The sequence below is a fragment of the Triticum aestivum genome, chromosome 5B (assembly GCF_018294505.1).
Source record: "Triticum aestivum cultivar Chinese Spring chromosome 5B, IWGSC CS RefSeq v2.1, whole genome shotgun sequence".
NCBI lineage: Eukaryota > Viridiplantae > Streptophyta > Magnoliopsida > Poales > Poaceae > Triticum > Triticum aestivum.
In genome coordinates this window covers 623,926,392-623,998,480 of record NC_057807.1, presented here as the reverse complement: position 1 = coordinate 623,998,480, position 72,089 = coordinate 623,926,392, and the positions used below count along the sequence as shown (strand labels likewise).

Here is a 72,089-nt window from a genome sequence, read left to right as displayed (position 1 = left end):
TATCCGCAAGAGATCAATAAAGCGGTTATCTTTCTGTACCAAATTGCTGTGTGTTGCCAGAAGGCATGATCTCTAGGCTGGCAATGCAAGGTAAACCGGTTGCTCTGAGTCAGGGTGCCACATTTCGGGCAGCACTAGGCATCAGGTAAGTCACAGTCTATTGGATGCAAAGGCTAGATGGGTGGTTTGTTGGATGGAAGCCCCCGCATGGTGTCGCTGGAGGAGCATCTTTCGCGGGCAATTTCCCAGATTGGAAGTAGACAAGCTGATTACACGGGTTGAAACTAGATAAGCTGGTTGTGCAGGATTTGCTAATAAACACACCAGATGTTTATGGAACTACTTCATCTTTTCCAGTTTTTTAGCACACTGTAGAATCTTGAAGTATGTCTAGAGGGGGGGTGATTAGACTACTTGACCAAATAAAAACTTAACCTTTTCCCAATTTTAGTCTTTGGTAGGTTTTAGCAAACTTAGCACAAGTCAAGCAATCTTAACATAATTCAAGCAAGCATGCAAAGAGTATATGAGCAGCGGAAAATAAAGCATGCAACTTGCAAGAATGTAAAGGGAAGGGTTTGGAGATTTCAAACGCAATTTGGAGACACGGTGATTTTTGAGCCGTGGTTCCAGTAGGTGGTGCTATCGTACATCCACGTTGATGGAGACTTCAACTCACAAAGGGTAACGGCCGCGCGAGTCCATGGAGGGCTCCACCCAAGAAGGGTCACGAAGAAGCAACCTTATCTATCCCACCATGGCCGTTGCCCACAAATGACTTGACTCACTAGCGGTAGATCTTCATGAAGTAGGCGATCTCCTTGCCCTTACAAACTCCTTGGTTCAACTCCACAATCTTGTGGGAGGCTCCCAAGTGACACCTAGCCAATCTAGGAGACACCACTCTCCAAGAAGTAACAAATGGTGTGTTGATGATGAACTCCTTGCTCTTGTGCTCCAAATGATAGTCTCCCCAACACTCAACTCTCTCTCACAGGATTTGGATTTGGCGGGAAGAAGATTTGAGTGGAAAGCAACTTGGGAAGGCTAGAGATCAAGATTCATATGGTAGGAATGGAGTATCTTGGCCTCAACACAAGTGTAGGTAGTTCTCTCTCAGAAATGGTAAGTTGGAAGTGTAGGTTTGTTCTGATGGCTCTCTCCACGAATGAAGAGGAGGTGGAGGGGTATATATAGCCTCCACACAAAATCTAATGTTACACATAATTTACCAATCTCGGTGGGACCGAATCAGAAAACTCGGTCGGACCGATTTAGTAAACCTAGTGACCGTTAGGGTTTTTGGTGGGACCGACATGCAACTCGGTAGGACCGATATGGTTAGGGTTAGGGCATAACGTAATCTCGGTGAGACCGATTACACAAACTCGATGAGACCGATTTTGGTAATAAGCTAACCAGAGAGTTGGTCATGTAAACTCGGTGGGGCCAGTTCGCTCATTTCGGTGAGACCGAAATGTTACGAAAAGGAAATAGAGAGTTTACATTGCAATCTCGGTGGGACTGATCGCTCATCTCGGTGAGACCGAAACGTTACAAAGGGAAACAGAGAGATTACAATCCCATCTCGGTGAGACTGAGATCCCTATCGGTGAGACCGATTTGCCTAGGGTTTGTGGCAGTGGCTATGACATCTGAACTCGGTGGCGCCAGATAGAAAGAATTGGTGGGGTCGAGTTGGACTTTAGGTTTAGGTCATATGTGGATGTGGGAAAGTAGTTGAGGGTTTTGGAGCATACCACTAAGCACTATGAAGCAAGAAACTCATTAAGCAACACCTCATCCCTCCTTGATAGTATTGGCTTTTTCCTATAGACTCAATGTGATCTTGGATCACTAAAATATAAAATGTAGAGTCTTGAGCTTGAAGCTTGAGCCAATCCTTCTATCCTTAGGATTTTGAGGGATCCACTTTTCTCATCCATGCCATGCCATTCATTGAGCTTTCTTGAAATATTTGTCTTGGAATAGTATTAGCTCAATGAGCTATATGTTGTTAGGAATTACCAAAACCACCTAGGGATAGTTGCACTTTCAATCTCCCCCTTTTTGGTAATTGATGACAACAGATCAAAGCTTCGACAAAAGATAATAAGATTGAAAAACATCGTCGCTTTGAGAAGTATGTGAAATGTGAGAGCTCCCCCTAAATTGTGCATAGTTTAAGATTTGCTTTGGACTGCAAATGCACATAGAGTTGGGTTCATGAGTTACTCTCCCATGTCACATACATCTTGGTGGAGCGCTAAAAAATGATAATATTCAAAATACATGCACCTATCACCAAGCAAAGTGAATGATCATATAGAGATAAAAAGGATAATGTCATCCAACAAGCATTAATGTAGCAAATGATCAAACACATGATCATCATTGTATCACACAGGCAATAAAGTATCTCAAGCAAGCGAAAGCAAATAAAGTTCAACCACAAAGATAAGAGAGAACAAAAGCAAACTCTCTCTCTCTCTAAGCCTATGATCTATACATTTTTCTCCCCCTTTGGCAACAAGTTACCAAAAAGTTCCTAGAAAATGCATAGTACTATGTTGTCTCTCAGGCTTGGTCTTGATGTGGTGGTGTAGATATGACTCCAAGGACGAAGGCTTCAGTTGATGAAGTTGGAGCCGGTGGAGTAGATGCTGGAGCTGGTGGCACTGAAGCTGTAGCAGGTGCAGATGATGTTTTTCTTGTGTCTGTCACAGGCACATCAGCTGATCTCTAAGCTCTAGGCACTCTAGCAAATGCCTCAGTGGTTGTCTTGCCCTTCCTCTCCGGCTTGTCATCTTGGAGTTGCTCAACAACAGACTGGATCTCGGTTACTTTAACATCTAAGTCATAGAACTTCTGCTCCATGATCCTTTCCAGGCTCTCCTGGTTTTGAGTCAGGGTGGCCAACCCTTTCTCAATTCTTAGAGTGGATGCTATCAAGTAACCTAGCTAGTCTTGTTTGATCTTCAGGAAGAACTCAGATGCCTCATCAATTGTTGGCATCTTGGCAGCCTTCTTAGTCATTGCCTTCTCCTTCTTTGCTTGTGCTTGCACTGAAGATGGTTCATTTTCATTCATAACCACTTGGTTGTCCTCAAAGTCTGGAAAGATAGGCATGTGTTCCTTGTCCAACAAGTGAGTGCTAGTGCCCATCTTGGAGTTAATCAGCTCCTAGATCTGTGGGGCATACCCACAACTTCTCTTCTGGTCTGCAGCTGTCCTCTTGATACTTTCAACAATGAGGCTCATGACCTTGAACTTTTGAGGCACATCAAATAAGTGTAGCAGATTAATAGCATGGCCTCTGATCATGTTATGATCACCTGACTTGGGCAAGAGTGAGTGCCTGAGGATCCAGTTGATGGTTGGCAGTGCTGACAGAAGGAAATGTACAGATCCAAACTTTTGAGTTTCAACAGCTTTATCTGGGATCTCCTTGTACATGTGTGCCATAGTGTTGTGATCCATCTTCTTTTTGGCATAGACATCCAAGTCATCTTCTTTCTCCTTTGGTGCATTGATCATATTTTCCCATTCTTCAATAGTAGATTGGTACCTTGTACCTTCAGACATCCAAACTATTATGCCATCTGGATAGAAGTGTGTTGTGGAGTAGAATTGCATTATGAGCTCATCGTTCCACTTTGTGAGCTTCTGCCCAAAAAAGTCTGCCACTCCACAAGCACTGAAACTGTCAAACACTCCTGGGTAGTGTTCCTCATTCTCCTTGATGTATTTCCAGTCTACCCATCTCATATCACAGACTATTGGTTTCTTGTCCAGCAGCACTGTCTCATAGAAGTCCTGATGTTCCTTTGTATGGAACCTATAGTCCACAGCAGTTCTTCTCCTGACTGCAGAAGGATCAGTCAACCTCCACTGTCTAAGTCCTGCATCCTTTCTTAGCTTCATGTTCTCAGCAACAGGATGAGCATCGTTATGATCTGGAATTTTAGGCTTCAACTTTCTTAGAACATGCTCTTCATCTTCTTCTTCTTCTTCTTCTGCATCAACTTCAGGCACCGGGGCCTTGTTCTTTTCAGCAGTTGGGATGTTCCCTCCTCTTTGGTGCAGTCTTGGGCTTGGAAGCAGCCTTAGGTGCTTCTTTGGGCTTTGATGAAGCAGCCCCTGACCTGATGGCATCACCCATGAGCTTCTAAGCTTTGGGAGCTGGAGCAGCATCCTCTTCTTCTTCCTCTTCCATAATGGAAGGCTTCCCAACAACCCTGGCCATGGTCTTCTTGACCCTCTCCTTCCTCTTCTTTTCAGCCACTTCTGGCTCCTTGGGTTCTGATCTCTCAGTTTGCTGAGTTGATGCTCCGACTTTCAGCATAGGAGTCCTTTTGGCAGGGACTTTCCTGTTCAGTCCTGGCTTGGTGGTTGCAGCAGTGCCATACTCCTTCTTGAGCACTTTCCTGGAGGTGGCTTCATACTCTTCTGCCACATAGTCTTCATCCTCAGAGTTTGAGGTTTTCTTCTTCCTGTTCTTGGTGGCAGCTTTGGGTAAGTTGCTTGGGGTGCTCCTGCTGCCATCATCTGAGGAACTAGAGGGACTAGTGCCCTCACTCTTGTGAACCTGTTCCTCTGACTTGTTCTGGCTGTCACTCCGATCAGACATGTTGCAAACACAGACTGTTGACCCTGTGAATAGATGTAGATGAGATAGAGAGGATAAGCATCACAAAATATAGAGGTTTTTGCAAAAGATTGAATTAAAAACTTAGTTTTAGTTTTCCACAGAAAGCATTTCGGATCAACCGATTTGTGAACTCGATGATACCGAAGCAGCTTTAGGAACCTAAACTGGTGAACTCGGTCAGACCGAGTCACAGTTCGGTGGCACCAAGACTGCTAGGGTTTCACAAAGTTCTGAACTCGGTCACACCGATTTGCAATTCTTGGTCAGACCGAGAATCACAAGTGCAATGGCCTTAGCCGAATCGATGGTACCGAGTTTTACAACTCGGTGGGTCCGAGATGGTTTCGGCGGAAACCTAACCCTAAATTTTCAATCCAAACCTAATCTACGGATAGTTTTGACTAGATGAGATAGTTTCAATCATGGCAAGATTCATGGCGAACACAATGTGCTAGGAATCAGATAGGGATAGCACAGTGATCAAGTCCATACCCTAGCTCGGCGATGGACTCGCTACGGCGGCAACGGCAGTGGAGATTCCCGTTGACGGAGGCGGAGACCAGCGGTGGGAGGCGGCTGGCGATGAGGAGAATGATCCGGAGACCCTAGAGGCGGAGTGGGATGAGCGCGGGCGAAAACTGTTCGGAGGAATTTCCAAAAAAAATTCCCTTGGGTATATATAGCCCGACCCTGTCGGTGTGACCGAGTGGAACAACTCGGTGGCACCGAGATGCATTACTGCAAGCAGTTACTGCAACTCGGTGAGACCAAAATGTTCAAATCGGTTGCACCGAGATTGAAAACCTAGATCGACTAAGTGATCTCGGTATGAACGAAATGGAAGAATTGGTCAGGCCGAAAAGCACAAAGAAGTTTTGGAAGTTTAAGTCTATGATGAATCGGGGACTCCGAGTGCTCCTCACACAGAGTGTTTCGAATCTGAATTGATCAAATTTTGTGATGTAGCATGAATAGAGTTTGAGACAAGAAAAGCATAGATAGCTAGAGAAGGTTCTTAGGCATTCTTGTCCATCCACTTGGTCAAAAGAAAAAGAAGCCAAATAAGCAAAACTACAAGTGGATGTCCTCGAATGAGAAAAATATGCAACCAACATGCTCACACAATAAAATGACAAATGAAATATGTGGCAGAGCATGCACAACCAATTCTAGCATCTATCAAGCAATTGGTGATGACTAGGTCATCTATATATGAGTATATTGACTTCGGAGTCAAATGAGAACATTTGATCATAGGTCATACTCATCGTTCAAGCTCAAGTGGGGTTACCACTTTTACATAATGCATTCATTTGTTCACACCATTAGAGTTGCTTTAGCTCAATTCTTAGAGTAAGGCTCCCCCTAGATGTGAGATCCCCCTTTAGAGGTATGAACTAACCTTGGGTTTTGTCGATGATGACTTCATGTAGGTGTTGAAGATGTGGATGCTCAATGTTGATGTAGATCATTTGGAGCAATCCTTGGGAGTGAGTTGCACTTTCAATACCTACACGGGTTAGTCCCACAAGTAACAAACAAGGATATCCGTAGACATAGAGTGATGCACACACAAGATGATGTCTATGAAAGCATTAGGTTACCTTGTCCCTTGTCTTACCAACAAGAGGGTTTGTGACTCCTTGAACTAGTGCAAGATGTGAAAGTTGATTGCACTTATTCTTGCCAAAATGATATGAGTGAAGGATGTTGGCGGAGTCACCCTCAAGAACTCTCTAGTTCTTCTTCTTCGGGATCCACACCATGTTGACGGGAATCCTTGGAGTTGTAGTCGTACTTGATGAAGTAGAACTTGAAGTAGTCTTGGGAATCCACTTGACCAAGGCCTTGGGAGCTTCTTCAAATGCATCAATCTCCTCTTGAAGCTCATCCTTGCCTTTTTTGCTTGTGGTCTTGTGGTGGAAGATCATCTTGAGCTTGTGTCCCTTTGAATGAAGTAGGATCATACTTCTCTTGTTGAGGAACAAACTTCGTCTTGGGGTATTGATCTTCTTCCCACTCAACTCCATTGGCATTGAACTTTCATTCAAAACCAACACCTTGGTTCTTCCGGTGCCTTCCTTGCTTGCGTACAATTTCCTCAAATTGCTTACTCCCGGCAAGGCTCTTGTAAACACCTTTCTCTATAATTCCCTTCAATAAGCTATTTTCTTGCTCAAGTGTAACTTGGCTAAGAGAATCATTAGTGGAATCAAGAGAACTACTAGAAGCAACAATATTGTATTTAGCATGATGATTGTTACTACTAGAGGAAGAATCCTTCTTGTTTTTGTTACTAGACTTGACTTGAGGCATGTAAGTACATGAGAGTAAACGCTTGGCAATGTAAGAAGAACTTTTCTTGCGAAGATCATCACTGATTGCCTTTAAGAACTCATGCTCTTGCTCAAGGTTGAGCTTTTCAAAGCGTAACTTCTCATGAGTCCTTAAAAGTTCTCGATGATCCCCTAAGATAGTTTCATGAGCTAACTTGAGAGTGCTTAGTTCTTTAGTTAGAATCTCAATCTTCTCCTTATCATCGTCATTCGTTTTATCTTGATTAGCATGATTAATTGACGTTTCATCATAGTATTCATCACTAGAGTTATCAACAAGTAAATCATCATCACCTAGCAAGTCATCTTCATCACTATTGAAATCAACATACTCGGGATGTGTTACCTTTGGGCCTTTAGCCATGAAGCATCTTCCAAGTCCTTCATTTGGTGAATCAAATATGTCGTAGGAGTTGGTTCACACAACTGCTAGACCGACAACACCTTCATCTTGAGTATGTTCGGAGTCAGAGTGATAGCTTCTCTCGGAGTGATGTTCAGAGTCGGAACCGGATACCCATTCACCAACATGAGCTTGATGTCTTCGTTTTGTGTATGTGACGCCCCCGATTCAATCGTACACTAATCATGCACGCAAATGTGTACGATCAAGATCAGGGACTCACGGGAAGATATCACAACACAACTCTAAAAACATAAATAAGTCATACAAGCAACATATTACAAGCCAGGGGCCTCGAGGGCTCGAATACAAGTGCTCGATCATAGACGAGTCAGCGGAAGCAACAATATCTGAGTACAGACATAAGTTAAACAAGTTTGCCTTAAGAAGGCTAGCACAAACTGGGATACAGATCGAAAGAGGCGCAGGCCTCCTGCCTGGGATCCTCCTAAACTACTCATGGTCATCGTTAGTAGCCTGCACGTAGTAGTAGGAAACTCCAGTGTAGTAGTCGTCGTCGACGGTGGCGTCTGGCTCCAGGGCTCCAACATCTGGTTGCGACAACCAGGTAGAAGGGAAAGGGGAAAAGAGGGAGAAAAGCAACCGTGAGTACTCATCCAAAGTACTCGCAAGCAAGGAGCTACACTACATATGCATGGGTATATGTGTAAAGGGCCATATCGGTGGACTGAACTGCAGAATGCCAGAATAAGAGGGGGATAGCTAATCCTATCGAAGACTACGCTTATGGCAGCCTCCGTCTTGCAGCATGTAGAAGAGAGTAGACTGAAGTCCCCCAAGTAGCATCGCATAGCATAATCCTACCCGGCGATCCTCCCCTCATCACCTTGTGGAAAAGCGATCACCGGGTTGTTTGTGGAACTTGTCTGGGTGTGTTTTATTAAGTATCCGGTTCTAGTTGTCACAAGGTTAAGGTACAACTCCGGGTTGTCCTTTTACCGAGGGACACGGCTATTCGAATAGATAAACTTCCCTGCAGGGGTGCACCACATAACCCAACACGCTTGATCCCATTTGGCCGGACACACTTTCCTGGGTCATGCCCGGCCTCGGAAGATCAACACGTCGTAGCCCCACCTAGGCACAACAGAGAGGTCAGCACGCCGGTCTAAATCCTATGCGCACAGGGGTCTAGGCCCATCGCCCATTGCACACCTGCATGTTGCGAGGGTGGCCGGAAGCAGACCTAGCCTCCCTTATACAAGAGTAGGCCTTCCAGTCCAATCCGGCGCGCGCCGCTCCGTCGTTGACGTTAAAAAGGCTTCGGCTGATACCACGACGTCGAGTGCCCATATCTTTCCCGCGTAGTTGGTTAGTGCGTATAGGCCAGTGGCCAGACTCAGATCAAATACCAAGAACTCGTTAAGCGTGTTATTATGAAGTAACCGTGGACGCCGACCAGGGCCAGGCCCACCTCTCGCCTAGGTGGTCTCAACCTGCCCTGTCGCTCCGCCACAAAGGAACAGTCGGGGGCCGTCAGGAACCCAGGCCCACCTCTACCGGGATGGAGCCACCTGTCCTTTCAGCCCCCACATCGGAATCACTTGCGGGTAATCAACGAGCCAACCCGACTTTAGTCACCATCTGTATAGTATGTATATATGTATAGTATATATCCGTGATCACCTCCCAAGTGATCACGGCCCGATAGTATAGCAAGGCAGGCTGACAAGAATGTAGGGCCAATGATGATAAACTAGCATCCTATACTAAGTATTTAGGATTGCAGGTAAGGTATCAACAGATGTAGCAACAATGTCAGACTATGGATCAGAATAGGATTAACGAAAAGCAGTAACATGCTACACTACTCTAATGCAAGCAGTATAGAGGAGAATAGGCGATATCTGGTGATCAAGGGGGGCTTTGCCTGGTTGCTCTGGCAAGAAGGAGGGGTCATCTTCGGTGTAGTCGAACACATGGACATCGGCACCGGTCTCAGAGTCTACCGAAAAGAAGTAATAGAGGGGGAACACAATAAATAACAGAGCAATCAAATGTAACATAAAACAAGACGCGGCAATATGCGGTGCTAGGGGTGACCTAACGTAGTGGTAGGTGATACCGGCGAAGGGGGAAACATCCGGGAAAGTATTCCCGGTGTTTCGCGTTTTCGGACAGATGAACCGGAGGTGAAATGTTACGGGTTTGCTATGCTAGGGATGTGTGGCGGGCGAACGGACTGCGTATCCGGATTCGTCTCGTAGTTCTGAGCAACTTTCATGTACAAAGTATTTTCATCCGAGCTACGGTTTATTTTATATGAATTTTAAAAGATTTAAATTAATTTTAGCATCTATTTAATTAATTTAATACAACATTATCCAGAATAGTGCATGGTGACATCATCATGACGTCAGCAGTCAACAGAGGTGTTGACTGGGTCAATCTGGCATGTGGGTCCCAGCTGTCATTGAGTGTTAATTAAACCAACAGATTAATTAACTAACCTAAGTGATTAGGTTAATCTAATCAAGATTAATTCAGTTAATTAATTACTTAATTGTTTTCTTAATTATTATTTTTATTCTTTTTTAATAAAATGTTTAGGGGGGGGCCCTCCTGTCATTGGCCCAGGAGCCCTTAGCGGGCACGGGCGCTGCGGGTAACAGGCGCGGGCGTGGTGGCCAGCCCCCAACAGGGCGCCCGAGGGGGGCGCCGGCGAGGCGCAGAGCGGGGCGAGGCTGGCGGGGCGCCACCGGCGACCGCACAAGCGGCAGCAGGGCGTAGGGGGGCCAGGGTGGCACGGAACAAGGAGGACAAGGCGCGGGGCGGCAGTCGTGGGTTCAGGGGAGGGGAGTAGCGGGGGAGGCCGATGGCCACGGCGAACTAGGCAGGGTGCGGGTGTCTCCGAGCGGTGCAGTGGGGCGAGGCCACCGTGGCGACGGGGCGCGCGCAACCCGACTGGTCCCTGGCGCCGGCTGGGACGGAGGAGGGCGCCGGCCAGATGCTCGCGGGGGCGCGCACGGGGTAGCGCGGGGGAGACAGAGAGGAGGGAGGTGCGGTGCTCACTGCGAGGAGTAGGGTCCGGGGCAGTGGGGGTCGAGGAGGAGTCGGGGACGACGGGCGGCGACGGAGTCGTGGTTCCGGCGAGCGGCGAGCGGCGGTCCGGAACGGCACCAGCAACGGGGTCGGGGAGGCGACGAGCAATGACATCGGCGGGCAACGGCAAGCGGCGTCGGGCAGCACCGGGTGGCGGGGCGCGGCCGTTGGGGCGGCGTCAGGGGCAGCGGCCTCGGGCGCTGGGGGGTTCGACCCCCCAGATTGGATCGGGAGAGGGGGAGAGGAGCGACCGATTGAGAGGGGGGCGTGGGCAGCGAGTGGGGTGGATAGGGGTTAGGGTTCGGTCGTAGTGCGTGGTTAAGGGAGTGGGGCTGGGCCGGTTAGGGCCAGATGGGCTGGTCGGCTGGGTCGTCCGGGCCAGTTGGCCAGGGGGGTTCTCTTCTTTTATCTTTTTGTTTTCTGTTTTGTATTTTCCTTTTCTTTTATTTATTTCTCTTTTCTATTTTAATTCATTTTATGTATTTAGTTTTTTTATAAAAGCATGGTTCCCTCACCATAAATACCTAAGCATTTATTTGCACACTTCGAACATTTTAGTTTAATATTTTAAAAACTTTTGTTGTTTGCCTCAATTTCAAATTTGAATTCGAATCGTTTTGAACTAACGCGAGATTTGTCAACAGTAACTGGGGTGACGTGGCATCATTACGAGGGGGTTACTGTAGCTCAATTACCCGGGCGTCACAATTCTCCTCCACTACAAGAAATCTCGTCCCGGGATTTAAGAGGGGAGTAAGGAGGAAGAATAGGTTACGAAATTCTAACGATTCTTCTTAGTATTGGTTGCTCTCCTCGAAGATGTTGATCCATTACGTTGATGTCTTCAATTCACTGCATCAGGGCATCATGATGAAGTCGTCATCCTTTCTTCAAATCTCCATCGTACTTACGAAAGAATAAGGGGGGTATTCCGGGAGAACGGACCTATTCAAGGTTGACTATCTGGTAGATAATGGCGGAGAAGGTGGCGGAAAGTAACTCTCGAATTGAAATTTAAGAAAATATCGAGAGCAAAATAAGGAGGTATCATGAGAAGCTTCGAGCGGGCAGGCAATCGTTCGATGCCCGAACGTGAAAGGGGTTCAAAGCAATGGGAATAAGTATTGTGTCTGATACCAGAATTGATGATCTCTCGGAAGGTGGCTCGTGAATCACATACGAGGCCAAGTGCGAGGAATTAACTTTGGAAAACGGGGGGGTATAGGAGAGTCAGGTTTCGATCCTGTGGAACTATGGGTTATGGGCCCACCATGTGGGTTAAGAAATAGGGAGGGTGATGTCATCTTGCATGGTCATGATAGCATGGCATGTCAGAAAATAGTCTGTCAGTTATGTCGCCAACAATGTCGGTACCAAGGGCGAGGGACGAAGAGAACCATATTCCTGCTTGTTGAAGGAGGCGGGCCAATAGGCAAAGTTCTCGTCCATCAATGGCTACCGGAATGTCATCAACAATAGTAACATGGTCTTGCTGACAGAATTGTACAATGAGGGGTTTACATAAGCAGGAGAATATTACTGCTTAGATCATATAGATCACAAAAAAGGTTAAACCAAACAATGGAAAGGAAAATATGATTATCAGATTAAACAGAACAATGGAAAGGAAAAAATGTGTTTAAACACATATTTCAGGGGCATATCCTTCCCAAGGACTAGCAGAGCCTGATATCTGTGACAAGATATAATGTAGAAAACCCTTTAGGTAAGGGGAGAGAAACTTCATGACATTATCCATACAACGGTGTTTGGATAATTGAGCAAGAAACATTTAGCATTGGGCTTTAAATGTTCTTGTTGAAAATCAGAGTACCACAGACATGCTTTGAGATAGCATTGACATGGTCAATAGGTGAAGATCAGACTTTGGAAACAAAAAGGGTCCATCATGAACAACTTATAAAATAAGTCTTACAATTTGCTCATGGAAGAATGACTAACCTTGCCAAAAAGGAAACTATAACAATAGGTCCTCTGACCAGGTGTGCTAGGTAAGACATCACCTTACCGGGTCATAAAAGACCAGTGTTACAACTCTTGGAAAAATGTTCCAACCATCATATTTGACCGAGATTCAGATCTGATTGGTGTTAGGATACCTCAGACTCAGGATGCCCGAGAAGAAAAGGTGCGACACAAATTGACGAGATGACATTGTAAAATTCTCAGGAAATGAATTATGGAAGCGAGTTCCGAAACAAGAGTTCATCAGTAAACCAACGAGAGGATGAGGAGGTGGACGATGGAATCAATGACAATTCCTCGAGGTTTCCAATAAGATGGATTTCCATAGTTATGTGAACAAGGAGATAACAATTGTCAGATCAAATGATATAATGACGTATGTTCGAGGAAAACATCCACAATTAAACTTGCTTGACAGGTGCACCCCAAATATGGGGATGGGATGCACGATAAATATTAGGACGACGACTTAATGAACAAAAGAATTAAAATGAATCAATCGACCATTCACTTCAAAGCAATAGGGTTGCTAGAAGTACAGAATCCAAGCAGCACGGTTCACGTGTTGGTATCCCGGGTAAAATCAACACTATACCAAGAATTCTTAAGAGGTGGTGAAATTCTCACAACATTCTTGACATAAAAGATGGTAATACTCCAAGGTAAAGGAGAACAAATACTGGATAGCAAGAATCTCAAGGTATAACACAGAACACGAACAAGTTTGTGTTTGAGTGAAGGCAATAAAGTGGTCGATGACAATACAATTCATCGAGGGCAAGGATGGTATTTCTCATCATGAATTCGATTTGTATTCTGGAAGGAGTTAAAATGTTGATGATGATCACAACAAATTTTGTCGAGAGTCTCCATGAAGATGCAATCGATCGGCGATGACATCAAGTTAAAGGAATGATGAAGTGAAAGGTTATTGGAACCATGGGTACGACACAAACTCGAAATCATGTTTGTTGTTCAAGGAGAAATGATATGACGAGGAAGATCGACGTAAGATTAGCTCACCGTCAAAATTTGTGCTCCGGGAAGAACCAGATAGCACAGTTAAATTTAGCACGATAATTATGTAGCCGATAAGGCTAGGAATGACATGATGGAGTATTAAACTCGTAAGCAATGAAGATTACTAATAGTTGTCGAATCGCAGTGCGGACTCCATTCACTATTCGGTGTTCTCGTTGACGACAACCCAAAACTCATGGAGTGACTATGATAGGGAAAGGTATTACTCCGGCACAAATTCATAAGATGTAGTGCAATGGCATGATATGCTCGAGATACCAGGGGTAATACTCGAAGGTAGATCATAATAGAGGTTGGGCAGGCACATTGATCTGTAGAAGACAAGTGCTTTAACTTGTCCAAGAAATGGATCAAAGAAGAACAATCATGGTCGGGACCACGGTTGCAAAGGATCAATTCATAGATACCAGATGATATTTATCAAGGAAATAGTTATTATTACAAGAAGCTTCCATGATAGGATCTACATCGCGTCCATGGGCATGAACACAAAGTTCAAGGTTGACTCCCACTTCAATGTATAACTTTCCATTCACCTCTCACTTTCGAAGAAGTTGTAGTGTTCAAATTTTATCTAGCAAAACACCAAAAGAGTATGACTCGTGAAAACTTTCGAGTTCACACATATTAAGGAAGGCATAGGTTCAACCCGTCAGGGTATCGTGGAAACATATACCACAAGCTTCAATAGTAAATACCACCATCTCGAAAACAGAGCATGGTTGGGAAAACAGAGGATACAATTTACCCAAGGCTTTATATCCCCGTGGAACGGCTCACAAGGTTATTTGCATATGAAGGACACTGTCGGATAATAATCCAACAAGAGGTCCGGTGGTCTACAACGGAGCTGATGTGAGTATCGATACTCTATCAAAGGAAGAAGGAATGCAAGTGCATCGGAATATAGAAACAACTGACTAGCTCAAATCTTAAATGCAAAGGAATTATGAATTCCAAGACAAGGGATCAGAAGCAATGCTCTGATTAGGAAGGATAAGCTGAATAGACTTAGGGGTAGAACCGACGACAATTGATTGGTCGAGAACCAGCTCATGTTCAAAAATGACGTCTGAGCCGGAAGGATGAATTCTAATTGCGACTGACGATTGCGAACATCCGCATCATATTGAATCCATGATCTCAAAATGATAGTGCAAAGGATGTCAATGAATAATGCTAGGCATTTGGATTTAACCGTAATGCAGGCAGACAAGAATTTCTAGAGCCATAGGTTGCAAAGGATTCTCGAAAAATCGGATAATATTTCAAAGAATTTTGTGAAACACCTGAACAACTAGGGAGAAACAAATCCTCGGTAAGTGTGAGGATTAATTTGTAGGTGTATTCAGGCGACAAGGAACTGCAAGGCAGTAGGCACAAAGTATTCTTGGAACAATAGAGAAAACTTCGGGGTATCTTGTAATAACAAGATCAACGGGGGATGATCGTATGAATGGCAAGTGTAAGTAGTTATCCATAAGTATTTATCGGTGGTCGGGAATAGCAAAAGCGGTGGGCACAAGGTCTCGAGAGAATATCGAAGAGTATCTTCGGAATCTTCTGGTGAAGGAGGCCATCATCTGGAATGAAGGGGCTCTCTGATAGAAAGTATTTACGAGAACCTAGAGTTAGAGTTAGCAAAACCATTTAACCCGAATAGAAGAGAGATTAGAGTCCCAGAGTAAAGGCGGGGAATAAAAGATCCTAATACCACCCAAATGGCGACGTGGGCCTGTAAGGCACACAACCATGTTAGTAAAAGTTTTGTAGTGACTAGACTCGACTTCGGCCAAGGAGTGTGGAAGGGGGATTCCTACAGGTAGTCGGCTCTAATACCAACTTGTGACGCCCCCAATTCAATCGTACACTAATCATGCACGCAAATGTGTACAATCAAGATCAGGGACTCACGGGAAGATATCACAACACAACTCTAAAAACATAAATAAGTCATACAAGCAACATATTACAAGCCAGGGGCCTCGAGGGCTCGAATACAAGTGCTCGATCATAGACGAGTCAGCGGAAGCAACAATATCTGAGTATAGACACAAGTTAAACAAGTTTGCCTTAAGAAGGCTAGCACAAACTGGGATACAGATCGAAAGAGGCGCAGGCCTCCTGCCTGGGATCCTCCTAAACTACTCATGGTCGTCGTCAGCAGCCTGCACGTAGTAGTAGGCAACTCTAGTGTAGTAGTCATCGTCGAGGTGGCGTCTGGCTCCAGGGCTCCAGCATCTGGTTGCGACAACCAGGTAGAAGGGAAAGGGGAAAAGAGGGAGAAAAGCAACCGTGAGTACTCATCCAAAGTACTCGCAAGCAAGGAGCTACACTACATATGCATGGGTATATGTGTAAAGGGCCATATCGGTGGACTGAACTGCAGAATGCCAGAATAAGAGGGGGATAGCTAATCCTGTCGAAGACTACGCTTCTGGCAGCCTCCGTCTTGCAACATGTATAAGAGAGTAGACTGAAGTCCTCCAAGTAGCATCGCATAGCATAATCCTACCCGGCGATCCTCCCCTCGTCACCCTGTGGAAAAGCAATCACCGGGTTGTCTTTGGAACTTGTCTGGGTGTGTTTTATTAAGTATCCGGTTCTAGTTATCACAAGGTCAAGGTACAACTCCGGGTCGTCCTTTTACCGAGGGACACGGCTATTCGAATAGATAAACTTCCCTGCAGGGGTGCACCACATAACCCAACACGCTTGATCCCATTTGGCCGGACACACTTTCCTGGGTCATGCCCGGCCTCGGAAGATCAACACGTCGCAGCCCCACCTAGGCACAACAGAGAGGTCAGCACGCCGGTCTAAATCCTATGCGCACAGGGGTCTGGGCCCATCGCCCATTACACACCTGCATGTTGCGAGGGCGGCCGGAAGCAGACCTAGCCTCCCTTATACAAGAGTAGGCGTTCCAGTCCAATCCGGCGCGCGCCGCTCCGTCGTTGACGTCAAAAAGGCTTCGGCTGATACCACGATGTCGAGTGCCCATATCTTTCCCGCGTAGTTGGTTAGTACATATAGGCCAGTGGCCAGACTCAGATCAAATACCAAGAACTCATTAAGCATGTTATTATGAAGTAACCGCGGACGCCGACCAGGGCCAGGCCCACCTCTCGCCTAGGTGGTCTCAACCTGCCCTGTCGCTCCGCCACAAAGGAACAGTCGGGGGCCGTCAGGAACCCAGGACCACCTCTACCGGGATGGAGCCACCTGTCCTTTCAGCCCCCACATCGGAATCACTTGCGGGTACTCAACGAGCCAACCCGACTTTAGTCACCATCTGTATAGTATGTATATATGTATAGTATATATCCGTGATCACCTCCCAAGTGATCACGGCCCGATAGTATAGCAAGGCAGGCTGACAAGAATGTAGGGCCAATGATGATAAACTAGCATCCTATACTAAGTATTTAGGATTGCAGGTAAGGTATCAACATATGTAGCAACAATGTCAGGCTATGCATTAGAATAGGATTAACAAAAAGCAGTAACATGCTACACTACTCTAATGCAAGCAGTATAGAGGAGAATAGGCGATATCTGGTGATCAAGGGGGGGGGCTTGCCTGGTTGCTCTGGCAAGAAGGAGGGGTCATCTTCGGTGTAGTCGAACACACGGACATCGACACCGGTCTCAGAGTCTACCGGAAAGAAGTAACAGAGGGGGAACACAATAAATAACAGAGCAATCAAATGTAACATAAAACAAGACGCGGCAATATGCGGTGCTAGGGGTGACCTAACGTAGTGGTAGGTGATACCGGCGAAGGGGGAAAACATCCGGGAAAGTATTCCCGGTGTTTCGCGTTTCCGGACAGATGAACCGGAGGTGAAATGTTGCAGGTTTGCTATGCTAGGGATGTGTGGCGGGCGAACGGACTGCGTATCCGGATTCGTCTCGTAGTTCTGAGCAACTTTCATGTACAAAGTATTTTCATCCGAGCTACGGTTTATTTTATATGAATTTTAAAAGATTTAAATTAATTTTAGCATTTATTTAATTAATTTAATACAACATTATCCAGAATAGTGCATGGTGACATCATCATGACGTCAGCAGTCAACAGAGGTGTTGACTGAGTCAATCTGGCATGTGGGTCCCAGCTGTCGTTGAGTGTTAATTAAACCAACAAATTAATTAACTAACCTAAGTGATTAGGTTAATCTAATCAGGATTAATTCAGTTAATTAATTACTTAATTGTTTTCTTAATTATTATTTTTATTCTTTTTTTAATAAAACGTTTAGGGGCGGGGCCCTCCTGTCATTTGCCGAGGAGCCCTTAGCGGGCACGGGCGCTGCGGGTAACAGGCGCGGGCGTGGTGGCCGACCCCCAACAGGGCGCCCGAGGGGGGCGCCGGCAAGGCGCAGAGCGGGGCGAGGCTGGCGGGGCGCCACCGGCGACCGCACAAGCGGCAGCAGGGCGTAGGGGGGCCAGGGTGGCACGGAACGAGGAGGACAAGGCGCGGGGTGGCAGTCGTGGGTTCAGGGGAGGGGGAGCAGCGGGGGAGGCCGATGGCCACGGCGAACTAGGCAGGGCGCGGGTGTCTCCGAGCGGTGCAGTGGGGCGAGGCCACCGTGGCGACGGGGCGCGCGCAACCCGACTGGTCCCTGGCGCCGGCGGGGACGGAGGAGGGCGCCGGCCAGATGCTCGCGGGGGCGCGCGCGGGGTAGCGCTGGGGAGACAGAGAGGAGGGAGGTGCGGTGCTCACTGCGGGGAGTAGGGTCCGGGGCAGTGGGGGTTGAGGAGGAGTCGGGGACGACGGGCGGCAATTGAGTCGTGGCGGCGTGGTTCCGGCGAGCGGCGGTCCGGGACGGCACCAGCGACGGGGTCGGGGAGGCGACGAGCAATGACGTCGGCTGGCAACGGCAAGCGGCGTCGGGCAGCACCGGGTGGCGGGGCACGGCCGTTGGGGCTGCGTCAGGGGCAGCGGCCTCGGGCGCTGGGGGGTTCGATCCCCCCCCCCAAATCGGATCGGGAGAGGGGGAGAGGAGCGACCGAGAGAGAGGGGGGCGTGGGCAGCGAGTGGGGTGGATAGGGGTTAGGGTTCGGTCGTAGTGCGTGGTTAAGGGAGTGGGGCTGGGCCGGTTAGGGCCAGATGGGCTGGTCGGCTGGGTCGTCTGGCCCAGTTGGCCAGGGGGTTCTCTTCTTTTATCTTTTTGTTTTCTGTTTTGTATTTTCCTTTTCTTTTATTTATTTCTCTTTTCTATTTTAATTCATTTTATGTATTTAGTTTTTTTATAAAAGCATGGTTCCCTCACCATAAATACCTAAGCATTTATTTGCACACTTCGAACATTTTAGTTTAATATTTTAAAAACTTTTGTTGTTTGCCTCAATTTCAAATTTGAATTCGAATCGTTTTGAACTAACGCGAGATTTGTCAACAGTAACTGGGGTGACGTGGCATCATTACGAGGGGGGTTACTGTAGCTCAATTATCCGGGCGTCACAGTGTATCTCCTTGATGACTTGTCCTTCCTTGCCGAATCCTTGCTTCTCCCGGATGTTCTTCGTTCATAACGATCATCTCTACTCCTTCTCTCTCTTGGCGGTGATTCTTGTCTTCTACTTCTCCTCCTAGGTGAATCTTCTCTTCTTTTGTAGGGAGCCGTACACTCATTGGAATAGTGTCTGGGTCTTCCACAGTTGTAGCAATTACGCTCTCGACTAGAAGATCTTTTGTCATTGTAGGACCTTGACTTGGAACTTCCTTCCTTGCTTCTACTCTTGTAGAATTTGTTGAAGTTCTTCACCATTAGGCTCAACTCTTCATTGAAGGTTTGTTTCTCACTTGATGATGTGGGGGCTTCACATGAGGCTTTGTAAGCACCACTTGACTTGTTGGACATCTCATGAGCAACAATTCTTCCAATGACCTCCGTTGGCTTGAGATTCTTGTAATTGGGCATCATTTGGATCAATGTGCACAGAGTATCATATTTTCCATCCAATGCTCTTAGGATCTTCTTGATGATGAATTTGTCGGTCATCTCTTCACTTCCTAAGCCGGCAATCTCATTTGTAATGAGTGCAAGCCTAGAGTACATTTCAGCGACACCTTCACCATCCTTCATCTTAAACTTGTCAAGTTGACTTTTAAGCACATCCAATTTGGATTCCTTTACGAAGTCGGTACCTTCATGCATATCGATCAAAGTGTCCCAAATTTCCTTTGCATTCTCAAGACGGCTGATTTTGTTGAATTCTTTGGGGCACATTCCGTTGAAGAGGATATCACAAGCTTGAGCATTGTATTGCAGCATCTTCAACTCTTTCGCGCTAGCTTCACGGTTTGGTTCTCTCCCATCAAAGAATTCACCTTGCAAGCCAATACACACAATAGCCCAAACGGCGGGGTTATGTCCAAGAATATGCATTTTCATCTTATGCTTCCAACTAGCAAAATTAGTACCATCAAAGTAAGGACCTCTACGATGGTAGTTTCCCTCGCTAGACGCCATACTCTCCTAGGTTGTGAAACCAAGACTATGCCCACCAAAAGCTATGGAAATCAAAGCAAATGGAGACCAAAGCTCTGATACCACTTGTAGGATCTTGAAGTATGTCTAGAGGGGGGGGTGATTAGACACTTGACCAAATAAAAACTTAACCTTTTCCCAATTTTAGTCTTTGGCAGATTTTAGCAAACTTAGCACAAGTCAAGCAATCTTAACACAATTCAAGCAAGCATGCAAAGAGTATATGAGCAGCGGAAAATAAAGCATGCAGCTTGCAAGAATGTAAAGGGAAGGGTTTGGAGATTTCAAACGCAATTTGGAGACACGATGATTTTTGAGCCGTGGTTCCGATAGGTGGTGCTATCGTACATCCACGTTGATGGAGACTTCAACCCACGAAGGGTAACGGATGCGCGAGTCCACGAGGGCTCCACCCAAGAAGGGTCCACGAAGAAGCAACCTTGTCTATCCCACCATGGCCGTCGCCCACGAAGGACTTGCCTCACTAGCGGTAGATCTTCACGAAGTAGGCGATCTCCTTGCCCTTACAAACTCCTTGGTTCAACTCCACAATCTTGTCGGAGGCTCCCAAGTGACACCTAGCCAATCTAGGAGACACCACTCTCCAAGAAGTAACAAATGGTGTGTTGATGATGAACTCCTTGCTCTTGTGCTTCAAATTATAGTCTCCCCAACACTCAACTCTCTCTCACAGGATTTGGATTTGGTGGAAAGAAGATTTGAGTGGAAAGCAACTTGGGAAGGCTAGAGATCAAGATTCATATGGTAGGAATGGAGTATCTTGGCCTCAACGCAAGTATAGGTGGTTCTCTCTCAGAAATGGTAAGTTGTAAGTGTAGGTTTGTTCTGATGGCTCTCTCCACGAATGAAGAGGAGGTGGAGGGGTATATATAGCCTCCACACAAAATCTAACCGTCACACACAATTTACCAATCTTGGTGGGACCAAATCAGAAAACTCGGTCAGACTGATTTAGTAAACCTAGTGACCGTTAGGGTTTTCGGTGGGACCGACATGCAACTCGGTAGGACCGATATGGTTAGGTTTAGGGCATAACATAATCTCGGTGAGACCGATTACACAAACTCGGTGAGACCGATTTTGGTAATAAGCTAACCAGAGAGTTGGTCAGGTAAACTCGGTGGGACCGGTTCGCTCATCTCGGTGAGACCGAAACGTTATGAAGGGAAACAGAGAGATTACAATCCCATCTCGGTGAGACCGAGATCCCTATCGGTGAGACCGATTTGCCTAGGGTTTGTGGCAGTGTCTATGACATCTGAACTCGGTGGCGCCAGATAGAAAGAATCGGTGGGGCCGAGTTGGACTTTAGGTTTAGGTCATATGTGGATGTGGGAAAGTAGTTGAGGGTTTTGGAGCATATCACTAAGCACTATGAAGCAAGAAACTCATTAAGCAACACCTCATCCCTCCTTGATAGTATTGGCTTTTCCTATAGACTCAATGTGATCTTGGATCACTAAAATATAAAATGTAGAGTCTTGAGCTTGAAGCTTGAGCCAATCCTTTTATCCTTAACATTGTGATGGATCTACTTTTCTCATCCATGCCATGCCATTCATTGAGATTTCCTGAAATATTTGTCTTGGGATAGTATTAGCTCAATGAGCTATATGTTGTTAGGAATTACCAAAACCACCTAGGGATAGTTGCACTTTCACACACTAATTTCAGATGGTAAGAAACTACTAACTCTAGAAAATTGGCATTCCACGACATATAGTTTGTCGCCTTAAGAAGCAAAATATCCTTCCAAAGTTATTCAAGTTTGTTCAATGAAACCGAAAATTGCTTTAATACATATCTTTTGTGTGACGTAATGAAGTAAGTTTCCATCTATTGGACAATTAGCTTACATGATTATTGATGTTTGTGTTGATGGCATAGGATTTTTGTGTCTTATGATACTCTGTTGTTTCAAAGTACCATGATATTGCCCCCATTGGAAAGAAAAATATTCATGCTCCCCTTGGACAAAAGCATTTTTTTTGTTGGAAGCATGTTTTTCTAGAAACAAGCCATGGTAATTGCTTCCATTAATTGCCATGCAATTTGCTTTTGTATGAACATAATTCGTTTCCAACTGCGGTGAGCTTTATTTCTAGTTCATCTTGCATCCTACCTAGAATAATTTGCTTTGCTTTGCCAACGAGTTTTCTTCCAAGACAACTTGAGATAATTTCGTTTCCAACATAGAGAATGTGTGGTTAGAAAGATGAGATGATTTCTCGTTCTAGGATTAAATCGCTATGATTTACTTTCTATTGTGGCAACCCACTAGCATGCATTAAGCTAGTAAGTAGTTAAATATCAATCATGGAACAAAAACACCCTCGCCATCACGGGCTTGGCCTATTTCCTTTTCCCCCTTCTTTATTTTCTTCCTCTTTTATTTATTTTTTCTTATTTTTTTACCATTTCCTTCCATTTTCTCCCATATCTTCTCTAATTTTTTATAACGTTCTTATTTGTTCATTTTACTTTGTTACATTTTTTAACTATGTTTATGTTTTACTTCTTCTCCCATATATGAACACATGTCAAGATGTCCATGGACAATTTTTAATATGTTTTTAAAAATAAATGTTTAAATTAAGTACATGAATATAATATTTTTATACAAGAATAATTTGTGAATGCAAGATGACCATTTTATTTCATGCTTACAAAAGATTATATTGATGTAAAGGAACACTCTTAGTTTTTAAATATTTTCCATTTTAAATCTAAATGTTTACAATAATTTCTAGAAACCTGTTAAAAATCAATTTTTTCTCGATTTAAAATAAAATAAAATATAACGAGTTAATGGGATGAACCATGACCATAATATATGATGGGGAGCTGTCGATGAAATAACCCATTTGCAATACAAAACGGGCTAAAAGTGGTCTCTAAGCCCACTGCGAGCCGGTTCACACAGAAGGCCGGCCTCAAATGTGTACACAGGCCGGGCCTCCAGCCGAGAACAATAAAAAAGCAGCACTCATGGGCTCACCGCGTGACACACGACCACCACTATATATTCTCTCCCGGGAGCGCCCATCTCCAAACCCTACCCGCCGCCGCCGCCCCCTCCGCATCTTCGTCCTGCAAGCAGCGCCGCCGCCTTCCACCGGCTCGAGCTCCAGCCTTCCCTTCAACCATGGTGAGCCCCTCCCCGAAACCCTAGCCCCTCGGTCCCAAAGCCCGCCCCTTCCCCTCTGACGCGCGCGCTGTTTTCTTGTCGCAGGCGGACGTCGATGTCGATCCCGAGGTGGCGGCCGCCGGTCCCAAGAAGAGGACGTTCCGCAAGTTCAGCTACCGTGGCGTGGACCTCGACGCTCTCCTGGACATGTCCACCGAGGACCTCGTCCAGCTCTTCCCCGCGCGCCCCCGCAGAAGGTAACGCGCACTCTCCTTTGCGCTGCGGATCTGCAACTGTGTCTGGCTGTGGTTGTCTTTGGTGTGATCCGGCTTGTTGAATCGATTTGTGTTGGGATTGGTTAGGTTCTCGAGGGGTCTGAAGAGGAAGCCGATGGCGCTCGTCAAGAAGCTGCGCAAGGCGGTGAGTGATGGTTCGCTTAATGCACTTGTTTGTATTTGAATGCCCAAATAGTGATCTGCCTAGCTCTGTATAGATCTGATTTGCTCCTGCTCTGCTATTAATTGCTGGCAACCTTGTAATTTCGGAATGGCGACTGACACCGTAAGTTAAGGATTTAGTGTCCTGCTGTGAAATTAGTTCTCTAGTTTACATGATAGTTGTTTTATACTCGTTGTGAACTAGTACCTTGGTTTTGTGCAACCATCATTTGTATCAATTGGCCGATGCTATTTAGTTTTGTTTGTTGGATTGATCATAAATGGTAGATTTGTTTGTTATTCACAGCTGCTGGATGTCGGAGTTTCAGCTTGTTTTATTGCTGCATTAGAATTACAGCATTACTCCTGTCTTGTTTTTGTAGGTGTGGCATTGTTAGCACTTTGGATGCTGTTTTTTACCAATTGTTTCTTTGATTTTCCACTGGAATATGTAGATATTGTATATTCTATTTTAATTCATGGTATGGCCTGTTTCTACTCTTTATGATTGAGTCACAGAACTGAGTCTGTCAATGATATAGCTCAGCTCTGTAGGATATGATCCATTTTAACCTGTTAATTTTTCCCTACACGATATGCAATTTCTTCCTACTAATTTAGAAGTATTATTTCTTAATGCTCAAGGAGAAAGTTCACTCATCATGCTATGCTGCTACTATTTTAATGCACTGTAGCCGTTCTGATGTGTTTCCCTGTGTCTTTGATTTGCTCGTTGCCTATTTTTGCTCATTTGAGTGTCAAAAGTATTTGAGTGGAAGGTATTATGTAGACATTTTGGATGCTGTTTTTTACCAATTGTTTCTTTGATTTTCCACTGGAATATGTAGATATTGTATATTCTATTTCAACTTCATGGTATGGTCTGTTTCTACTCTTTATGACTGAGTCACAGAACTGAGTCTGTCAATGATATAGCTCAGCTCTGTAGGATATGATCCATTTAAACCAGCTATTTTGCAGTACAATATATGCATTTTCTTCCTAATTTAGAAGTAATATTTCTTATTGCTCAAGGAGAAAGTTCAGTCATCGTGCTGTGCTGCTACTATTTAATCCACTAGCCGCGCTGATGTGTGTTTCCCTGTGTCTGTAATTTGCTCATTGCCTGTTTTTAGCTCATTCAAGTGTCAAGCATGTAGCATTGACATGATTCATTAGGTAACAATGGAATTTTTGGTTGATAGCTTGTGTGTGGACACAATATAATATATTTTCATCTGTTGTCTATTTTCACTTGCCCATTTCATGGTATTTTGGTTTCTCTGTTTGGAGTTCCTCATTATTGTGCATGATAGATGACTTAAAAGTTTCTTTTATCCATGCATGTTATCTCCCATTTGATTATGTATGTAGAGATTGAGATGAAGATTAGATTATACCTATTGGGATGATTGCCTGCATGATGGCAAAACCTGTATTTAGCTCTATCTGATCATCACTCCAGCTTTTGGAACAGTAGTCTACGTTTGTTTTCTACAAGCGTTATTTCTCTAATTTTCATTTTTTTTGTGTTTATTGAAGTCAGCTTTGTCCTGCTTTGTGAGAGTTTGAAATGAAGATAAAACATTATATCCCTATTGGGATGATTGGCTGGCATGATGGCCTAAATTCTGTATTTAGCTCTATCTGATCATCTCTCTACTTGCTGACTATCTGTTTGCGTGATTATGTACTACTGGGGAATCACTTGAGATTTTTTTGTTAGTTACTTTCTGTTGTGCACCCAAGTCTCTTGCTACAGCTTCTACTTCTATTTACTTTGCACATACATGTTCTATGTTTTATCTCAGCAACTCACTCATTGTCTGTCCTGTAAACAGAAAAGCGAAGCTCCTGCTGGTGAGAAGCCTGAGCAAGTGAGGACCCACCTCCGCAACATGATCATCATGCCTGAGATGATCGGAAGCGTCGTGGGCATCTACAATGGCAAGTGCTTCAACCAGGTGGAGATCAAGCCGGAGATGATCGGGCACTACCTGGCAGAGTTCTCCCTGTCGTACAAGCCGGTGAAGCACGGGAGGCCTGGTATCGGTGCTACCCACTCGTCGAGGTTCATTCCTCTCAAGTGAGAATATGGTCAGGGAAATTGTCTGTGGTGTCTGGAATCCAGTGTTCTTATCGTAGTCAAATGTAGTGCCTGATATACCGACTGTCAGTCTAGTGGTGGAGCAGCACCCTTTGAACCCTGAACTTAATCCTGTTCCAGATTTTGAAGTTATCGTAAGGAAGATCAAACATGTTTATCTCCCTTTCGCAGTTCTCATATGATCTGATTTGTGTGCTCTTCTAATCCTTTGGCAGTTATCATATGATCTGAATTGTGTGCTCTTATAAATTTTGATCAGATTGCTTTGCGTCTAAGTAGAGTATTGTTTTAGTCATCAGGTTGTGAATTGTCCTTTGGATGATAAAATGGTTAAGCTGTAGGATGTGTTTACACAGGCGCGTCGTCTGACTAGGCAGTCCAAACAATTCTCTTGACAAACCGTGAATCTGGCATGATCAAGAGACACAGTAGCTCCGCTTCATGATCTTTGGATGAGTCGGGCAAAACTATCATTTTCAGCATAGAGCAGCAGTTAGGGTCATCAGTCCAAAATTTTCTATTCATAATTTCAAAAAGCCCAGGGAATTGATCAAAAGAGGTTTCTCCACACCAGCAGTTGTACCATAGATATATGTTTGAGTTTCATCAAATCAACCTAGCATGGCGTAGATACCCAGCCCTCCTTTCTTCTTTTGCCTACAAATACCCAGTGGCATCCACTAGAATTTTCCATCCTCCCTATATTTGTCTTAGGGAATCACCTTGGCACCAAGGGACATGTTTCCAGCTTACCAGCCCTCCGTTCTCTTCAGCAACATGTAGTTATACCTGGCCATGGGAAGCCCGGCCCGGTCCGGCGTTGTCCCCGGGCCGGGCTCGGGCCTAGATTTTGAGCCCGAAGGCCAGGCCTGGCCCCGTCTTTTTTGCGTTTTTCTAAAGGTCGGGCCGGGCCGGCCCGAAGCCCGACGGGCTTTTACGTCTTCGGGCCGGGCTCAGGAACAGAAAACAAGCTTGATGGCCGTGCCAGGCCGGGCTCGGGCCTGGGTTTTTTGCGTCGGGCTTGGCTAGGCCCGGCCCGAGGTATGGCCAGGTATACATGTAGTCTACTCCCACAAGCAGGAACACCCCTAGATATTTTTGATAGGCCAGGCCCCTAGTTTGCACTTAAATTGGTCATCATAACTATGCCTTTTATCATCACACCATCAAGGACTCCATTGTTCTTGAAAATTGATTTTCGAACCTGACATCTGGTCAAAGAAGTACAACAACAATTTGAGGTTCCTAGCACTATCCAGATCATCCTGTATGAACATGAACAGGATAATATCATCAACATATTGCAAAATGACAACTGGAATCCTTGTTGGTGGGGTATCAGGCCCACAATCTGACCACATGGCCGGGCTAACTGAATCATTTGCTGCAAGCAGTTGGCAGTTATGTTAAAAAGGAAAGGTGAAGGGGGGGTCTCCGCCCATCTAAAATCCGGCATATATCATCCTAAAATGAAATACATCATTCGTCTCATCTCTTTTTGTTGGGCCATCTGTCTACAGAGAAGACATACCGTAGGCACATGATCCTATCTCCGATTTCATGATCTCAATTCCGGATATAGAGATAACAACCACATCCATTTTCATTATCATCATAAGTTTGAGATATCTGATGCGCACGCATGCCACTCCCCAAATAATCGAGCGTCTCAATTAGTAAAAACTTGTGATAATAATAGGGCAAAGCCAGGTGGACATAACCGTTGGCCAGCTCCACCCACTCATCTCCTCCCCCCTGACAGACATACAGTTGCGGCACATGCTTAGCGCCGCTAATCGTGGGGGTGGCTCGCATTAATGCCACCATGATTCTCTTGATTCCGCCTCATGTGGTTCCAGAATAGATTAGCACCCCGCATGCTTCAGCTGCAGAGGGCGAGAGACACCAGGCGTGGATTAAACTAGGTTTTGGTCAATGTTTTGCAGCCACTTGTTGGGGTGGTTTACAGTTGGCTTAGGCTTAGCTTAAGCAGCGGCTTAACAGGTAGATCGCCATCCCACTGGACTGGATTTTGGAAGATCGGCAGGCCGGTACGTACATATAAATCATGATGATCTATCTAGCTGGTTGGTTCATGACAGTTTTTGGAATATATCTGAAGCAATCATCCCATTTATTGGCTTGATCTCTCGAGCGTGCGTGCGTTGTCGTTGATGCGCACAATTAAACTCCGTAAGATACGCTTAACATCACGTTAGTTAGTCGAATAACTGCATCTGAAATTCTCAATAGCTCTTGTCAGATGAGCTTTTAGTTTCTGTGATGATAATATGTGCAATCTTTAGAGCATCTCCAACAGCCGCGCTAAACTAGCGCCGTGCCGCAAATTAGGCCGTTTTAGCGCGCGCGCAACGCGGCGGGTCGCTCCAGCGGGCGCGCAAAAACGGCGCGCGCCCTATAACGAGTTGGGCGCGCGGTCAGAAGCACTATCCCGCGCGGTGTATTTCGGGCGCCGGCTTCCGCGCGCGGCACACTCGAGCGCTCGTGCCGCACTCTCTCCTCTCCTCCTCCTACGCCCCGCGCGCGCCTGCGCTGGCGCCTTGCCAGCCATGGACGCGCACACCGGCACCCCACTCACACCGCTTTACAGCCGCGACCCCCCTCCCCCCCGCCGTCGCCGGAAACCCTAGCACGGGGAGCGTTGGCGTCGCCACCGCCGGAGCTCCGCCGAGCGTCGGCCTCGCACGCAACCTCTTCTTGCCGCCGCAGATGACCACGGCGACGGGTGGTGTCGCGCCGGCGCCGTCCCATGCCGCCGCCGCACCGTCGAAGCTCCCCAATGCGGCGCGGCCGAAGAAGGGCAAAACTTCAGCGAAGAAGAACAAGGCGGCGGACGGCTCCGGCAGCACGAAGGCGAGGGAAAAGAAGCTTGCAGGGCGTTCGACGGCCGCGGCGGCTACTGAAGCGCCGGCGAGCTCACTCGTTGAGCCGGCCGCCGACGCGCACCACGTGTTCGACGAAATGCCCCCAAGGTGAAAAAAATTTCAACTTTTATTTTCTTGTTATTTTTTCAATGCATCATCACATATAGATAGCTTATTTGCATTGTTCAAAAAACTTTGTAGTCTCAACGATGATGCATACATGTCAACTATGGGTGTTGGGTCCAACAATTCGCATTGGTCTCAAACCAATGACATCCATTTGGAAGACCATGAGTTTGAGGTGGACGAGGAGGGTGAGGGCATTGTCGACGCGCCGAAAGGAAGAGCGGGCAATTACAGCACCAACGATGACAAGTTACTATGCAATACTTATTTGCAAGTGTCGAGGGATCCATCCATTGGAGGTGATCAAAGTAGAGATGCGTATTGGGGGCGAATGAAAGAATACTTTGATGCTCACAAGTGAGTGGAATTGACCGCTCCGAGAGATCACTTCGGTCCCGATGGTCGACAATCAACTCGGATTGTCAAAAGTGGGCGGCCGCACAAAAGGCAGTTGACAAGATTAACCCAAGTGGCACAAATGAGGATGATAGAGTAAGTGACATCTCATATATGTTCATCTCATACTTGTTTTTGGTGTCCGAACTGCTAACTTGTTCTGTTTTTCTTGTAGTTCAACATTGCACAAAACTTGTTCAAAGAAGAGACGAGGACAACCAAGAAGGGGAAGATCAAGAAAGGAAGGGTCTTTACCTTGCCTCATTGCTATGAAGTGTTAAAGGATGATGAGAAATGGAAGAAGCGTGATGGTTTGGATGATTTGCATTTGAGCAACAAACGCAAGCGTAGAATTGAGTTGGATGATGATGATGAGGAGGATGATGCATCAAGTGATGACGGCAAGAGAAGCCCCACACCCAACTCGGTTTCATACTCGAAGCCAAAACGACCAGATGTGTGCAAGAAAGACAAAACCGAAAAAAAGAAGAGGAAAGGAGATGATGAGCTCAAAAATGCTATGGAAGCTATTGTGAAGGCAAGAAAAGAAGCCAAGGAGATGAGGAAAATGGCAAGGAACCAAGATGCCGCGGCCGAGGAGAGGAGGGTGGCCGCCGAGGAGAGGAAAGTGGCATTGGAAGAGAGGAAGGTGGGCATGGAGGAGCGATCTAGGTTGTTGGAATGGGAGAAGCACTTGTTCTTCTTGGACACATCTTTGTTCAATGGTGCGCAAAAGGAATATGTCAACCTTGCCCGTGAAGAAGTCTTGATCCAAAAAAGAGCCATGATCCGCACAATGGGTGGCGGTGGCCTTGGCGGCATGGGTAGCGGTGGCCTTGGCGGCATGGGTGGCGGTGGCCTTGGCGCCATGAGAGGCATGGATGGCTTGGGAGCCATGGGAGGCATGGGTACACCTCCGGCCGCCATGGGAGGCATGGGTGGCTTTGGAGCACCCTCTGACGCTATGACCGCCATGGGAGGCATGAGTTTTGCTTCTCTTATGGGAGGCATGGGTGCACCTCCGGCCATGGGTGAAATGTCTTTCGATGTGCCTCCTCACACACATTTCCATGAAGATGCCGTTGAAGATCTTGCCAACACCGTCGGAGCTTCACGTGATGCGATGCGTGATGAGGGTAGGGAGGAAGATTCATCTTCGGAGGCGGAAGAATCGTCTTCGGAAGATGAGGACGAAGACGAGGAAGATGATTGATATGTCTTTCATTTATTATGTCTTGAATTTTTAGTTTGCATTTGAACTTGGTTGGATAAACTTGTGGGCATGATTTTGAACTTGTGGGCATGAACTTTTATTCATCAACTTGTTTGTGTCAAATTTCTTATGTTCATTGTATTTTGATGAATGTTTCAAACTCATTTTGTGTCCAAAATATCATACATGTCCGGCGAGTCACGCGCGCTGCCGGCGAGTCGCACACGCTGTATTTTTGCGCGCTGCTGGAGCGGCGCGCGCGCTGCAGTATAGCGCGGCTGCTGGAGCCAGCACTGACGGCCGCGCTAAACAGGCCGAAGCGCGCGCGGCAAACTGTTTTTTTGCGCGCGGCGCTTAGCCGGCTGTTGGAGATGCTCTTAGTTTCTGACATTAGGAAAGATGGCATGTCATGTGTCAAGCTCAAAAAAGCTTTCAACATGTGATTTCTGCACATTAGGTCACACGTATGTGACAAGCTGGACAATACCATGAATTGTGATTTCTGCACCGTGGTTAAACAAGCAAAGTTACACTAAAAAGAAAACAAGCAAAGCTAGTACTAATTCTACAAGGAAATTTAACAAGCATTTGTGCGGAGCGATTTTTCGACAGGATACAATCCAAAAGGACAATCAAGTGCTCACTATACATTGCCAAAGACGTAGGCGAAATCTTCGCCTTCCTCATACAATTTTCACTTGCATTCAGATTTGGTCAGGCTGAATGGCATGCTCCATCCATGGCATAAAAATTCAGAGTTCTTCCGGCACCGGCAGCCTCGGTCAGACTTCGGAGTTGGCGGTGAGCGTGGCGAGGTCGAGCGGCTGCGCGTGGTTGTGGTCGTTCTCGTAGGTGACGATGAGCATCCCGGCGTCGCCGCGACACCGCTCCACGTGCTTCCTCGCCGGGCAGTCCTTGATGCTGCTGCACCGGTAGTATCCCCTGCAATTAATCAACAACAAGTTCATACTTCATACCCGCCTGAATCCTATTGTAATGTCTCACTCAGCACCAAATGCATGCTTGCACGCCCAATGAATGCGACACGGCTATGGTGCATGTCCACAAATTCTTACTGACATTTCTAGTAATAAGTTTGTTTCATTCGATTCAAGGATAATACTTGATAATGAACATGAGAGAGACAGAGATAGAGTAATTAACCAAGATTGGCCATTGGAGTACCTTGGGTGTGGAGAGCCTTTGATGGGTTTCTGCCCGTACTTCCTCCACGAGTAGCTGTCCGAAGGTATATCGGCCACCTTGTCGCTCACCGCCGGCATCCTCACCACCCTCTTCTCCCTCGGCTTCCTGCAACCAAACCAATCACACGACTGTAAGTAAGTAAAGGCGCACGCAATCGGCAGAGTGCAATAAATCAATGGCGTATGCGACCGGCACCGACTTTTTCTTCGGGCAGTGGCATTTGCCGTCGTCGTCGGCTTTGTGCGCCGCCTTCCTGGACGCCGGCGCGCAGGCGGAGGTCTCCGACATGCTGATCAGCTGGCTGCTCATGTTGGTGAAGAAGGAGGTGGCCGCCGACGAGGTGCACACCGAGTTGTCGAAGCTGAAGGTGATCACCTCCGGCTCCTTGCCGCTCCTTGCCGCCGGGATCTCGATGTGGAACGGCTTCTCGCTCGCCGGCTTCGGCTCGAAGTGGAACCTCTTGTTGTCGCTGCTGGCCGGCCTCTGCTGCTGCTCGAGCATCCTCTTCTGCGGCGGCGCCGGCTGCTGCTGCTGCTGCTGCGGAATCTGATGGTGGAAATGGATTTGAGGAGGAGGTGGAGGGGGAGTAGGAGGATTGGCCGCCGGACCTGCGGAAACTCTCGAGCCGTTGATCTGCACGGCGGCATGGAGGCGGGAGTAACGCTGCACCCACTCAAATCTAGGAGCGGCGTCTGGAAGAACATGTCCCTGTCTGTAGCCTTGGCCGCTGGAGCTGCGGAAACTCTCGAGCCGTTGATCTGCCCGGTGGCAATGGAGGCGGGAGTAACGCTGCTGCACGCACTCAAATCCAGGAGCGGCGTCTGGAAGAACATGTCCCTGTCCGCAGCACCCTTGGCCGCCGGTGCAACGACCTTGCCGTTGCCGGCGGCACAAGGAGCCGCCGCTGCCGCCACCGGCACCGCCATCTGCTTCAGCGGCGTCGGCGGCGCAGGAGTGCTACTGCTACTCCCATGGAGTTGGGGGGCACTGGCAGGTGGGCAGTACGGCACCGGCGGGGGAGGGTGGTACTCGAGGAGGCACCTCGCAATCGGGTCGCCCGCCGGCGAGCTCCTCCGGCCGACCCTCGCCCTCGCATGGCCAACCCTATTGCCGAGGATGTTAACCACCTTGCTGAACCGGGACACGGCCTCCTCGGTCTCGGCCGCGACGGCGGCGAGCCGGAACGGGTCGCCGGCAGACAGCGAGAGGCGCGCGACCAGCCTCTTGCAGCTCACGACCGCCGCCCGGTTGGCCTCCTCCACCCCCTCCATGGACAAACAAAGAACCCAAGAACCTTGGTAGTGCAATGGAATCAAGGAGCTCTAGTCTAGATTGGGATGAACATCAAGAGATGGACAAGGTGGGGAAGAGTTTCACCATGCAAGCACATGCAGAAGCTTGCGCAAGGTGAGCAAGGTCGCGGCAATGGCGGCCGGAGCAGGAAAAGGTTTCTGCTGGATCCCGCGGCGACTTTATACAGGGATGGACCAGAGCATATGCGACACTGTTAGTCTCGTTGGGACCTTCACTTGTGCAGGAAGTAATTGGCGCGAGTATAGTATTCAGGCCGAGAGTGAGAGGTGGAGCACTACCAGAATAAAATTTAGCAAAGTCAACTAGGCTGGTGACGATCACAGCCACCCATTTGATGGACGGCCAGGATGTTGATTCACCTGTCCTTTTCACTCAAGGTCACACTTTTTTTCTTCTGTTTTTTAAGCTGGTCAATTAAGCATCGGAAACATTGGGAACCGTGCTAAATAAACATTTTCCTTTCAAATATAATATATTTGTAGTAGTATAAACTATAAACCTACAAGAATAAACTATATAGTAGCAAGAGCATTGATTTTTAGAAGAAAATGTAGAGAGAAACGAAGTGAAGACTTTGCTAAAGACCACATTTTAAAGAGCAGCTTGGTGAGCAGGATAAGTTTTCTTCAGTTGTATTTTTCTTTTGCCAGCGCACTGGCAGAATGGATCAACATTTCAAAGCCCCCCCTGTTTTTATTCAGTTGAATCAATCAAACTCCAGCCGTCATCTCAAGTAAGACACACAAACAATTCCCATGGAAATTCTTGTGCCAACCTTCTTTAACCGATATGTGAATGATTGTCATGTTGGGTCACTGTCATAGTGCCATTTGATTAAGTCAACACTAGGCAATACAAGACCGCAATAATTCAATGCTATATAAGAAAAAAGAAGCTAGGTGTGCAAAGTTGTTAGTACAATACAATAATCCCTGTGAAGATCAAAATGCGTTTATGAATTCTAAAAACAACTAACAAATTAAACAACCCAGAATATATTACCCCCACCCCCCGGCTGGCCAGAAAAATAAATGAAAATAACATATGAAGGATACACCCTCTAGATTCAAGTTTATTTTTCGAAACAAAGAGGCATTGAGAGCGCGTTTGTGGGCAGTTTGTAATGAAATTGAAAATTTTCCGCCATTTCCTGGGCGGATCATTTCAAGCTGCACCGTCTTTTGTTGGTAAAGTTTAAGGTGCAACTTGCACACTTAAAAAAACTGCAACAGGTTATGATGCACACCAGGTTATCACGAAGAAAAAAATGTACCACAGTTTCGTTTTGAGCAAAAGATGATCATAAACGAACCATATGAAAAGAGTATTATACACATAGACAATTAGAAAGGACTTTCTCCAAAATCTTTATTAAGGTCAGACTCCGTTAACACACGTGTGCGATTATGTAACGATAGCGCAACTAAATACACACAAAATAATCCAAGGGAAATAGCACTACATACAAATAAAGAAGGTTGGGAACCCTAGAACAAACAAGGTGGGGAAGTGATTGTACTCCCCTCGGCGTCGTATCCAATCTAGAAGCGCTTCTCATACGTTTGAGGAATAAAAAAATTAATTTGTTACATATAGCATTTGTGCAGGGGTCTTTAGCTCTAAGTTTTGATAGAGATTTGGCTCGTAAGGGATGTCAATTGCTATGTAAGGTAGTAGATTTGATTGATCCTGTTCTTAATATTTGGGACGAAGATCTTCTCACATAGACCCTATGACCTATTGATGTTCAATGAGTACTCGCGATCCCTATCTCGCAACATGATATGCCAGATTTCGTGGCTAGGAATTTCACAAAAAATGGTACGTTTTCGGTTTGGTCTGCTTATTTTGTGGAATGGGATCACCAATACGGAAACAAGTTGCGGCATACCAATGGGATGAGACGTACCACGGTTAATCCTACATAGTGTAGGATTTGGAAACCCTCTTGCCCGTTAAAGGTTAAAATATTTATTTGGCCTACGCTTCATGACACTCTTCTGTGTCGTGTTAAACTAGCCAATGGACATGTGAAAGTTCCACCCAATTGCCTTGTCTGCTCCTCTGGACCAGAAGGCACAAAGCATTTGTTGTTTCTATGCAACAAGGCAAAATAAGTGTGGAGAAGGCTAGGGATGGATGATATTATTGAAGTAGATTATGTGGGTGAGGCACTTTTGAAATATTTACTTGCAATGCCAAATCATGAGTTATGTATTATGGGCAATCAAAATGTGCGTGAAATAACTGCCATATCAGCCTGGTACTTGTGGTGGGGAAGCCATAAATTGGTTCATAACGAGACAACTCAAAACACACAGCAAATTTCCATGGGATATGTGAATGACTCAACAGTGTTCTTTAGAATGAGTAAAATGCTCTGGTACACTTGAAATAACTCATAATTGTGTATGTGCAATTTAAGTTAATACTGTATTAGGCAAGATATTCCACATTAATACAGACATATTTTTTCCAGTTTTCGGTTGACCGACGTGTAGCGTCGTCCCTTTTATTTTATTTGTTCTAAGTATATTATTAGAACGGTTAATTCATAGCATGTTGGGCCTAAATATTGAGGCCTCCTATGATGATTAGCCTCGTATAGTTTGTTGTGACGCGCTGGGCGTAGTCAAGGGCCGCCGATCTAGTTTGGCGTCACACGATTTCTTCTTGATTTTCTTGAGCTTCGTGCAAGAACAACGAACACACTCGCCTCTACTTCTACCTCAATGGGTCGGCCCAGCATGGGATGAGTGTTGGTTCCTTTTTATTTTTGTTTATTGAAAAACAAAATTATTATATTTAAATTAAAAAATCACTCTTTGAGCATTTTTAAAAGGTTAACGCAAACTTTAGAAAATGTTCATCGCATTTAATTTTTTCACACATTTCAAAAATATGTTTGTGATTTTTTTATAATCTTTGTACAATGCCAAAAAATGGCCTCGTAATTCAAGTAAATCTTTTAGTACCATTAAAAAATGTATGTGACATTTTATTAAAATTTATGTTTTCAAAAATATGTAAGTGGGATTAAAATATATTATACAGTGTAAAATATGTTCATGTAGTTTGAACTAAATGTTTCATATCATTAAAAAACATGTATCGGAAAAAAATAGCACGCATTAAAAAATATTCAAAATATTATTTTAGAAAAAAATTCATCATGTATTTAAAAGAATGTTTCAACATGTATCAAACAACTGTTCCAAATGTATACAAAAATGTAGAGTGTGTCTTGAAAAATGTAGACATATACTGCAAAAAAGAAAGAAAAATAAAAAGGAAAATCGCAAATAATAATAAACACGTGAATACAACCAATAAGGGGACCCAGAAAACCAAAAACCAAAAGATAAACCGACAAAAACAAAATCAAATAAACCCACACAGAAGCTTATATGCGAACCAGTCATAGAAGCCTCCTAAAACCGCTCACAAAGGGAACCCATATTTGGCTGGTTCATTTGGTTATCATCTACTGCAGGGAATGGCGAGATTTATGGAAAATCCTATTCGTCGAGAGCAACAAGTTGGCTAGTGCTTCTTCGGGAGCCTCCCAACGATCACTTGGGGTGAGCTGAGAGCGTTTCACTTGGCGCGCTCTTAGCCGCCGCCACATGTCGCTTTCTAGGTGCTCTCTCCGAATTATTTTATTTCCCCGTACACGTTTTCGGCTTTTTAGATGATTTTTTCCCGTTATTTTGACTTTTCGGTTTTCACGGTATTTTCTAGCTTTTCAACAAAAAATTGATATGAACACTACAACGTCTAGAATATTATCCAGTGCGGATGCTACTAAACTCGAACCAACTGAGTCGAGCGAGGAGAGTCTAATCAAGGATGCTGGTAAAATTATGAATTGTCCAAATATATTGCACACTGGCAAAGATGGCAAGAAACGTATGATATGCGGACCAGGTATTGGTGCTGCGAAGATGGGCGCACATCAAGCTGGTTATTTGGACTATAAATTGATGCATGGATGTGTTACGAGTCTTGTACGTGCACCTGCACAAGGCAATATGAGAGAATCAGGATTGATTTATAGAGAGAAAAATAATCAGCAGAAGCCTTGTGAGCCACGCCCATACATAAAGCCAATATGTTAATTTGGTTTGATAAATAAAAATAAGTTAGATCCTTTCCAAGAAGTATATGCTCATCACGGCAAGAAACCTGAGGTTATGGAGGAACCCGTACGTGCCAAGGTGCATCCTAATTTTCGTACACCTCCTGGATGGATTAGGATTGGCACCATAGTGCTACACGTTTAGGTCTGCATGGATTTAATCACGCCATTTCCTTCCTTCACGTGGTTGTTACCTTTTTAAGCTAGCAGGTAGGAGTAGATATATTTTGTTAGGTAGTGCACTTGAGGTTAGTTATATACCAGATCACGTTTGTATTTTTTCTTCCTTAGAGATAGGCCGAGCTGGTTGCAGCGTGAGCCATATAAAGGCTGGCTTCGGCCGATGTGAAGGAGGGGAGTTTTGAGTTTTATTCCGGGTATGAGATATACAGAAAAACGTCCGAGTTACGGGCGACCATATCTTGTGTATTATCTGTGATTTTTCCATCGTGAAAATTTACTAGCAACGGAGGGTTGATCATCACATCGACGCCTACGTGCTGATCCGAGGGGGTCATTATTTTCGTTTGTGTATTTTTGTACACAGGTGAAAATTGTTCTTGGAGGTTACGAGGAGGAACAGGGAGACGAGGTGTTGACCGAGTATCGTCGTGAAAGATCGGGCCATCTACACGCACGAATTAGCATCTTGGTAGTCCGTGCCTCATCAAGTGGTATTCAGAGCTAAGGTTGGTCACGGCGATCAATTGGCAATGTCGTCTGGGGAGCCGACCATCAAGGCGTTGAGCAAGAACATATTGATGGAGGAGGAAGGCATCGGCGAGGTCGTTCTTTTTCACACTCGTTGCGTCGTGAAGGAACGGCGTGTTAATTTGACGATCGATGAAGGTTCTGCGGTCAATATGGTGAGCATCGAGGTGGTGGAAAAATTGGGGCTGAAGATGGCACCTCTTCGAAGACCGTACACGCTGGAGTGGTTCAAAGGTGAAATCAAAATTACGCATCGGATTTTGCTATTTTTTGATATGGGAAAATATTGTTGTGTGGAATTCTTTCATGTTTGTCCTGTGTCCATGGTGTCATGCCATCTGCTACTTGGTAATTCATGGTGCAAACGTGTTGGAGCTATTCGGAATTGCAAGAAAAATAGTTACTCTCTATCATGGAAGGGCCAACAAATTTGTTTTGTTCCCATGCCAACGGATGTGTTCAGGGCAGATTGGAAAAATCGTTTGCTAAAAAGAGAAGAACATCAGGAAGAAAGAAAGGAAGAAGTTGATGCACCAACAGAGGGGTTGAATCTTTCGGTGGAGAAGGTACAAGATGATAGTGGTGCAAAGGGGCAGCGATGGAGTGTTTTTAAAACAAAGTGCATGATTAAGGACCGTGCATGTAAGATGATAATTGATGGTGGCAGTTTTACTAATGCCATTAGCAAAGATCTTGTGCAAAAATTGGGTTTATCCATGTGGCGGCACCCGCAACCGCACCACGTGGGATGGCTATATAATTCTGGGAAATTAAAGATTAAACATAAGGTACGTGTGACATTTGCGGTTGGAGATTATATTGATAAGGTGGATTATGATGTCGTGTCGATGGACGTGTGTCAGTTGTTATTGGGAAGACCATGGCAGTTTGATCGTGATGCAGTGCATGCCGGTAAATCAAACTATATACATTCAAGCATGATGGTAGACGACACGTGCTAAAACCAATGCCGGACAATGTGATCGCTATAAGCATGAAGCTTCCAAAAAAGGAAGTTTTGAAAGATGGCTCAAAACTGTGGACGGTTTTGTTTCAAGGGAGGGATGATGATATGAACACTACATCGTCTAGAATATTATCCAGCGCGGATGCTACTAAACTCAAACCAACTGAGTCGAACGAGGAGAGTCTAATCAAGGATACTGGTAAAATTATGAATTGTCCAAATATATTGCACACTGGCAAAGATGGCAAGAAACGTATGATATGCGAACCAGGTATTGGTGCTGCGAAGATGAGCGCACATCAAGCTGGTTATTTGGACTATAAATTGATGCATGGATGTGTTACGAGTCTTGTACGTGCACCTGCACAAGGCAATATGAGAGAATCAGGATTGATTTATAGAGAGAAAAACAATCAGCAGAAGCCTTGTGAGCCACGCCCATACATAAAGCCAATATGTCAATTTGGTTTGATAAATAAAAAGAAGTTAGATCCTTTCCAAGAAGTATATGCTCATCACGGCAAGAAACCTGAGGTTATGGAGGAACCCGTACGTGCCAAGGTGCATCCTAATTTTTCGTACACCTCCTGGATGGAATAGGATTGGCACCATAGTGCTACACGTTTAGGTCTGCATGGATTTAATCACGCCATTTCCTTCCTTCACGTGGTTGTTACCTTTTTAAGCTAGCAGGTAGGAGTAGATATATTTTGTTAGGTAGTGCACTTGAGGTTAGTTATATACCAGATCACGTTTGTATTTTTTCTTCCTTAGAGATAGGCCGAGCTGGTTGCAGCGTGAGCCATATAAAGGCTGGCTTCGGCCGATGTGAAGGAGGGGAGTTTTGAGTTTTATTCCGGGTATGAGATATATAGAAAAACGTCCGAGTTACGGGCGACCATATCTTGTGTATTATCTGTGATTTTTCCATCGTGAAATTTACTAGCAACGGAGGGTTGATCATCACATCGACGCCTACGTGCTGATCCGAGGGGGTCATTATTTTCGTTTGTGTATTTTTGTACACAGGTGAAAATTGTTCTTGGAGGTTACGAGGAGGAACAGGGAGACGAGGTGTTGATTGAGTATCGTCGTGAAAGATCGGGCCATCTACACGCACGAATTAGTATCTTGGTAGTCCGTGCCTCATCAAAAATATTTTCCATTTTTTGCACGAAAAATCGTGTTTTTTGCTTTCGTGAGAGCCATGCTTTTGCTTCCGCGAGAGGCATGGCCGTGCCTCTTGAAAACGAAAAAAAAACCTGTTTCCATTTTTTTTCTTTCGTGAGAGACACGGTTTTGCTTTCGCGAGAGGCACGGCCGTGCTTCTCGAAAATGGGAAAAACACGTTTTTTTTTTTGCGGGAGGCAGGATTTTGCTTCCGCGAGAGGCACGGCCGTGCCCCTCGGAAACAAAAAAACATGTGTTTTCTCTCCTTTTGCTTCCTTAAGTGACACAGTTTTGCTTCCATGAGAGGCACGTGCCTCTCGGAAACGAAAAAAAACATACTTTTTTCTTTCATGAGAGGCACGGATTTGCTTCCGCGAGAGGCACGGCCGTGCCTCTCGGAAACCGCATCCGGAAAGGAAAACAAACATGCTCCCGGTTCGGTTTTTTCGTGAATAAAAAGTCCAGCAAAAGCTATCATCACAGGATCTAGTTTTGAAGATCTCGACACGAGGAATTCAACGGTGAAAAATGGTTCGAGATTTGAACGCACGGTTTTAGATAAAACGTTTTGAATAAACGAACCTACGAAAAAAGGGAAAACTTTCAGGTTGCAACAAGTGATGCATATGCAACGCGTCACATGTCGCAACCTGAGAGGTGGAAGTGATCTTTGGAAGGAGTACTCGTCAATTAGTGATTTCGTTGTTCGTCGTTCGCTTCAGCAAATTGGCGAGGATTCACACACGTCATGCATGCTAGCGACGAGAGATGGGCCGACCCAACTCGAGCTTTACGTTGAGCCCAACCGGTTTTGGAACCTTCTAGTAGGTTCCCTGGACCGGGCTTTTTTCTGTGTATTCTGGTTTTTATTCACTTTTCTTTCTCATTTTTTTTCTGTTTCTCTTATTTACTTGTATTTTTTTTCATTTTTAAATAATGTTTAATAATTTCAAAAATATTCTAATATACCGAAATTTGTTCACAATTTCAAAAAGCATTCCGGTTTAAAAATTTTGATATTTTTTAGAAAATGGTTATTTTTGGTGTTATTTATCTAAAACATTGTTTGTTTCTTTTAAAAAAATATTTGGTAATTTCAACCAAGTTTATAATTTCAAAATTTGTTCAAAATTTGAGAAAATGTTTGTATTTAATTTTTTTTATAAAAATGTTCAGTAATTTCAGAAATTGTTCTCATTCCAAAAATTGTTCTGAAATTCAATCTTTTCTTATTTTTAGTTTTTTTTTGCAAATGCAATAAATGTCCAGAGAGTTGTAAAAAATGTTCAATTGCAAATAAATTGTTATTATTTTTCAAAAACATTGTTCAACAATTTCAACATTCACGTTTTTATTTTCCCCTTTATTCAAATACAATTGTACCTAAATTTCAATTTTTTTAACATTGTTTCAAAAACTTCTCCGTGTTTTGACAAATTGTGCAAATAATTCAAAAACTATATACAATTTAGTAAACAATTAGGCTGCATTGAATATCCAGCTCTGGAGAATTCTTATAGATATTGCGCTAAAATTATTCACTAGCAGTCATTCGCTCTACTGGCTACCGTCACTTGTGGAGCTTTACATCACGAGTTCGAATTCTTCAAACCGTGCATCGATTTTTTACGTGGAATAAACACAGTTAGCTTCGTGCCTTTGACTGGGCCAGCCCAATGTCGGTCTGCCTGTGCGTCGGCGCGCTGTTGGACGCAGTAAGCGTTCAATAGGAGCTCCCGAGATTTATAGTCCTCGCGTGTTCAGACATCATAGAAATATTCGCAAAAAACAAAAGAAATCCTAGAAATGAGATTTTCATTCGGGGAGACCAAACGCGCCTTCTCCGTGCCCGCACTAATGGACCATCCCAATAAAGGGATATGAGGCTAGCGTACACGAGTACTCTGCTTTATTTTACTTGTACTTTTAATCAGTTTTTTCTACTCAGGTGTGTTTCCTATTCAAATTTATTCTAAAAATGTAAGAAAAATTCAGTTGTTTAAAAGAGTCTGTGAACTTTAAAATATCACAATTTTTTTTGGCAAATTTTAAAACATGTTACCAAATTTAAAAGTGCTCCCAAGTAAATAAAATGTTACGTGTAAAATATTCTCATCTTTCAGGAAATGTTCATGAGTTAAAGATGAAGGTGAATTTAGAAAATATTCATCAAATTGACAAATGTTCCCGAATTTCATAAAAAAAGTTCATGACTTTTAAAGAAAGTCTTCCTAGGATTCAAAATTGTTCGTGATTTCAAAAAAGTTCTCGGATTCCAAAGAATTTGTGTGTATTAAAATAAATATTTGTGAATCAAAGAAATTGTTCGTGAATATCCTGAATTTGAAAAAATATTGCCTTATTCTAAAACTCTGTCATGTTTTAGAAAAAAATATTTTTCCTAAAAATATCCCGGATTTCATAAAATGTTCAGAAATTGTAAAATGAGAAACTGTACAGAAAGCAAATAAGGTAAACCTAACAAGAGAGAAAAAAAAGGCGAGAAATTCGGCCTAGAACCTTGTCAAAACCAGTGGGATGAAAACGAATTAAAAGGTGCAAATGGGCTGGCTCAAAAAGGTCGCCCGGGAGGTTACGCGCGGTGTCACTATCTAGCACTCACACACGAAATAGGAAATGCCTAGTTTGTTTTCAGAGATTTTTGTTGCTTTTCTTGGTTTGTTTTGGTTTTTCGTTTTTTAGTTTTAAATATAAAATTACATTGTTTTTAAAATTAAAATCACTTAGTTGTATGATTTTTTAAATGATTTAAAACATTAGGAAATTACAAAACCATTTATTAAAAATATGTGACACTTATGTAAAAATGCATGAAAACTTTATAAAGAAACTCTCAACATTTAGTAAATAAAATTTTCATCATGTTTAAAAATATATTTACCGTGCATTTACTTAAATACTATTCAAGATATCTTCCAATATTTCGATAAATCGGCCGATTTATCGCTTACTGTTGTCTGACCGATAAGATAAATTGGCCGATAAATTAGCCTATATGGCGATAAATCGGCCGATATGCCGATAAACTGGCCGATTTACCCCTTATCTTGGGCCGACCGAATAAGTTCCGATATGCGATTTCACCATGTACCAAATGTATGTTCAATGTGTATTGAAAGAATTTATGCTGTTTTTAAAAAGTCATGTACGCACAAGACATGTTTTTTTAGGGATGCGCACAAGACATGTTGTTTGTACTAATGAAAAAGTAAAAACAAAGGCAAAGAGAACAAAAAAAGAGAATACATGAATAATGGAAAAGGAAAAAAGGAGAAACGAAATGAAAGAAAAAATACAGAAAAAGTAAACGAAAATAATAAAAATAAATAAACAAAAGAATTAAAAGAAGAAATAAAAGGAAATCATAAGTAAAATGAACACAAAATGGAAATTGGAATAAAACTGGTAGAACCATTCTACTCCCTATGCTACTTGGGCCTAACCTAACAGACTTTAGGCCATGCTAAAAAACGGGACTTTAGGCATGGTAGTTTGCCCTTCTGTTTGAATAGGCGTGAGATAGGATTTCTCTACTACCTAAAATATACATACTGTTCCGTTTCCCCTCTTACGTCTCTCTTTCGTCAGCCTCGCCCCGCGATTACCACGGCGACAAAACAAAACGAGGGAATAACCGAGTCGTTTCCCGCGGGGCCCTTCCGCGTGTCTCCCCCCGCCCCCTACCCCGTATCGCTGACCGTGTATTTGCCGCCACCTCCTTCCCCCGTCCATGGTGACGGCGGCCGCGTCACACACAGACCCTCCCCCATCCTATATCTATATGTTGGTCGTTGATGGGGTGAGAGGCGCGACCACGATCCGGTTGGGATCTCGGCGTGGACTCGTTCGTTGTGATGGAGAGCAGCGCTGCCTCCCTGGTGAATGGGATCAAAGGTGGGGACGTGAAGGTCGACGAGGAAGCGGCTGAAAGGGAGCCCATCGATGAACATGGGAGTTCATCCCCGTGGAGGAGGCAGCCGCGCGCGGGGGGGGGGGGGGGGGGGGGGGGGGATCTCAGGCCACCCCAATCGCCGGTGGGAGGAGGCTTCACGTCCATGTGTTCCTTCCCTCTCCCAATTCCTTGCCTCCATTAGAACCGTAGATGGGAGCTGCTGGGCTACAAGCCTACAACAACGAGCAGCCGCTGGCTTACCTAAAAGTTCAGCAATTTCTGTCCCTGCATTTCTTGTATTTTAATTGATCGTTTTAAATTGTACAAGATGCTCACGCTCTGTTTTCTGAAATTGCTGGGATAGGTAATGACATAATGTTGATGCAGGCTGGCATTTTTAATCACGTTAACAAATCGGGTGAGAAGGATTTGATCTTGAACAATAGAATGTCACCAGGTTCTTGTAGAATGTCTCCACATCAGTTTCGAGCATGGTCTCTTATTTTTGTCCATACGGGGAATGAACATCCCGTGTCACGCATACTAACAGCACCAATACAGGTACTTATGCTTGCTGAATTTAGTAGGTGAGAGGAGACATCAGACCAGGTTGCAATGTCGTTGGCATGGTTGACCGTACAATCTTCAAACATGTTTACAGAAAATGTAAGTACTACATGATGTTCTCATACATTACCTTTCACATTTACTTCTTTCTCTCCTTTTTTATTGGAATCTCCAGTCACTGTCCGTGTCGTATTACTACATGAATGCAGGAAAGAACATCCGGAAAATGGACTGCGTCAACTACTTATTTTTTCTGATGTACTCCTTCTATAAAGAAATAGAAGACCTTTTAGATCACTAAAGTAGTGATTTATATTGGTCTTATATTTCTTTACAGAGGAGTACTATCTAATGGAATTTCTTTTCTAATAGTGGCATTGAATAGTTCACAATTTTGGTGGCCTCTTGGTTCATGCCATTAATAGTTATTTCCACGGACCAATGATGGTTTTCAGTATTAACTTTTCAAAAATCCAAAATCCCTTCCACGTACTGGTCAATTTCTGAAAGTTGACCCCAAAAATTCCAGTGCGTTTCTCTGGTTTAACTCTTTCTTATACTGTTTTCAGAAGCTATGATGAAAAAGAAGTAACCATTCTAAATCCTCTTATGTTCTTCTATGTAAAAGTATCACAAGGTTACTCAGTACTATTATTTAGTTCTGTGTTTTCCAGGATGTAACTTCCTTCACTGCATGTATATACACTATGTGTGTTTTTAATAATTTGTGAGGGGAATTTCAAGCATAAGAATTCATCATTATTTTTTAGTGATTTTAATTTCCTAATATTTGGCATTATTCGTGTTTTTGAACATGAAAGATCTTCTTGGTGATACCTCAAATCTTCATGCAAGTGCAGAACGATTTTAGGTTGTGTTCACTCTTTTCTTTTAATGCTCAGTTGTGTCCTCTTTCAATGCAACATTACCATATTGCTGGTAGCTCTTTTTTATGTGTCTCTTCATATTTTGATGCCTCTTCATTTAACTGAGAATGGAGTATGGAGGACCAAAATGCTATCAGGGAACATAGGCGCAGCAGTACCTAAAATTAGTCCATCTTGTGCTGGGTTTGTGTAGCTCCACTTGTATTCAAGTTTGTATAGATCATGGTGATATTAATAAATAATGATTATTATTTCTTAACACTTGATTGACCAATTTTTCCACGGTGGTGGCTATAACATTAAGAATGGAGCAGGCTTTGGTATTGATTAGATGAAGTTGAGGCTCCATGGAATTATTTGGGTTAGCGAAAGCTTTGTCCCAAATCAAGCATCATCGAGTAGATGTACTTTAGTTTCGGTTGTACGAGTAACCTCTTTGTTTTAGTGTATTTGCTATTCATTCCCTTTCTCACATGTCCATTATATTGTTGAGATAATATAAGAATGAGATATATTACAAAATTGAGCAGGTTTCTATTACAGATTATATTGTTTTAGTGTAACCGCTTCTAACGGGAAGAGAATGGAGGTATGTTTATCTCATGTGCTTTAATCATATGCATACATGGTTGCGTATTAGAGCAACCCACTGTATTAGAGTATTGGTTCAATATTAAAACCAGTCATCCATAGTATAAGACATTTCATTTTGAAAACATACTTACAATAATGTATTTTACAAGTTACATTTTGAAATGTATGGTCAAATAGAGGGAGTGGCAGGGAGAGGGAGAGGAGGGGGAGGGATGGAGGATGGAGGATGGTAGATAGAGAGGTGGAGCAAGATGGAGGGTGTGAGAGATACATACTATGAAGTTACAAAGCGAGAGAGGCGAGAGGGAGGGGTAGAGGGAACTTTACCATGACGATGCTAAGGAAAAAACAAAAATATGACACAAGTGCTTTATTAACATGTTCAAAATTTCAAGTGTGTGTGGGTGGAGGTGAAAGGGACGATTGCGACTTGGATGTGTCATTGACAGAGGTCATGCACTTGGATTGGGGAGGCGGAGATAGTGGACAGAGAATGAAGATGAAGAGAAGTTTATTGATACAACAAACAATATTTTTGGATGTGCATAGGCATTTAATGGTATATGTTAAAAATGATTAATGTTAATGATCAAAATATATATGTGTCCCGTTGCAACGCACGGGCAATTAACTAGTTTACCATTACATTCGAAATGACTTCGCGCACTTCCTAGGCCTAGGCAGATAGGTGACAAAGTTGACATATAATATGTGTTTGGGCCTAGATATTCTCTACCAAACCCAATTTGGTGTTTGGTACAGTTTATGGGTTCCCCTTAGCTATGCTCAACTCATGCCACAGAGGCCCTCAATCATACTCACTTGTGAACCCGTGGGTGGAGGTTCATACATGTTTTGTCGGACCCCAAGAAAAATCTGCCATGACTTACATGTTCCCTTCCCAACCCACCATGTGTAAGGGCTACCCCCGACACCCCCGCCACCCTAAACATCCCCCCTATGACCAAGCCGCCATTCTCTCACGCTCAACCATGGCGATCAAAAGCGCAACCGCCTAAATCCCAGCACTGTCGTTACCACGGCCAAGCCTAGATCCCATCAATCCTAACCGTCGTTGACGAACTCGCCATCGCCCTTGGTCGCTTCTCCATCCAAATGTGCCATCACCGCCGCCCCGTCCGAGCTCTCCGTCGCCACCCCTGGTCGCCGTCAGCCCAGATTCCACCACTCTGGTCGCCCCTTGAGGGAGTCTTGGATTAGGGGGTATCCGGACAGCCGGACTATATACTTTGGCCGGACTGTTGGACTATGAAGATACAAGACTCAAGACTTCGTCCCGTGTCCGGATGGGACTCTCCTTTGTGTGGAAGACAAGCTTGGCGATTTGGATATTATATTTCCTTCCTTGTAACCGACTCCATGTAAACCCTAGCCCTCTCCGATGTCTATATAAACCAGAGAGTTCGGTCCATATGAGGACGATCACAACATTCATAATCATCATAGGCTAGCTTCTAGGGTTTAGCCTTGATACGTCCATTTTGCATCATGCTTTTATATCAATATTTATTGCATTATGGGCTACTACTACACATTATATTTCAATACTTATGGCTATTCTCTCTTATTTTACAAGGTTTACCATGAAGAGGGGGAATGCCGGAAGCTGGAATTCTGACTGGAAAAGGAGCAAACGTTGGAAACCTATTCTGCACAACTCCAAAAGTCCTGAAACTCCACGAAACAACTTTTTGGAATTTATAAGAATTTCTGAGTGAAAGAAATAGGCCAGGGGGCCCACACCCTGTCCAGGAGACAGGGGGCGCACCCCCACCTATAGGGCGCGCCCCTATCTCCTGGGCCTCCTAGTGGGCCTCCGGCGTCCATCTTCTGCTATATCATCACTTTTACCCTGGAAAAAATTGTGGGCAAGCTTACGAGACGAAACTCCGCCGCCATGAGGCGGAACCTTGGTGGAATCAATCTAGGGCTCTGGCGGAGCTGTTCTGTCGGGGACACTTCCCTCCGGGAGGGGGAAATCATCACCAACGTCATCACCAACGATCCTCTCATCGGGAGGGGGTCAATCTCCATCAACATCTTCACCAGCACCATCTCCTCTCAAAACCCTAGTTCATCTCTTGTATCCAATCTTGTATCAAAACCACAAATTGGTACCTGTGGGTTGCTAGTAGTGTTGATTACTCCTTGTAGTTGATGCTAATTGGTTTACTTGGTGGAAGATCATATGTTCAGATCCTTTATGCATATTATTACTCCTCTGATTATGAACATGAATATGCTTTGTGAGTAGTTACGTTTGTTCCTGAGGACATGGGTGAAGTCTTGCTATTAGTAGTCATGTGAATTTGGTATTCGTTCGATATTTTGATGAGATGTATGTTGTCTTTTCCTCTAGTGGTGTTATGTGAACGTCGACTACATGACACTTCACCATTATTTGGGCCTAGAGGAAGGCATGGAGAAGTAATAAGTAGATGATGGGTTGCTAGAGTGACAGAAGCTTAAACCCTAGTTTATGCGTTGCTTCGTTAGGGGCTATTATGGATCCATATGTCTAATGCTGTGGTTAGGTTTACCTTAATACTTCTTTTGTAGTTGCGGATGCTTGCAATAGGGGTTAATCATAAGTGGGATGCTTTTCCAAGTTAGGGCAGTACCCAAGTTCCAGTCCGCCCACATATCAAATTATCAAAGTACCGAACGCGAATCATATGAACGTGATGAAAACTAGCTTGACGATAATTCCCAATGTGTCCTCGGGAGCTCCTTTATTATTATTAGAAATTGTCCAGGCTTATCCTTTGCTACATAAAGGATTGGGCCACCTTGCTGCACTTTATTTACTTTATTTACTTGTTGCTCGTTACTATTTATCCTATCACAAAACTATCTATTACCTACAATTGCAGTGCTTGCAGAGAAAACCTTACTGAAAACCGCTTATCATTTTCTTCTGCTCCTTGTTGGGTTCGACACTCTTACTTATCAAAAGGACTACGATAGATCCCCTACACTTGTGGATCATCAAGACTCTTTTCCGGCGCCGTTGCCGGGGAGTGTAGCGCTTTTGGTGAGTGGAACTTGGTAAGGAAACATTTATATAGTGTGCTGAAATTTTCTGTTACTTGTCACTATGGAAACTAATCCTTTGAGGGGCTTGTTTGGGGTATCTTCACCCCAACCAGAAGAGCAAAGACTTGCTCCTCAACCTACTGAACTTTATGAAAATATTCACTTTGAGATTCCTTCGGGTATGATAGAGAAATTGCTAGCTAATCCATTTGCAGGAGATGGAACATTGTATCCCGATTTACACCTTATCTTTGTGGATGAAGTTTGTGGATTATTTAAGCTTGCAGGTATTCCCGATGATGTTGTCAAAAGGAAGGTCTTCCCTTTATCTTTGAAGGGAGATGCATTGACATGGTATAGGCTATGTGATGATACGAGATCTTGGAATTATAAGCGATTGAAGTTGGAATTTCACCAGAAGTTCTATCCTATGCATCTTGTTCATCGTGATCGTAATTACATATATAATTTCTGGCCTCGCGAAGGAGAAAGCATCGCTCAAGCTTGGGGGAGGCTTAAGTCAATGTTATATTCATGCCCCAATCATGAGCTCTCTCGGGAAATGATTATTCAGAATTTTTATGCTCGGCTTTCTCTTGATAATCACAACCTGCTCGATACTTCCTGTGCTGGTTCTTATATGCTGAAGACTATTGATTTCAAATGGGACTTATTGGAAAGAATTAAATGCAACTCTGAAGATTGGGGTTCCGACGATGGTAAGGAGTCAGGTATGACACCTAAGTTCGACTGTGTTAAATCTTTTATGGATACCGATGCTTTTCGTGGACGCTAAGTATGGACTTGACTCTGAGGTAGTAGCTACTTTTTGTGAATCTTTTGCTACTCACATTGATCTCCCTAAAGATAAGTGGTTTAAATATAATCCTCCTGTTGAAGTGAAAGTAGTTGCACCTATTACAGTCGAAGAAAAGACTATTACCTATAGTGATCCTATTGTTCCTGCTACTTATGTTGAAAAACCTCCTTTTCCTGTTAGAATAAAGGATCATGCTAAAGCTTCGACTGTTGTTCGTAAGAGTAATACTATGACTTATACACCTCCTGAGCAAATTAATGTTGAACCTAGTATTGCTATGGTTAAAGATCTCTTGGATGAGGACTTAGATGGGCATGTTATTTCTTTCTTGGGTGAGACTACTAATATTGCTAGACCTGATACTAAGACGCATAGACCTGTCATAGGCATGCCTGTTATTTCTGTTAAAATAGGAGATCATTGTTATCATGGCTTATGTGATATGGGTGCTAGTGCTAGTGCGATACCTTATGATCTTTATAAAGAAATTATGCACGACATTGCACCCATTGAATTAGAAGACATTGATGTTACTATTAAGCTTGCTAATAGGGATACCATTAAACCTATTGGGATTGTTAGAGATGTTGAAGTTTTGTGTGGGAAGGTTAAATACCCTGCTGATTTCCTTGTTCTTGGTTCCCCACAAGATGATTTTTGTCCCATTATTTTTGGTAGACCCTTCTTGAATACTGCTAGTGCTAAGATTAATTGTGAAAATAATATTGTCACTGTTGGCATAGATGGTATGTCTCATGAGTTTAATTTTGCTAAGTTTAGTAGACAACCTCGTGAAAGGGAACCACCTAGCAAGGATGAGATTATTGGTCTTGCTTCCGTTGCTGTTCCTCCAACTGATCTGTTAGAACAATATTTGCTAGACCATGAAAACGATATGTTTATGAAGGAAAGGGAAGAAATAGATGAAGTGTTCCTTAAACAGGAACCTATGCTGAAACATAACCTTCCCGTTGAAATTCTTGGGGATCCCCCTCCACCCAAGGGTGATCCCGTGTTTGAACTCAAACCATTACCTGATAATCTTAAGTATGCTTATCTTGATGAAAAAGAAATATATCTTGTTATTATTAGTGCTAACCTTTCAGAGAAAGAAGAAGAAAGATTATTGAAAACTCTGAAGAAGCACCGAGCAACTATTGGATATACTCTGGATGATCTTAAGGGCATTAGTCCCACATTACGTCAACACAAGATTTCAGTGGAGAAAGATGCCAAACCAGTTAGAGATCCTCAAAGACGATTAAATCCCAAGATGAAGGAAGTGGTAAGAAAGGAGATACTAAAGCTCCTTGAGGTAGGTATTATTTATCCCGTTGCTGATAGTGAATGGGTAAGCCCTGTCCATTGTGTCCCTAAAAAGGGAGGTATTACCGTCGTTCCTAATGATAAAGATGAATTGATCCCGCAAAGAATTATTACAGGTTATAGGATGGTAATTGATTTCCATAAGTTAAATAAAGCTACCAAGAAAGATCATTACCCTTTACCTTTTATTGATCAAATGCTAGAAAGGCTATCCAAACACACACCTTTTTGTCTTTCTAGATGGTTATTCTGGTTTCTCTCAGATACCTGTGTCAGTGAAGGATCAGTCTAAAACTACTTTTACTTGCCCTTTTGGTACTTTTGCTTATAGACGTATGCCTTTTGGTTTATGTAATGCACCTGCTACCTTTCAAAGATGCATGATGGCTATATTCTCTAATTTTTGTGAAAAGATTTGTGAGGTATTCATGGATGACTTTTCCGTCTATGAATCCTCTTTTGATGATTGTTTGAGCAACCTTGATCGAGTTTTGCAGAGATGCGAAGACACTAGTCTCGTCTTGAATTGGGAAAAGTGTCATTTTATGGTTAATGAAGGCATTGTCTTGGGGCACAAGATCTCCGAGAGAGGTATTGAAGTTGATAAAGCCAAAGTTGATGCTATTGAAAAGATGCCATGTCCCAAGGACATAAAAGGTATAAGAAGTTTCCTTGCTCATGCCGGTTTTTATAGGAGGTTCATTAAGGACTTTTATAAAATCTCTAGGCCTCTGACTAATTTATTGCAAAAAGATATTCCTTTTGTCTTTGATGATGATTGTGTAGAAGCGTTTGAAGTGCTTAAGAAAGCTTTGATCACTGCACCTATTGTTCAGCCACCTGATTGGAATTTAGCTTTTGAAATTATGTGCGATGCTAGTGATTATGCTGTAGGTGTTGTTTTAGGGAAAAGAGTTGATAAGAAATTGGATGTTATCCAGTATGCTAGGAGACTCTTGATAGTGCCTAGAGAAATTATGCTACTACTGAAAAAGAGTTTTTAGCAGTTGTGTTTGCATGTGATAAGTTCAGACCTTATATTGTTGATTCCAAAGTTACTATTCACACTGATCATGCTGCTATTAAATATCTTATGGAAAAGAAAGATGCTAAGTCTAGACTCATTAGATGGGTTCTCTTGCTCCAAGAATTTGACTTGCATATTATTGATAGAAAGGGAGCTGAGAACCCCTTTGCAGATAACTTGTCTAGGTTAGAGAATGTTCTTGATGACCCACTGCCTATTAATGATAGCTTTCCTGATGAACAATTAGCGGTCGTCAATGCTTCTCGTACTGCTCCTTGGTATGCTGATTATGCTAATTACATTGTTGCTAAATATTTACCGCCTAGTTTCACATACCAGCAAAAGAAAAAGTTCTTTTATGATTTAAGACATTACTTCTGGGATGATCCACACCTTTATAAAGAAGGAGTATATGGTGTTATTAGACGCTGTGTGTTTGAGCATGAACAGGAACAGATTCTATGTAAGTGTCACTTTGAATCTTATGGAGGACACCACGCTGGAGATAGAACTGCACACAAGGTACTACAATCTGGTTTTTATTGGCCTACTCTCTTTAAAGATGCTCGTAAGTTTGTCTTGTGATGAATGTCAAAGAATAGGTAACATTAGTAGACGTCAAGAAATGCCTATGAATTATTCTCTTGTTATTGAACCATTTGATGTTTGGGGCTTTGATTATATGGGACCTTTTCCTGCCTCTAATGGTTATACACATATTTTAGTTGCTGTTGATTATGTTACTAAGTGGATAGAAGCTATTCCAACTAGTAGTGCTGATCATAACACTTCTATTAAAATGCTTAAAGAAGTTATTTTTCCGAGGTTTGGAGTCCCTAGATATCTTATGACTGATGGTGGTTCACATTTCATTCATGGTGCTTTCCGTAAGATGCTTTCTAAGTATGATGTCAATCATAGAATAGCATCTCCTTATCATCCGCAGTCTAGTGGTCAAGTAGAGTTGAGCAATAGAGAGCTCAAATTAATTTTGCAAAAGACTGTGAATAGATCTAGAAAGAATTGGTCCAAAAAACTTGATGATGCATTATAGGCCTATAGATTTGCATACAAAAATCCTATGGGTATGTATCCTTATAAGATGGTTTATGGAAAAGCGTGTCATTTGCCTCTTGAACTTGAACATAAAGCATATTGGGCTATTAAAGAGCTCAATTATGACTTCAAGCTTGCCGGTGAGAAGAGGTTATTTGATATTAGCTCACTTGATGAATGGAGAACCCAAGCCTATGAGAATGCCAAGCTTTTCAAAGAAAAAGTGAAACGCTGGCATGATAAGAGGATACAAAAGCGTGAGTTTAATGTAGGAGATTATGTGTTATTATTCAACTCTCGTTTAAGATTTTTTGCAGGAAAACTTCTCTCAAAATGGGAAGGTCCCTACGTTATCGAGGAGGTCTATCATTCTGGTGCCATAAAAATTAACAACTTCGAAGGAACAAATCCGAGGGTGGTAAACGGTCAAAGAATTAAACACTATATTTCAGGTAATCTTATCAATGTTGAAACTAATATTATTGAAACCGTAACCCCTGAGGAATACATAAGGGACACTTTCCAGAATGTTCCAGACTCCGAAAAGGCATAGGTATGTGGTACGGTAAGTAAACCGACTCCAAAACAACTCCAATGGCAATTTTTACCAGTTTTGGAATATTTAAGAATTTTAGGAAGAAAGAAGTAGTCCCCACGAGAGTGGAGGGCGCCCCCCCTGTAGGGCGCCCCCCCTGTCTCGTGGGCACCTCGTGTGCCTCCCGGACTCTGTTTTCTTGTATGTTACGTATTTTTGTCAGTAAAAATTCATTATATATACTCCCGAAGGTTTTGACCACCGTATCACGCAACTATCCTATGTTTTCGTTTCGAGTTGTTTCCGTTGCAGATTTAGAGTGCCATGACTTCACCCTCCTCCAACAATGAAGACAAGGATGCTTTGTTTTTGAAGATAGAGCTGAAAAGAGAAGAACCAGAAGAGAGCAACAAGGATGAACGGATCAAGGAAGCCATGGAGGTTCAAGCTCCGGCGGTGAAAGAAGAAGATATCCCTCAACCTTTACCTAACCTCTTTAATCCAAAAGAGATTGAAGCTTTTAAGATGATTGAGTTAGCTCGCATACAGAACAAGTATCTCACACAGGAGAATATTCTGTTGAAGGATCATATTGCTGGGCTTAAGGGCATTATCCGCAAGTTGGAGGAACTTTTACGCTCAATGTGCGATTATCCACCGTCATCAACAACTCCTACTTCACCACCTACGAGGACATAATCACATGGGTATGGGCACTCCCCTTGGCAACTGCCAAGCTTGGGGGAGGTGCCCCGGTATCGTATTGCTACGTCTTGAGCTTGCGTTGGTTTTCCTCGAAGAGGAGAGGGTGATGCAGCAATAGTAGTGTAAGTATTTCCCTCAGTTTTTGAGAACCAAGGTATCAATCCAGTAGGAGGCTTCTCAACAAGTCCCACGAACCTACACAAACAAATAAAGAACTCGCAACCAACGCGACAAAGGGGTTGTCAATCCCTTCACGGCCACTTGCGAAAGTGAGATCTGATAGAGATAGTTGATAAGATATTTTTTTGGTATTTTATAATATAGATGCAGAAAATAAAGATGCAAATAAAAGTAGATTGGAAGAAAATATGATAAGAGATAGACCCGGGGGCCATAGGTTTCACTAGAGGCTTCTCTCAAGAGCATAAGTATTACGGTGGGTGAACAAATTACTATCGAGCAATTGATAGAAAAGCGAATAATTATGACGTTATCTAGGCATGATCATGTATATAGGCATCACGTCCATAACAAGTAGACCGACTCCTGCCTGCATCTACTACTATTACTCCACACATCGACCGCTATCCAGCATGCATCTAGAGTATTAAGTTCATAAGAAAAGAGTAACGCATTAAGCAAGGTGACCTGATGTAGAGAGATAAACTCAAGCAATATGATATAAACCCCATCTTTTTATCCTCGATGGCAACAATACAATACGTGTCTTGCAACCCTTTCTGTCACTGGGTAAGAACACCGCAAGATTGAACCCAAAGCTAAGCACTTCTCCCATGGCAAGAAAGATCAATCTAGTAGGCCAAACCAAATCGAAACTTCGAAGAGACTTGCAAAGATAACTCAATCATATAGAAGAATTCAGAGAAGATTCAATTATTATCCATAGATAAATCTGATCATAAACCCACAATTCATCGGATCTTGACAAACACACCGCAAAAAGAGATTACATCAAATAGATCTCCACAAGAGAGGGGGAAAACATTGTATTGAGATCCAAAAAGAGAGAAGAAGCCATCTAGCTAATAACTATGGACCCGTAGGTCTGTGGTAAACTACTCACAACTCATAGGAGGGGCAAGGATGTTGATGTAGAAGCCCTCCGTGGTGGATTCCCCCTCCGGCAGAACACCGGCGACGGCTCCAAGATGGGATCTTGCGGATACAGAAGGTTATGATGGTGGAAATTGTGTTTCGGGTGCCTCCTGGATGTTTTCAGGGTACGTAGGTATATATAGGAGGAAGAAGTACGTCGGTGGCCGCCCGAGGGGCCCACGAGACAGGGGGCGTGCCCCCTGTCTCGTGGAGGCCTCGGCTGCTTCTTGACTTGCACTCCAAGCTCTCTGGATCACGTTTGTTCCAAAAATCATGCTCCCGAAGGTTTCATTCCGTTTGGACTCCGTTTGATATTCCTTTTCTTCGAAATATTGAAATAGGCAAAAAAACAGCAATACGGGCTGGGCCTCCGGTTAGTAGGTTAGTCCCAAAAATGATATAAATGTGTAAAATAAAGCCCATAAACATCCAAAACAGGTAATATAATAGCATGTAACAATAAAAAATTATAGATACGTTGGAGACGTATCAAGCATCCCCAAGCTTAATTCGTGCTCGTCCACGAGTAGGTAAATGATAAAAAAGAAATTTTTGATGTGGAATGCTACCTAGCATAATTCTCAATGTAATTTTCTTTAATGTGGCATGAATGTTCAGATCCAAATGATTCAAGATAAAAGCTTATAAAACATAAAAATAATAATGCTTCAAAGCATACTAACAAATAATCATGTCCTATCAAAATAACATAGCCAAAGAAAGCTTATCCCTACAAAATCATATAGTTAGGCCATGCTTCATTTCCATTACACAAAATACTCCCATCATGTACAACCCCGATGCCGAGCCGAGCAATTGGTTCATACTTTTTAACGCGCTTCAACTTTTCAACTCTTATGCAATACATGAGCGCAAGCCATGGACATAGCACTATGGTGGTCTAATATTGTGGTTGTGAGGACAAAAAGTGGGAGAAGATAGTCTCACATCAACTAGGCGTATCAACGGGCTATGGAGATGCCCATCAATAGATATCAATGTGAGTGAGTAGGGATTGCCATGCAACGGATGCACTAGAGCTATAAATATATGAAAGCTCAACAAAAGAAACTAAGTGGATGTGCATCCAACTTGCTTGCTCACGAAGACCTAGGGCACTTTGAGGAAGCCCATCATTGGAATATACAAGCCAAGTTCTATAATGAAAAATTCCCACTAGTATATGAAAGTGACAACATATGAGACTCTCTATTATGAAGATCATGGTGCTATTTTTGAAGCACAAGTGTGGAAAAAGAGATAGTAGCAATTGTCCCTTCTCTCTTTTTCTTTTTTTTTATTTTTTTTCTTTCTTTATTTTTTATTTTTTTCTTTCTCTTTTTTTTCTTTTGTGGGCTTCTTTGGCCTCTTTTATTTTTATAAAGTCCGAAGTCCCATCCCGACTTGTGGGGGACAGTCTTCATCATCCTTTCCTCATTGGGACAATGCTCTAATAATGAAGATCATCACACTTTTATGGATTTACAACTCAAGAATTACAACTCAAAGCTAGAACAAATATGACTCTATATGAATGCCTCCGGCGGTGTACCGGGATATGAAATGAATCAAGAGTGACATGTATGAAAATTATGAAGGCGGCTTTGCCACAAATATGATGTCAACTACATGATCATGCAAAGAGCAATATGACAATGATGAAACGTGTCATAATAAACGGAACGGTGGAAAGTTGCATGGCAATATATCTCGGAATGGCTATGGAAATGCCATAATAGGTAGGTATGGTGGCTGTTTGAGGAAGGTAAATAATGGGTTTATACTACCGGCAAAAATTGGGCGGTAAAATAGAGGTTAGCTAAGTGGAAGGATGAGTGTGCGTATATCCATGGACTCACATTAGTCATAAATAACTCATATACTTATTGCAAATATCTACTTCGCCCTCGAAGCAAAGTACTACTACGCATGCCCCAAGAGGGATAGATTGGTAGGAAAAAATTCCATCGCTCGTCCCCGACTGCCACTCATAAGGAAGACGCTCAAAAGAGCACCTCATGCAACAAATTTGTCACACAACTTTTACCATACGTGCATGCTACAGGACTTGCCAACTTCAACAAAAGTATTTCTCAATTTCATAATTATCCACTAGCATGACCCTAACATTACTACCTTTATATCTCAAAACAATTATCAAGCATCAAATTGATCCTAACATCCAATTCATTTTCTATGATAGTTTTTATTATACCCAACTTCGATGCTCATCATTCTAGGACCAAATTTGTAACCATAGCAAATACCATGCTGTTCTAAAAGACTCTCAAAATAATATAAGTGAAGCATGATAGACTAGAAATTTCTCCAAAATTAAGACACCACCGTGCTCTAAAAGATATAAGTGAAGCACTAGAGCAAAAACTATCAAACTCAAAAGATATAAGTGAAGCACATAGAGTATTCTAGCAAATTCTAATCAAATAGACTTCTCCAAAAAGGTGTGTACATCAAGGATGATTGTGCAAACTAAAAGGCAAAGACTAATATAATACACGACGCTCCAATAAAAACACATATCATGTGGCGCGAATAAAAATATAGCTCCAAGTAAAGTTACCAATGAACGAAGACGAAATAGGGGATGCCTTCCCGGGGCATCCCCAAGCTTAGGCTTTTGTCTATCCTTGAATATCTTGGGGTGCCTTGGGCATCCCCAAGCTTAGGCTCTTGCCACCCTTTATTCCATAGTCCATAAAAGCTTTACCCAAAACTTGAAAACTTCACAACACAAAACTCAACATGAAATCTTATAAGCTCCGCTAGTGAAAGAAAACAAAACCACCACATAAGGTACTGTAATGAACTCATTCTTTATTTATTTTGGTGTTAAACCTACTGTATTCCAACTTCTCTATGGTTTATAAACTATTTTACTAGCCATAGATGCATCAAAATAAGCAAACAACACACGAAAAACAGAATCTGTCAAAAACAGAACAGTCTATAGCAATCTGTAACTAACGCAAACTTGTGGAACTCTAAAAATCCTACCAAACTAGGAAGTACTGGACAATTTGTTTATTGATCAGCAGCAAAAAGAATCAATGCAAAATCTCGTTTCTGTGATTTATTGAGTTTTTTCTTGTGAGCGCAAAGTTTCTGTTTTTCAGCAGAATCAAATCAACTATCATCATAGTTTGTCCTATAGGTTCTACTTGGCACAAACACTAATTAAAAGCTAAAAACACATCTAAACAGAAAGTAACAAAATTTAACACTAAAAAGGAACAAAAACAAATAACATAAAGAAAATTGGGTTGCCTCCCAACTAGCGCTATCGTTTAACGCCCCTAGCTAGGCATAAAAGCGAAGATAGATCTAATGAGTGCCATCTTTGGCACTTGATTCATAAGTAGCCCACATGATAGATTCATAAGGTAATTTGACTTTATTTCTTGGAAAGTGCTCCATGCCTTTCTTTAAAGGAAATTGGAATCTAATATTCCCTTCCTTCATATCAATAATCGCACCAATCGTTCTAAGGAAAGGTCTACCAAGAATAATAGGGCAAGAAAGATTGCAATCTATATCGAGAACGATAAAATCAACGGGCACCAAATTTCTATTTGCAACAATTAGAACATCATTGATCCTTCCCATTGGCTTTTTAATCATGGAATCCGCAAGGTGCAAATTTAAAGAGCAATCATCAAGATCATGGAAACCTAGAATATCACATAAAGTTTTTGGAATCGTGGAAACACTAGCACCCAAATCACACAAAGCAAAACACTCATGATCCTTAATTTTAATCTTTATGGTAGGTTCCCACTCATCATTAAGTTTTCTAGGTATAAAAACTTCCAAATTAAGTTTTTCATCAAAAGATTGCATCAAGGCATCAACGATATGTTAGGTAAAAGCTTTATTTTGACTATAAGCATGTGGGGAATTAACAACGGATTGCAACAAGGAAATACAACCTTTTAAAGAACAATTATCATAATCAAATTCCTTGAAGTTCGAGATAGTAGGTTCAATACTATTTAAAGTCGTGACCTCTCCAATCCCACTTTTACCAAATTTAGTATCAAAATCTAAAGACTCCGAATTCTTGGGACGCCTTCTAGGCAAAGTTGATTCATCATCAGTCCCATAATTATCAAGATTCATATTGCAAAACATAGATCTAATAGGAGACGCATCAATAACTTTAAGATCCTCATCATTATTTTCATCTAACTTTTCTGGTTTGGCAGCCATCTTATTGACTAAGGTGGCTTGCTTATCAGAAATTTGGGCTCTAGCCTTCTCAAGCCGGATTATTTGAGAGTTCACGCCATAAAATTCTTTATTCATATCATCAAGCTGCTTATTCATAAGACCCAAAAAATCTCTTTGTTCTTTAAACTCTTTTCTGAAAAAAATATTATGCTCAAATTACAAATTCATAAAGTTTCTAATATTTGACTCAATCTCTTCGAACCTCCTAAGAAGGAGGTCGGTACTCTTAAGCAAAGCCATGAGAACAAGCTAGCACACACGCAAACAGAAAACGACAAACTGAAAAGGGAGGAGAAGATTGGGAAAGAGAGGGCGAATAAAACGGCAAGGGTGAAGTGGGGGAGAGGAAAACGAGAGGCAAATGGCAAATAATGTAAATGCGAGGGAGATGAGTTTGTGATGGGTACTTGGTATGTCTTGACTTGAGAGAAGACCTCCCCGGCAACGGCGCCAGAAATCCTTCTTGCTACGTCTTGAGCTTGCGTTGGTTTTCCTCAAAGAGGAGAGGGTGATGCAGCAATAGTAGCGTAAGTATTTCCCTCAGTTTTTGAGAACCAATGTATCAATCCAGTAGGAGGCTTCTCAACAAGTCCCACGAACCTACGCAAACAAATAAAGAACTCGCAACCAATGCGACAAAGGGGTTGTCAATCCCTTCACGGCCACTTGCGAAAGTGAGATCTGATAGAGATAGTATGATAAGATAATTTTTTTTGGTATTTTGTAATATAGATGCAGAAAATAAAGATGCAAATAAAAGTAGATTGGAAGCAAATATGATAAGAGATAGACCCGGGGGCCATAGGTTTTACTAGAGGCTTCTCTCAAGAGCATAAGTATTACGGTGGGTGAACAAATTACTGTCGAGCAATTGATAGAAAAGCGAATAATTATGACGTTATCTAGGAATGATCATGTATATAGGCATCATGTCCATAACAAGTAGACCGACTCCTGCCTGCATCTACTACTATTACTCCACACATCGACCGCTATCCAGCATGCATCTAGAGTATTAAGTTCATAAGAAAAGAGTAACACATTAAGCAAGATGACATGATGTAGAGGGATAAACTCAAGCAATATGATATAAACCCCATCTTTTTATTCTCGATGGCAAAAATACAATACGTGTCTTGCAACCCTTTCTGTCACTGGGTAAGAACACCGCAAGATTGAACCCAAAGCTAAGCACTTCTCCCATGGCAAGAAAGATCAATCTAGTAGGCCAAACCAAACCGAAACTTCGAAGAGACTTGCAAAGATAACTCAATCATATAAAAGAACTTAGAGAAGATTCAATTATTATCCATAGATAAATCTGATCATAAACCCACAATTCATCAGATCTCGACAAACACACCGCAAAAAGAGATTACATTAAATAGATCTCCACAAGAGAGGGGGAGAACATTGTATTGAGATCCAAAAAGAGAGAAGAAGCCATCTAGCTAATAACTATGGACCCGTAGGTCTGTGGTAAACTACTCACAACTCATAGGAGGGGCAAGGATGTTGATGTAGAAGCCCTCCATGGTGGATTCCCCCTCCGGCAGAACGCCGGCGACGGCTCTAAGATGGGATCTCGCAGATACAGAAGGTTATGGTGGTGGAAATTGTGTTTCGGGTGCCTCCTAGATCTTTTTGGGGTACGTAGGTATATATAGGAGGAAGAAGTATGTCGGTGGCTGCCCGAGGGGCCCACGAGATAGGGGGGTGTGCCCCCCTGTCTCGTGGAGGCCTCGGCTGCTTCTTGACTTGCACTCCAAGCTCTGTGGATCACATTCGTTTCAAAAATCACGCTCCCGAAGGTTTGATTCTGTTTGGACTCCGTTTGATATTCCTTTTCTTCGAAATACTGAAATAGGCAAAAAAACAGCAATACAGGCTGGGCCTCCGGTTAGTAGGTTAGTCCCAAAAATGATATAAATGTGTAAAATAAAGCCACTAAACATCCAAAACAGGTAATATAATAGCATGGAACAATCAAAAATTATAGATACGTTCGAGACGTATCACGTATCACCATCACACTCCTATCTTTACCGCTTTATTTAGCTCGATCCTTTTAGTAGTATCTTGGTCTAGAAGTTTTGATTTCAAGTAGTTTGAGTTTTGCTTTGTGATCTCTTTTTGTATTCGAGTCCGTTAGCTATTTATAATAAAGATTAGTGTTGAGTCAAGGGCTTTGCTATGTGCTATGATCTTGAGAAAGTAGAAAATAAAAGAGTTCATATTGATCTTATGGATAGTGATAACTTCACACATAGAAAGTATGAGGCATAAAAATTGTTGGGAGTTGATGAACGTAGCCTTGGTCATCGTTGCAATTAATAGGAAGTGATAAGGAAAGAGGGGTTCACATATAAATATATTATCTTGGACATCTTTTATGATTGTGAAGCACTCATTAAGTATGACATGCTAAAATAGTTGATGTTGGACAAGGAAGACAACGTAATGGTTTATGTTTTCTGACATCTCAGTTAAAGTATATTGTCATTGACCTTCCAAACATGTTGAGCTTGCCTTCCCCCCTCATGCTAGCCAAATTCCTTGCACCAAGTAGAGATACTACTTGTGCTTCCAATTACCCTTAAACCCAGTTTTGCCATGAGAGTCCACCATACCTTCCTATGGATTGAGTAAGATCCTTCAAGTAAGTTGTCATCGGTGCAAGCAATAAAAATTGCTCTCTAATTATGTATGAATTATTAGTGCAGAGAAAATAAGCTTTGTACGAACTTGTTGTGGAAGTAATAAAAGCGACGGACTGCATAATAAAGGCCCACATACAAGGGGCAATATAAAGTGATGTTCTTTTGCATTAAGATTTTATGCATCAACCCTAAACGCGCATGACAACCTCTGCTTCCCTCTGCGAAGGGCCTATCTTTTACTTTATGTTTTTACTTTATGCTTGAGTCAAGGTGATCCTCACCTTTCCCTTTTTCATTTTATCCTTTGGCAAGCTCCTCGTGTTTGAAAGATCATGGTATATATATCCAATGGATGTAAGTTAGCATGGGCTATTATTGTTGACATCACCTAAAGGTGAATACATTGGGAGGAAACACATTAAGCCCCTATCTTTCTCAGTGTCCGGCTGAAACTCTATAACCACAAGTATTGCGTGAGTGTTAGCAATTGTAGAAGACTACGAGATAGTCGAGTATGTGATCTTGCTAAAAAGCTCTTCTATTGACTCTTTCTGATGTTACGATAAATTGCAATTGCTTCAATGACTGAGATTATAGTTTGTTAGTTCCCAATGAAGTTTTTGAACCATACTTGACATTGTGAATTGCTTGTTACTTGAGCATAGGAAATCATATGACAAAATCTACAATATGTTGATGTTATTAGAATGATCATGATGCCCTCATGTCCGTATTTTATTTTTATCGACACCTCTATCTCTAAACACGTGGACATATTTTTCGATTTCGGCTTCCGCTTGAGGACAAGCGAGGTCTAAGCTTGGGGGAGTTGATACGTCCATTTTGCATCATGCTTTTATATCAATATTTATTGCATTATGGGCTGTTAATACACATTATATTTCAATACTTATGGCTATTCTCTCTTATTTTACAAGGTTTACCATGAAGAGGGGGAATGCCGGCAGCTGGAATTCTGGCGGGAAAAGGAGCAAATGTTGGAAACCTATTATGCACAACTCCAAAAGTCCTGAATCTCCATGAAACAACTTTTTGGAATTTATAAGAATTTCTGAGAGAAAGAAATAGGCCAGGGGGCCCACACCCTATCCAGGAGACAGGGGGGCGCCCCCCCCTATAGGGCGCGCCCCTATCTCCTGGGCCCCCTGGTGGGCCTCCGGCGTCCATCTTCTGCTATATCATCACTTTTACCCTGGAAAAATTGTGGGCAAGCTTACAGGACGAAACTCCGCCGCCACGAGGCGGAACCTTGGCGGAATCAATCTAGGGCTCTGGCGGAGCTGTTCTGCCGGGGGCACTTCCCTCCGGGAGGGGGAAATCATCACCAACATCATCACCAACGATCCTCTCATCGGGAGGGGGTCAATCTCCATCAACATCTTCACCAGCACCATCTCCTCTCAAAACCCTAGTTCATCTCTTGTATCCAATCTTGTATCAAAACCACAAATTGGTACCTGTGGGTTGCTAGTAGTGTTGATTACTCCTTGTAGTTGATGCTAATTGGTTTACTTGGTGGAAGATCATATGTTCAGATCCTTTATGCATATTATTACTCCTCTGATTATGAACATGAATATGCTTTGTGAGTAGTTACGTTTGTTCCTGAGGACATGGGTGAAGTCTTGCTATTAGTAGTCATGTGAATTTGGTATTCGTTCGATATTTTGATGAGATGTATGTTGTCTTTTCCTCTAGTGGTGTTATGTGAACATCGACTACATGACACTTCACCATTATTTGGGCCTAGAGGAAGGCATGGGGAAGTAATAAGTAGATGATGGGTTGCTAGAGTGACAGAATCTTAAACCCTAGTTTATGCGTTGCTTTGTTAGGGGCTATTATGGATCCGTATGTCTAATGCTGTGGTTAGGTTTACCTTAATACTTCTTTTGTAGTTGCGGATGCTTGCAATAGGGGTTAATCATAAGTGGGATGCTTGTCCAAGTTAGGGCAGTACCCAAGTTCCGGTCCACCCACATATCAAATTATCAAAGTACCAAATGCGAATCATATGAATGTGATGAAAACTAGCTTGACGACAATTCCCAATGTGTCCTCGGGAGCTCCTTTATTATTATTAGAAATTGTCCACGCTTATCCTTTGCTACATAAAGGATTGGGCCACCTTGCTGCACTTTATTTACTTTATTTACTTGTTGCTCGTTACTATTTATCTTATCACAAAACTATCTATTACCTACAATTTCAGTGCTTGCAGAGAAAACCTTACTGAAAACTGCTTATCATTTCCTTTTGCTCCTCGTTGGGTTCGACACTCTTACTTATCGAAAGGACTACGATAGATCCCCTACACTTGTGGGTCATCAAGCCTCTACGGTCTCGTGGTAGATCAACTCTTGTAACACTCATATCATCAATATCAATCAAGCAGGAAGTAGGGTTTTACCTCCATCGAGAGGGCCCGAACCTGGGTAAACATTATGTCCCTTACCTCCTGTTACCATTAGCCTTAGACGCACAGATCGGGACCCCCTACCCGAGATCCGCCGGTTTTGACACCAACATTGGTGCTTTCATTGAGAGTTCCTCTGTGCCGTCGCTGCAAGGCTCGATGACCGGTCTCGTTGTCAAGGACAACATCACCTCTAGGGAGCTCTGGCTGTAGGCCAAACCCTCCGACTAGGTGGCTTCATCATGGACGCCCAATCGGCTGTCGCACCGACGATGACCTCTCGGGTCATCACGAATAGCCTCCATGTTAATTCGGAACTCGCCGAACAGATGGATCCAATAGAGCTCTCCTCCCTTAATGAGCTCTTGGATCGCATCGCCGCTTTGGGAGTCACTACAGACTATGACCGGATTGGGCTTAAACCCGACCAGAGGGATATTAAATCCTCGCCGGCCACCCACGATATAGCGGTAGTGGAGGAGCCACATATGGCCTGTCCCCCTATTCTGAGGACGAACTATGTCCGGATCACCGAGCTCTCTGAGCCGGATACCCGTTTGCGGGAGGAAACAACCCAGATCCCGAGCTTAGAATCGGGCAATGGGTCAGAGAAATCAGGCAACATCCCGGAACCCGAGCCGTCGAGCCCGGGAGATCCCCTGCCCCAGGGCGTTAGATCGGATCAGAATCCAGATTCAGCTATACCCACCCACCCGGACTTAAACCATCTCTCCCATATCAGACAAGAGCCACAAGAGACAGTACATCGCTACTGGGCTAGATTCCTCCTTGTGATAAACAAGGTCAAGGACTGTCACGAGGAAGACGCAATTTCAATTTTTTGCAAAAATTGCACGAACAAAGAGATAATTAATGCAATAAGTCGCCGTGACATAGTACACTTTGCCGACTTAGCAGCCATAGTACAGAAGTACTATGCGATGGAAAGTACCTGGAAATCCTAGACAGAATTTTGGGATAGTCCGGCTCTCACCAAAACCTTTGTCCGAACTAAACGAGCGAACTCTCGTAAGTCAGCCGATCCAATCACCAAGAAACCAAAGCCCACCCCAGGGCGTGGAACCGTATTGGAAGAATGGCTCAATGGGCCATGCAAACTCCACAGCTCGCCGGACATTACACCAACACATAGCCTTAGAGCATGTTGGATACTCCGGCAGGTAGCAAAAAGTGGCGAGGATCTTCTTGTAAGCCATAAAGCAGAAGAACATCCTGTCAAAGAAAACAATACGACACTGACATTCTTCGAGACTTTCGCCTCAAATAATAGGCGCAAACGAGCCCATCAAAATCTCGCCGAAATTTACCACGTGGCAAAAATAAACCTGTGGAACGACACTGCTATAATTTTTAGTGCCAGTGACGAACCCCAATTCCAGACAGTCCGGGCACCCGCCGCATTGGTCCTTAGCCCAATCGTGGATGGCTTTCGGCTCACTAAAGTACTCATGGACGGCGGAAGTGGACTAAACTTGATCTATGAAGAAACACTCCGCAAGATGGAAATGGACAAAAGTTGCATTGACCAGAGCGGCACGGTGTTCGGAAAACATCACACTCGATGTAGTATTCGGCACCCCGAAGAATTACAGGTCCGAAGAAATCACATTCCAATTGGCTCCTTTCAGTAGCGGATACCGCGCCCTTTTAGGGAGGGATGCATTCACAAGCTTTCAAGCTATACCCCATTATGGATACATGAAGCTTAAAATGCCTGGACCCAATGGAATCATCACTCTAGCCAGTGACCCGGACGTCGCACTCCGCACCGAAAATAAAACTACAGCACTTGCCCTCGAGGCATTATCTGAAGCCCTAGCGGCCGAAGAACTAACAACGCTGCGCACCACAGTGGACAGGGATGACGTGATACTCGACAAACGACCCAAGTCCACATCATTTAAACCCGTAGACGAGATAGTCAAATTCCAGGTCCATCCAACGGACCCCACGAAGACAGCTTACATTGGGACATAGTTGAGTCCCACAATGGACGCCACACTACGCGAATTCCTACGCGAGAATTGGGACATTTTCACCTGGCATCCTTCTGACATGCCAGGCATCCCACGCGAGCTGGACGAACACAACCTCAACATATTGAAAGGATACAAGCCAGTCAAGCAGACTCTTAGGCGCTTCTCAAAGCCTAAACAACAAGCCATGGGAGAAGAGCTAGCCAAGCTACTTGAGGCCGGATTCATCAGAGATATCAAGCATCCGGGCTGGCTGGCAAACCTGGTAATGGTACTGAAGAAGGACAAATCCTGGCGCCTATGCGTCGACTTCAAAGACCTCAACAAGGCTTGCGCCAAGGATCCCTTCCCCCTCCCTCGCATCGACCAAATCATCGACGCCACCGCCGTACACGACTCACTGTGTTTCCTCGACGCATACGCTGGATACCATCAAATAAAAATGGCAGAGTCTGACCAAGCTGCAACGGCCTTCATAATGCCATATGGTCCTTTCTGCTTTAACACTATGCCTTTCAGGCTTAAAAATGCCGGAGCAACCTATCAACGCATGATTCAAACATGCCTGGAGAAGCAAATCGACAAAACAGTGGAGGCATACGTGGATGACGTGGTCATAAAAACAAGACACATCGAAACCCTAATAGATGACTTGAGGCTTATGTTCGATAACCTCCGGACATACGACATCAAGCTAAACCCGGAAAAATGTGTTTTTGGCGTACCCTCCGGAAAGTTTCTCGGCTTCATTGTTTGCAATAGAGGAATTGAAGCAAATCCGGCAAAAATCCGAGCTCTGTCGCAGTTGGCTATCCCAACAGACCTCAAGCATATCCAGAAACTAGCTGGGTGCGTGGCTTCCCTAAGCTGCTTTATCTCCCGATTAGGAGAAAATGCATTACCTCTTTTATCGCCTTCTTCGGCGCACCGAACACTTCGTGTGGACGGATGCAGCCAAGGCCAGACTGGACGAAATAAAGACCTTATTGGCCAGTAATCCAGTCCTAACAACGCCAAATATTGGCGAACCTATGCTATTGTACATAGCTGCAACACATCAGGTTGTAAGCGCAGTGCTCGTCGTCGAACGAGAGGCTGACTGTCGGTGTCAAAACCGGTGGATCTCGGGTAGGGGGTCCCGAACTATGCATCTAGGCGGATGGTAACAGGAGACAAGGGACACGATGTTTAACCCAGGTTCGGGCCCTCTTGATGGAGGTAAAACCCTATGTCCTGCTTGATTGATATTGATGATGTGGGTATTACAAGAGTAGATCTACCACGAGATCAAGGAGGCTAAACCCTAGAAGCTAGCCTCGGGTCTGATTGTTGTTCGTCCTACGGACTAAAACTATAGACACCGGAGAGGGCTAGGGTTACACAGAGTCGGTTACAATGGTAGGAGATCTACATATCCGTATCGCCAAGCTTGCCTTCCACGCCAAGGAAAGTCCCATCCGGACACGGGACAAAGTCTTCAATCTTGTATCTTCATAGTCTTGGAGTCCGGCCGATGATGATAGTTCGGCTATCCGGACACCCCCTAGTCCAGGACTCCCTCAGTAGCCCCTGAACCAGGCTTCAATGACGACGAGTCCGACGCGCATATTGTCTTCGACATTGCAAAGCGGGTTCCTTCTCCGAATAATTTATAGAAGATTGTGAACACCAGGATAGTGTCCGGCTCTACAAAATAAATTCCACATACCACTGTAGAGAGAATAACATTTACACAAGTTCAATCTGCTGACGTATTTTGTGGCGTGATGTCACACCACCACCGAGCCTTTACTCGAATTGTTTTTATTGTACCACCTCAGCGCGTTTAGCGAAGCGGTTTCCTTGGCACGTCTTGTCGAAGCAGAGATCGTGTTCCCTTATTCCAGGATTCCCATCAATACGGTCGTGGGTAACCCAACCGCACCATTGATTGCGGCGCTTGGGAGATAAGCGAGTTTTATCAGGACGGTGGGGACACATGGTTTCGTCCGCCCATATAAGAGGATAAAGATCCACCCTTTTACCTACGCCTTCTTCCTCCTTTGCTTATCCATCTCCGCGAACTCGAGCTCCAGCGCCCAAGTTCGCACATCTCACCTCAACCTTCTCCAACTATGTCCAGAGCGGGAGGCAAGTGGATGGCCTCCTCTGTTACGGAGGGGCACATCCAGAAGCTGCGCAGTGCCGAATATCTGTCCAGTGACACCGCACACCGGCTCCCCGACAAGGGGGAGCTCATCCCCACCCCCAGGCCCCATGAGAGGGTAGTATTCCTTTCCCATTTCCTCTGCGGACTGGGCTTCCGACTCCATCCCTTTGTCCGGGGCTCATGTTCTACTACGGCCTGGATTTCCATGATCTGGCCCTGAATTTCTTCCTCAACATCTCGGCGTTTATCGTCGTGTGTGAGGCCTTCCTCTGCATCCAGTCCCACTTCGGCTTGTGGCTTAAGACCTTCAGTGTCAAGCCGAAGGTTGTGAAGGGCAGCCAAGCGGAGTGCGGAGGTGCCATGGTGGGCAAGATGCCCAACGTTACTTGGCTCGAGGGCACCTTCATGGAAACCATTAAGGGGTGGCAATCGGGGTGGTTCTACATCACCGAGCCGCGTGACCCTGAATGGGCAGCGGCCCCCGAATTCAGATCTGGCATCCCCATACGGCTCACCTCCTGGAAAGAGAGTGGCAGGACATGGGGTGATTCGGAGGAGCTGACCGGACTCCAAGCCTGCATCCAGGTCATGCTCAAGCTTGTCAACATAGTCCAGGTCATGCTCATCCGCCAGATTCTCCCGTGCCAACAACGGGACTTCAATATGTGGGAGTTCGATTCGGCGCAGCACCAAACTTTGAGCAGGCTCTTCGACACTACATACGAAGAGGCCTGGAGGGTGCTGTTTAAGGGCGCCGAGGCTCCCGCATCCGCTACCGAAGATCGCGGATTCAGCTCGCAGCGTCCGGCTAGCGAGGTAAGCGATTTTACCCTTTACGGGACACTTGTCTTCCATAGTTTGACTCTATGCGGGATCTAAACTCCCTCTCCTTTGACAGGACTGGTTGAAGAAGGCCGAGCAGACTAACTGTTCGGCCCCTTTGCCAGAAGACCCAGCGGACGCCCGTTTAACGGGGCTGCTGGTTCCGGCACCCCACGTGGTGCTGGAGAAGAAGGCCAAGAAGAAGGCCACGAGCACTCAAAAGAGTTCCCGTTTTCAGGTGTCATCAGACTTATCGTTCGGTGACTCCGAGGCGGACTCCTCCCACGAAGGCGAGGAGGAGAAGAAAGAGGCCTCTCCCCTAGCTGGGGGAGGGAAGAAAAGGAAGGCCTCCCTAACGAGGGAGGCCGAAGGGTCCAAGAAGGGAAGGACTCTTCCCCCGGACTGCTCTGCCAACGCCGGCGATGACGACGAGGATTGTCCTTCAAGGGCCAAGCCCTTGGTGAGATCGTAAGTATCCGGACTCCCGAACAACTTCATGATTTTTCTTTTCGCCACATGGTGTCTTTCTAATGCCGCATACAACCCTGCAGTCTGCCCAAGGATGATCTTCCCGCTTCATCGAGCGGGTCCTTGGGTGCGTCGGATATGGATTCCCTTCCGACCGCCTCCACCCCCATGATGCGGACGATGCCGAGGTGGGATCCCGGGAAGGGACCCGCCAGGAGGAGGAGGCCCTGGAGGTGCCGCAGGGCAACCTCCCGGACTTTGCACCGGACTCCGTACCGGAACCTGTAGTGGCTCCGGAGTCCGGCGGGCGGCCCCTTCGTAAGAAGGGCAAGACCGTGACGCCGGCGGCCTCCGTCCAACCGGAGATGCCGGATAGCTTGATGGAGGCGCTCAACGGCGCTTCCATCGAAGAGGAACACCGCACCGTCATGAGTGTGGTGATTTAGAAGGTTCAGCTCGCCAAGAGCGGGCTGACCGAAGCCTGCAGCAGCCTTTTAACAGCTTTGAGGTAAGAATTTTGATATATGTAAAATAGTACCGCATAGACAGTAGCCCCTGATGCTCGGTTCAGTGTTCGGAAAGAAAAGCTGGACTGAGGATCTAAAAAGATATACGCAGGAGTCATAAAAAATATGTCAATATGGGATTGCAGGCTGTGCTGCTGACCTCTGCCGCACTGATTGCGGAGGTCAATACTTTGAAGCAAAGCCTCGAGCGGTCCGAGAACGAGCTCGGCCGTGCCAAGAAGCAGCTCGAGGACAAGGAAGGTGAGTAACACCTTATTAGAATTGTACCTTACAGAAAAGGATTTGGTTGCAAGAAGAATGACAAGGATAACGTGGGTATTGCAGGGGCCACGAACGAGGTGGCGACCCTGAAGGAGGCGGTGTCCGCGGCCGAATGTAATGCGGCCGCGGAGCGCACCGAGCGAGAGAAGCAGGAGGCGCGGGTGGCGGAGGTACAGCAAGAGCTCCAGGCTCTCGTGGAAAAACATGATAGTTTGGAGCGCGACTCGAAGACTCGAGAGTCCGAGCTTGCATCGGCTCTTGAGAGTGCCAAAGCCGCTAAGGCCGAAGCCTACAAGGCCCTCCAGGAAATCGAGGCGTTGAAGAAAGTAGCGGCGGGTAAGGCATTTTTCATGCAAAGCAAGCATGTGAGTGTGAATTACCTATTACTTACCCGAATTCGGAGCTCTCCAGGAGCGTTCGCAGATCTGCCCTGCAGCGTGTCCGATGCTGCCGCTTTCTATAGGGCCGAGGAGGGGAGCTCAACGGAGAAGGTCTTATGGTCTCAGTGTCACATCCCTAGTTCTGGTATGACCTAGACTAGCTGGTCATGTGTGCATCATGTTCAACTTTTCAAATGAATTTGAATTGGGGAATTGGAGAGCCTCAGAAATCATTTCAAAAAAAATGATCAACATTAAAAATTGTTCCAAATGTTTCCAAGGAAATGTTCTTTTTCAGCTTTGAAAAATATTGGCAAGAATAAAATTCAAACCAATATTTTTGGAGGTTCAAAAGTATTTATCTTGGGCCTTTGAGTTAAATCCTATAGTATTTGAATTGGATTATATTCATAATAATTAGTTTACTAATCCAATAATTCTGAAAATTGGTGAGTGGCTCTGAATATATTATACATAGCCACATGATTATTTTCAGAAGCTAAAAAAAATAGTTTAGTGCCTGAACTAAATCAGAACACAGAAAACGAAATAGAAAACAAAAAACAGAAAAGAGGGAAACCATATCTGGCGCTTACCTGTCCAGCTGGCCGGCCTGCTACTGTGTGGCCCAGCCCACAACGCAGTGCCAGTCACCACCAACCTCTCGCCAGAAGGACGAGAGGCGTGTGGCCGCCACGTGCACGGCCATCGACGGCCACCTCCTGCTTGCCGCTTCGCC

At 44.0% G+C, this 72,089-nt stretch overlaps 1 protein-coding gene, 2 non-coding genes and 1 pseudogene across 3 annotated transcripts; 3 read left to right on the top strand and 1 right to left on the bottom strand.

The window, feature by feature from the left end:
- The first annotated feature begins 23,012 nt into the window (after positions 1 to 23,012).
- LOC123113717 (40S ribosomal protein S15) lies at positions 23,013 to 25,851 on the top strand. Its single transcript, XM_044535021.1, has 4 exons — positions 23,013 to 23,149; positions 23,234 to 23,385; positions 23,491 to 23,548; positions 25,407 to 25,851. Exons 1-4 carry the CDS (start codon positions 23,147 to 23,149, stop codon positions 25,653 to 25,655), a joined length of 462 nt encoding a protein of 153 aa, XP_044390956.1. The 5' UTR covers positions 23,013 to 23,146; the 3' UTR covers positions 25,656 to 25,851.
- LOC123118242 (small nucleolar RNA Z102/R77) lies at positions 24,940 to 25,024 on the top strand. The gene has a single exon (XR_006457796.1). It is a non-coding gene; the product is annotated as a small nucleolar RNA Z102/R77 (small nucleolar RNA).
- LOC123118237 (small nucleolar RNA Z102/R77) lies at positions 25,132 to 25,222 on the top strand. The gene has a single exon (XR_006457791.1). It is a non-coding gene; the product is annotated as a small nucleolar RNA Z102/R77 (small nucleolar RNA).
- A 4,940-nt stretch (positions 25,852 to 30,791) lies between the features above and the next one.
- Positions 30,792 to 32,922, bottom strand: LOC123117229 (probable WRKY transcription factor 15; annotated as a pseudogene).
- Between the last annotated feature and the right edge of the window lie 39,167 nt (positions 32,923 to 72,089).

Bases quoted from the DNA above. Each gene is read 5' to 3' on its own strand.
- LOC123113717 (XM_044535021.1), top strand. The intron at 23,386-23,490 runs GTAACGCGCACT...GGGATTGGTTAG, and splicing joins CCCGCGCGCCCCCGCAGAAG to GTTCTCGAGGGGTCTGAAGA. The intron at 23,549-25,406 runs GTGAGTGATGGT...TCCTGTAAACAG, and splicing joins TCAAGAAGCTGCGCAAGGCG to AAAAGCGAAGCTCCTGCTGG.